The sequence below is a fragment of the Sciurus carolinensis genome, chromosome 8 (assembly GCF_902686445.1).
Source record: "Sciurus carolinensis chromosome 8, mSciCar1.2, whole genome shotgun sequence".
Classification (NCBI taxonomy): Eukaryota; Metazoa; Chordata; class Mammalia; order Rodentia; family Sciuridae; genus Sciurus; species Sciurus carolinensis.
Window position 1 is genome coordinate 130683109 of NC_062220.1, and position 69700 is coordinate 130752808.

The window sequence follows — 69700 nt, forward strand, 5'->3', positions numbered from 1 at the left end:
ACAGACTTCAGTTCCTCAGGTTGCTGGTAAAGATTGCAGGAGATAATACATGTGGGTTACTAAGTGCAGGCCCTGGCATATAGTAAATGCTCAATAAAGGATGGGCTTTCCAGTTACACTGCCCTGGAGGGATCACCGCTCCTCCCAGCCTGGCCCCTCCCACTCCAGATTCACTGCCTTCCCCCACTCCTGGTCCCTTCTGAATTTGAAGGTGCAGGGAGTGGCCAGGCCTGTCTCCCCTCCCAAGGTCACACGTTCTCTAGGACACGTCCACTACCCTGCCTCATCTGCAGTTCTTGGTTCCTTGCAGATCCTGTTCCCTCTCCACCAACTGCTGACACGTGCCTGGGGTCAACTAGAGTCCAGATGACGCTCATGCCAATGGCTTCAGTGATGGCGGTGACCGAACAGAAATGGGTCCCGGTCTGGGGCCGTTTCCTGTGGGTGACACTGCTGAGCATGGCGCTGGGGTCGCTGCTGGCCCTGCTGCTGCCACTGGAGACCATGGAAGAACAGTGTTTGGCTGTGCTGAAAGGCTTCTTCCTGCTCAGGAGCAAACTGGACAGGGTGCAGCACGCCGTCACCAAGTGCACCAGCCCGTCCACAGAGCTCAGTGTCACCTCCCGGGATGCAGGGCTGCTGGTGATCAAGACCAAGGCGTCTCCAGGTAAGACACTGAGTAGTTACCTCCAGAGTGCCGCTTGCCCCAGGTGCAGGGGTGGGGCGGGAGGTGACAGGTCAGCCCTGAGCACCAGCTAGGCAAGCCGACAGGTGACTAGACCGTGTTTCAGGTGTGGTGATGGGGACGTGCGCCGGGAAGGCTCCCTGTGGGAGGCAGATCTGAGCCCAATCCTGACCTGACGCTGAGTAGGTGTGGTTGGAGGAGAACGTGCTCTGGGCAGAGCGAGCTCGGGGACACCGGAGGAACTCAGAGGTGGCGTGCCTTTGGCTGCCACCTGCGCCAGGACGGGGCTGGGGAAGGAGGGCGGATCCACAGTGGGTCCACACCTCCGCCAGAGTCCTGTGTGCACGGGGACAGAGCAGCGTGGCTGCCTTGGCCGCCAGAGGCCAGCAGCACACCCCCCAGTTGTGACAGCCAGACATGCCCTCAGGCATTGCCAGATGTCCCCTGGGGGGCCAAGTCCCACCACTGGGGCTTCAGGGATGATGAAGTCCCCAGGGTCCAGTGAGTGGGAGCAGCTGACGCCCCAGGCCTGCCGGGTGAGGCCAGCGGTCAGGGTCGTGCCTGGGGGGAGGCACCCTCCATGGCAGCAGCTCGGCAGCAGGGCTGGGGCGGTGACTGTCAGCAGAAGGCAGGGGCGAGGGAGCCCAGCTGGTGCCTCCAGGGTGCAGAGGGTGGCGAGGGACACCCAGGGCTGTGGGCAGCTGTGGCATGGGACACGCTGAACAGACCCGACCAGCACCCCGAGGCGGGGGTCGCGGGCCAGTCCTGTTCCCCAGGGAGACCTGCCGGGGACGGCTCCGAGCAGCCTTGGCCACCGCGCTGACCAGGCCTGGCGGGCTCTCTCCCAGCAGGGAAGCTGGAGGCCAAAGCGGCCTTGAACCAAGCCCTGGAGATGAAGCGCCAGGGCAAGCGGGGCAAGGCCCACAAGCTCTTCCTGCACGCCCTCAAGATGGACCCGGACTTCGTGGACGCGCTCACCGAGTTCGGCATCTTCTCGGAAGAGGACAAGGACATCATCCGGGCCGACTACCTGTACACCAGGGCGCTGACCATCTCGCCCTTCCACGAGAAAGCGCTGGTCAGCCGGGATCGGACGCTGCCGCTGGTGGAGGAGATCGACCAGCGCTACTTCAGCATCCTGGACAGCAAAGTGAAGAAGGTCATGTCCATCCCCAAGGGGAGCTCGGCGCTGCGCAGGGTCATGGAGGAGACCTACTACCACCACATCTACCACACGGTGGCGATCGAGGGCAACACGCTCACGCTCTCGGAGATCAGGCACATCCTGGAGACGCGCTACGCCGTGCCGGGGAAGAGCCTGGAGGAGCAGAACGAGGTCATCGGCATGCACGCGGCCATGAAGTACATCAACGCCACCCTGGTCTCCCGCATCGGCTCCGTCACCACCAGCGACGTGCTGGAGATCCACAGGCGGGTGCTGGGGTACGTGGATCCAGTGGAAGCGGGCAGGTTCCGGACGACCCAGGTGCTGGTTGGACACCACGTCCCTCCCCACCCGCAGGAGGTGGAGAGGCAGATGCAGGAGTTCATCCAGTGGCTCAACTCGGAGGACGCGGCCAGCCTGCACCCGGTGGAGTTCGCGGCGCTGGCGCACTACAAACTCGTCTACATCCACCCCTTCATCGACGGCAACGGGAGGGCCTCCCGCCTGCTGATGAACCTCATCCTGATGCAGGCGGGCTACCCGCCCGTCACCATCCGCAAGGAGCAGAGGTCTGAGTATTACCACGCGCTGGACGTCGCCAACGAGGGTGACGTGCGGCCGTTCATCCGCTTCATCGCCAAGTGTACCGAGACCACCCTGGACACCCTGCTCTTTGCCACGACCGAGTACTCGGTGGCGCTGCCAGAAGCCAACCCCAACCATTCTGGGTTCCAGGAGACGCTTCCTGTGAAGCCCTAAGCCCTGGTGACAAGGGAAGGTAGGAAGTCTGGGGTCGAAGAAGCTCAGCATTTCCAGAAACCTAGTCATCTCCAAAAGCAAAATGAGACTTTTAAACACTCTTTACCTCCAAATGTTTTTTGGTTAAAAGAGAAAAAAAAAGGACTAAATTATTAAGCCTTAGGCTCTTTAAGATAATTTATAATTCAACGGAGTTATTTATTTTCTTCTTTTGAGCAAGCTAGTTATGCGTGGTGTCCACTGTGGCTGTGCGGGTGGCCGCTCTCTGGGTGGTGGTCCCAGCACACCGCAGGAGCAGCCATGTTCCTGAGTGGCCGGAACGCAGGTTCTGGAGCAGAATTTGCACTAAGGTTGGGGAGAGAGGCCGAGTCTTTCTCTGAAAGTGGCTGTGAGCGGTTTCCTATGGGATAACGGCGCTGCCGTCCCTAGTTGAGACACTTGTTATCTCCAGGAGGCTCTCTGGGCCACAGTTAATTTGCAGGCTGGAGTGCCAGAAGCCATTTTTTCATACTGAGACTCTTTTTCTAACTCAGGAGAGGTGGTGGCCAGCTTAGTTCCCTTTATTCGTCACTTTCTCTTGCACTTTGCAGCAGCTTGGACCAGAGGTTTCTTCCGGGCTGAACCCCTCTGGGCTGCCACCCGCTGTGCCACGCTGCAGGGTAGGTCAGCCCTGCCCTCCCTCTCCGCAGATTTGAGAGCGCGTATCTGAGGAAGGTGCCACATCAACCTGTTAGCTTTTCTGACAAGGAGCTGCAGCCCTGCCCCATTCAGGACGGGTCCCTCCGTCACGTGCCCGCACACTCAGCCCGGCCCACCTCGTAGCCTCCCCTGGAGGAAGTGGAAGACTGCCTCCGAGTGGCCTTACTTTCCTAGCAGCCTGCAAAACGACAGTGTCATATGTAACGTGGCCAGGTTTCCCAGCTGTCATCGTTCAGAAATGACTCTCTCTTCAATCACATACGGCCCACTGCCAAGTGGACCGCTGCTAGTTAGCCTCAGAATGGCCGAAAATCACCAGCTTCCTTTCCCAGGGACGGAGCCTGCCGGCTCTACCGCTGCACTGCACCTGGGCGGCGTCTGAATGGCGGGGAGGATCAGCCTTGTGCTACCTCTGAGTTTAGGACTGGGTCCTGCAGACAGTAGCAAGCGCTTAGTGACCCACTTGTATAAATGGCACAGTCGTTTTCTGAGGTTTGGGAAGATGAGTGAAAGGATGTGCCGGCTCAGTCCACCCGCACGCGCCCACGGGGTTGAGAAGCACACCAAGGAAGCCTGGCAGGCGCGCGAGCTCCCTCTAGCAAGAGAACTGCACTTTAGCCATGTGTGAAGGATGTTGTTTTAACCAATTCCTGGTTCTAATAAAGTATTTTATTACATAAATGTTTGCAACCTTGCTGTCTTTCTCAAAGGGTATTTCCATTCATAAAGATGAAGGCTGGGGGCTCTCCGTGTCATTCTGGGAAAACAGACCCAGGAGGTGACGTCAGAGGCGAGCAGGACAGAGCGAGCTGCACGCACTGCCCTCCCAGGCTAATGGGTAGAAGGGCTGATTTCCTTTTTTTTCCTTCCTAAGATTCATAATGGTTTTTCCTGTCTGTCGTTACCACCAGTTCTTGATTTCTGATGACCCTCGTGTTCCTGGAAACCCCCTTCCAGGCAGTCAGAACCAGCAACAGAAGGGTCCTGCCGAGTGTCCAAAGGCTCTTCCATCACAAGCCACGCTGAGTGGAAGTGAGGTGGAGCTCTGGCCAGCAGCACGGGGCAGAGCAGAGCCTGGAACGCGGCCGGAAGGCAGGCTGGCACCTGCAGTGGGAGGGGGGTCAGGCAGGCACAGGCTCCCTCCGAGTCCCCAGCTGTCTAGCCAGCCGGTAGGCCTCACAGCAGCCACCACAGGGATGGACCCAGGAGGCACCGGGGCCACAGCTAGGCTCCTACTGCCAACAGCTGCTGCCAGAGCTTCATCAGACGTGAGGCCAAGAAAAGGGAGTTTGTTTTGTGCAAAACAGAAAGACCAAGGAGGGCGACCCTGCGTTTCAAGACTTAAGACCTTATCAACAGTGATCGTTCCCAGGGAGAGACGCGGACACTAGTCAACGTGGGTAGTTGGGGACATTAGGGCATCACGGCTAATGTTTCCAAAGGTGAAAACCAAACTGGCCTTAAGGTCCTTCTCTCTCAGGTCAGATGAGCGAGCTGATGCTGGGTCAGCCTCAAGGTGAGGCAGCAGGAGGTGGCGAGGACGGTGGAGTGGGGCCCTACCTGGGGGGAGGAAGGCCACACTCAACGCCAGGCACACGGGACTTCATTTTGTGGTTCTACTTTGTCCATCAAAATTTTCCATAGAAAAATACCAAGTTAAAAAAATGTCGGAAAGCCTGACGGATGCACAGAAACTAAGATTCACAAAACAGGTGAGGAGTCCATCTCCACACACACAGGGCCTTTAAGCGCGCTTTCCCGGCAGTAAGTGCCTGGTGAAAGATGGAGGGAAAAGCTTAAAAGCTGGCTGGGGAGGTAGCTCAGTCGGTAGAGCGCTTGCCTTGTAAGCATAAGGCCCTGGGTTCCATCCCCAGCACCCAAAAAAAAAAAAAAAAAGAAAAGCTTAAAAGCCGAAGTGTCAAACTGTGGTAACCTCAAGCTCAAGACTGAAGACACATCACTGCTGAGATGAAGGAACGAGGAGACCCGACTTAAAAACTTCCATTTACACACCTATCAGGTAAAGCCTCGCAGCCCCTTACGAAACGCCCCATCGGGATGCAGAGCTGAGGACCACGGCAAGGCGCTCCGAGAACGTCATTTAATACGCAAAGCCAGATGGGGAACCGAAGCACGGAAAGAAACCGGAGGGCTGAAGGCCGAGGTCAGGCCCAGAACGACTAGTCACCAGCAAAGAAAATGGTCCACGCAGAGTTCCCATAGAAAACACGTCGCAAATATTTTGCTTTTAACAGTTGACATGTCCTTTACAAATACATAATAGAAAAACACAATCCCCGTGAACAAAAGCCCGTCCAATGTGTTTTGGGGCCTCCCCCTCCCCACCCCTTACTAAAATAGGCCATTCTGGTGAGTCACTAGCGTCTGCCACTGTTCATCTTTCATGAGCGTGACGGGCATGTGTGCTGTGCGGGAAGTGAGAGAAACGTCTTACAAAAGGGGCCAGAGGTGGCCCAAAGCATGGGGACAAGTGGGTCTCAAGAGCCATGTTCCAGTGTCACCTCTGCTCCTCACTCTCAGGACACCAAAGTATGTAGGGACAGCCACCCTGCGGGGCCACCCCTCCCCCACTGCCCTCAATGTGAGGGAGCACTCGACGCCTCTTCAGGTGGAACACTCTCCCCTTCTGTCTACGCCCGTTGGGTCCAGAAGCACGTGGGTGCTGCACGGCCCTCCGTCACCCAGGCGCTGCTGGGCGGTGGGTGGTCCGCCTGACCAGCCTGGAGTAAGGCATTTCCTGTCCCTCACAGCATCGCGTTCACTTTCTCAGAAGCAACTTGGCAAAGTCAGCGTTGGTCATCTTGGGAGCCTCAGTGGCCGCAGAGGTGGAGACCGCTGGACATGGGGCAGGGCCGTTCTCAGCCTGAGGAGCGGCAGCGCCCGGGCGCTGCAGGGCACGAGGCAGCAGAGCGAGCTGGGTCCTTCCCTTTCCTCGCCTGCAAGACACAGAACGGACCCTCTGAACAAGGATTCGTGGCTCCTGATCGGACTGTAAAAATAAGCCAGGCAGCTGTAAAGCACCCCAAGTTAAGGGCTGGGATGGAGCCCGGTTTATAGCATCTGCCTCCTGGGTTTCAGCCCCAGTACCACAAAATAAAATCATAAAAAAGCTGCTTAAATACCAAAACTAAGAGATGAAATATAAAAAACAGGACTGATAAGATGATCCTCTGTCCTTAATTGTGGCTAGCAAAGGAAAAGCATGTCAACAAACTGCCTTGTGCACACTCTGGGACCACCCGTGCAACAGCCACTGGGGGACAGAAACGGCTGCCATCTTTTGGCCCCTGCCATATAACCGCGCCCCTCTGCTGGCTGGTCCCCACGAAGAGAAAGCACAGCCCTGAGGAGCTCATGGCCACGACTGGAGAATGGCGGCACGATGGCGTCGTCGGGCTCCTTTCACAGGTGCTTCGGCAAAGGGGACTTCAAGACAATCGCTGCCTGAAGGGTGAGCTGGCGGACGCCAGGTCCGCTGCCCAGGTGCCCTCCGGGCTTGCTCCGGACACCTTGCTCCAGCAGAACCACCACATCGCTGGAGGAGCAGCAGGGCCGGGCTTCCTGTCCCGACTCACCAGACCACCAGGGACGACCAGGGACGACCAGGAACTCCTCCGGCCGAGCCACACCGCAGTGCGCCCAGAACCAGCCCCGCCCCGCGCACGCGACACTCACGCTCCGTACATCTGCCGCGGCACCATGGGACCACCTGGTGCTCTCCTCGCCTCTGGCTTCTCCGGAACTTTCCTCTGAGGGGGGTTGCTGATCGCCACTTTGATGACATTCTCTTTGATGGTCATGCCGTCCATCTTCATCACAGCCTGCGACGCCTGCGACTCATTCTCGTACTCCACGTAGGCCAGACCCTGGAGAGAAGAGGTCGCGGTCAGCCGTGCAGACCCAGGACGCAGCCTCCTCACACAGGTCAGGGAGCCTGGCTTCCTTAGGAAAGCGGCAGAGCAGACGGCCGCCACCCGGTCACCTCGCACCGCCACTGCCCTGGCTACAGGTTTACTCCAGGCCCTACTCTGCTTCCCTGTGGCAGTTACTGATTTTCACATCAGAAGAACCTTTCTGGGTTCCGCACGCCCCGTGCCTGCTCCGGAAGAAAGAGACAGGCGGACCAGAGGAAGGACAGGAGGTGCCAAGGAGGTGGGCCAGGCACGGGGGTCAGGGGCCCAGCGGCCCTTCAGTCCCTTTAGTCTTCAATTTTCCATCAACCTGGTTGGGGGGGAGGTTCAAAAGAAATCCAAAATCATGCTTAAAACGACGCTCCTTGCAATGGGGCACACAGGGCCAGGTGTGGTGCACACGCCTATGGTCCCAGCCACTCAGGAGGCTGAGGCAGGAGAGTCACTTGAGCACACAGCTGAGACCAGCCTAGCCAACATACCAAGACCCCATCTCAAAAGAATACGTACACGGGCTGGGGTCACGGCTCAGAGGTGGAGCGCTTGCCTAGCGCGGACAAGGCAGCGGGTTCCAACCTCAGCACCACATAAACGTAAATAAATAAAAGTACTGTGTCAAAACACACATTGCATCATTATAGAAACCACACACACACGTATACACCTACGCACGCATGTGTGCATGCACACGCACGCCGTGCAAAAGGGCAAAGCAGGACCTGGAAGGGCAAGAGGAAGGGGTGAAGAGGAGTCTAGTGGGGGGGACGGGACTCATGGCACCAGCTGAGGAAGAGTGGGCACATGGAGACCACTCAGCCAGGCATCCGCACTGTGGCCCCCGTGATGTTAATAATTCACTTTCCAAATGCCTTCTTCGTTTTTAGTACACTTAGCTACATAAGGTTAATCTGATTCCAAATGGAAGTGCAGCCAAGTGAGCTTATCCTTCCATCCAATTCCCATCCCATCTTAGGAGACAAGCTAGGAACCCCCTCCAGCCTCAGAAGACCAGGTACCAACCATGTGCACCAGCACGGACCTTTGGTTTGCCAGCCCGGTTGGTGACCAGCCTGAGGTCTTTCACGGTGCCATGAGCCTTACAGATGTCTTCCAGTTCCTCTTTGGTGCAGGAGAAGGGCAGGCCAGAGACGAACAGCTTGTGTTTCTCCAGGGCAGTGCTATACCTGAACACCTGCAGAAGGCAAGAGGAGGGGCCACCGTCAGGCACCCTGCAGCAGGCAGATGCCACCGCCACAGGGCACGCCCACCAGGCAGCCCAGAGCCCAGCCGGGGACGGGAACTGGTGACAGAGTCGCCTGGCAAGTCACTTCAGGCCTCAATTCCTCCTCTGAAAAACAGCAGGAGTAAAAGCAGCCATTGCAGAGTCAGGGGTGGGAAGCCAAAGCACGACCAGCAGCAGCAGCTCTGGGCACGCACCACCCGGCGGCCCCGGCAAGACGCCATCGTCACCATTCCCATCGTGATGTCGGCTAGTGCAGCTCAGAGTCCCAGGGCCCAAGTGAGTCAGCCCCAGCCAGGTGCACTGCCACTGAGGCCGCGTGCCTTCACGTGAGCCCCGCAGGGGAGACGGGTGCCGAGCAGCCCCACCCGAGAGGCTGCTCCAACAGACCTTGAAATCCGGGTTCTTGCTCTTGTCCACACAGGGGGAAACGAACATCGGCCTCCCTTCTACGTTCTTCCGGTCCAACTCCAGGGCCTTAAGGGCAGAGTTTTCTTCTTTAAACTCCACGTAGCAATAGCCTCGGAAATCCCCGCGGTTGCTGAAGATGGGGCGGATCTCGACCACCTCCCCACAGGCCTCGAAGAGCGGCCTGAGCTTCACGTCGGGCTCCGCCATGCTGTAGGGCAGGTTGCTGACGAAGACGGTGATGCTGTCCTTGCTGCTGTCGTGGGGCACCTTGGGCATATCCCGCTTCAGGGAGGCGGCCTTCTCCTTCTGCTTGGAAGGGGGACCGACGTCCACAGGTGCGGGTGTCCCAGAGAGACCTTTGTCCACCTCCCCGTGTGGCACTGCTCCAGTCAGGGGCGAACTGTTCTCCACCCTTCTTCGTTTGGAGGGCTGCTCTGCAGGCGTTCAAAAGAGAAGCAGCGAGAATTAGACGGCGTGCCGTGCGGTCCTTCAGCAACCTGCAAACGTGCACGTGCACAGAAACCCCTGCCCCGCGAATGGCCCTGGGAAGGCTTCCGTGACCCTCCTGACCCGCCCCATGATTTTCTGAGCCCCAAATATACTCCAGCATGCGGGCTACTGTAAGTGGCAGCAGTGACGGAGTGCCACTGTCCACTCTTAGCCATAGCATGGTCAGAGGGACCCGCCTCAGGCCAGCGGGCTCTAGAACCTCTCCCAGAGCCCAGGCAGCACAGGGGCGAGACAGGAAACCACACCCGGTGGTGGGCACAAGCTCCGGGACCACGTGCTGGACAGCACAAGGAAGGGTCTGTCTGTGACACTCTGGGTGTCCTCCTGTCCTTCAGCACCTTCACCACACCACTCAACCCTTCTCACCGTGGCCTCAGAGGGCAAGGGCCAAAGCCCAGCGAGCGTTCGCTTCTGCTCACAGACCTCGCCGTCAACTCCCCGCTGCTTCCCCAGGGCGCCGGGCCCTCGTGCTCCACCCAACAGCACGCCCGCCTGGGCCTGGCTGGCCCGTCCCCACCACTGCCGCTGTCCCTCTGCCTGGCATCTGGGATCAAACTCAATCCTGTGCCGCTCAGAGAACAGCCCTTACGCGCATCCGTGCTTCGCTCACTACTCCGCCCAAGGGACTCCTCCCGGGCCGTCCCTGCTCCTCCGTCCAGGCCCATGACGCCTCCTGGCAGGAAGCCGAGCCTGGAGCCCCTGCCTCCACCGCACAGCACAACATCCCCCACGTCCCGACTGCCCCCAGGTCCTGTTCACCTCATCCTGGTAACTTGGGGGCTCTGAGGGGCAGGGACCACCCCGGGTCATTCCTGAAGGCCCGAACCAAGTGTGTGCAAGAAAGGCCAACTGATGGCAGGCTGCTTCCACTTCCCTCTGGCGGCCACGGCTACGCCAGGGAAAGGCTCAGCGGTCACTGTCTCAGGACAATTCTTCACCTTGACTGACAAATGAATCAAACTGACCCACACCTGCCTGCAAACGCTAGCTGGAAAATTCCACCACTCAAAACCATCAAGTGGGACTGAGCAAGCCAGGCACCTGGGCAGGGGGCCATGGCAGTGGGGACACAGCGGTGGGGTGGCACTGGAACCCAGTGAGGCGGATGTGGGCACTTGGGGTGGTGACAGGGACCTAGCCTGGGGGTGGCTGTCATGGTGAGGAGAGGAGGACACCCAGGTATGAGGGCCACGGTGGTGATGGCCTGGCAGAGGACAGGGAGCCTGAGTGCTGGGCACACCATCTGTGCAGGGCAGCACCCAGTGTGGGCATGGGCGGCCCAGAGGGTGAGGAGAGCAGCAGGCAGGAGCCAGCACAGAGCTGGGGACTGGCAGCACCGGCAAGCTGCTGAGGGTATCGGAGGCAGGGCACTGTCAGCAGGAAACCCTGCGGTGCCGGCTGGGAATGCAGGTGCCCAGGTGGGCTCAGGGTATCCAGGGTGCCACACGTGCACAGTTCCATGTGAATGGACACTTGCTCCCTAGCAGGAGCCACGCAGAGGCCTGGGGCACAAGCCCCAACAGCAGTGAGAACATCGGGCACCTGCCGAGCACCGCGCACACCTGGAGAACAGGGGCTCTAGGCCAAGGCACAGGAGGAGGAGACGAACTCGGGGTGCTCCGTGCCTGAGAGGAAGGACTCAGAGGGCCAGCGCAGGTCAAAGGCCTGCTTGAGGGAGCACATGAGCGCCAAACCAGGACAAGAAGAGTCAACGTAATTACTACCCTAAGGTCATGGCTGAGGAAAACAGGAATCCACATCCACAGGACAGAGGAGTGGCTCTGAAGTTCAGGGGACAGACTGTCTACCTCTCAAAGTAAGGTAAATACCCATCAAAATACTAAGTAATTACAAGGAGAAGAGCAAGCCAAGTAGGCACCACCTTGGTCACATCACCAAGTGACCAAAATCACATGCCACCTGAAGGGATTCAACAGGAAGGGCACATCCCTTAGGTGCTGTTCCTGCCAAAGATGTGTGACCTGACTCAGCACAGGGGACACAGAAAAGCCCACCCTGAGGAATTTCTGCAAGTAACCGGCCTCCTTCAAGTGTTCTGGTCATGGGAGTCAAAGGAATATTCCAGACTAAAAGAGACTCGAGACACAGGACAGTTAAGCACAAATCTGGAGCCGTCCACTGGAAAGGACACCACTAGCACCAAGGCAGGAGTGGGAGGGGCTGAGGACGCGAAGGCAGGAATGGATGGTGCTGTCCTGACTCTTGGTTTGGGGGTTTTGTTTTGGTGCCGGGGTTGGACCCACACCCCCAGCCCTTTCTGCTTCACATTTTAAGTCAGGCCCTTGCCAAGTAGCCAAGGCTGGCCTCGAACTTGCGCTCCACGGCCTCAGCCTCCCCGGGGGCTGGGTCACAGGCGTGTACCGCCAGACCAGCTGGGCCTGATCCCTGCTGGCTGAACGCAGGCAGGCCACACCCTGGTCTGCAGGACGCACACCGAGTAGTCCCGGGGGATGGCCGGGAGAGCCCGCGCTGTCTGTGCAGCGACTCGCAGGCCTGGGAGCCTGAAGACAGGCGCCCCCCACCTTCCTCCACGTCGCCCTGCTCCTCCTCCTCGTCCGCTCTGCGTGTGTCGCCGCCGCTCGCCTTCTTCTTCTTCTTCAAGGCTTTCTTCTCAGCCCGCATCCTCTTCCGCTGCTCGGCCTTCTCCTCCTCCTGCTGCACGAGGGCTGCCTCCTTCTCTGCAGCCTGGAGAGGGAAGAGGCCCTCCTGGATGTGCTGCTCCCAGAACCCACCGGGCTCGTGGAGCGATGCGAAACGAAGGGCGGCCAGGAGGTCACCCTCAGATGAGGAGCGTTCCCAGTGGCTTCCTAGGGTTCTGGATCTCAAGCCTGTGGTACCAGGGCCCTAAGTAAGCTGGGGGCTCACGCTCCGCTCAGAGGCCAGCTGAGGCTCCTTTTTGTTCTTCTCCATCTATTCCAATTGATTTTAGGGCCAAAATTCCCCCAGTACATGAAAAAGTATTTACTGTTAGAGCCAAAGTTTTAAGTTAATCTAAAAAGAGATACAAGTTTATTGATTCCGGTCTTTTATAATTAATACCCTACATGTGAAATGCATTTCTCATGAACACTCAAAGGTTTTGATAAGAACCATCCACACCAAGCAGAGCCTAAGGGATCCAGAGACTCCCACACCCGCTCCATTACCTTCGCCCTCTGCTCGGTCACGCGAGCCAGCCGGGTTTCGGTTTTCTGGACAGCGATATCCCAGTCTTCTAAAGTACCTTGACACAAGAGAAGCACGGCGTTCACTCCTTGCATTTTTGAAAGACTTAACACCATAAACCTGTCTCAATTCCCCACACCTCCAGAAGCGATCTCTCCCTTATCCCAGTAAGAACGGGAGAGTTCCTCGTTTTAAGAAAATTTAACCATGTGGGCTTCAAGTTTGGAATGCACACAGTCCTACAGGTGTTTCGACTGTCCCTTTTCTGACTTGAAAGCCAGAACTTGACCTCTTTCGGGCTCTCCATGCAAAGATCATGAAAACATTCTGGTACAAAAGGCCACGAGGCGTTTATATCAAGACTGAAGAACGTTACGCGCCACCCGAACGTTGAAGCGTTGTTGCGTGGGGGTCTGACCTCCGGCACTGAGGGGCTCACACCCCAAAACCAGACCATCTCCCTGCTGGCGCTGTGACCCAGGGACTCGTGGAGCTGGGCCTCCCGAGCACCTCGGCCGTGCGGATGTGCACTAGAGGGAGGCGCCCCCAAGGGACCCTGACGACGGCGGAGGCACGTCTGGTTGTCAGGGCTGGCTGGCGCGAGGGCCGCCGCAGCCTCCCACAGGTGGAGGCCAGGGATACGGCTAAGTGTCCTGTAATGCAAGGACAGCACGACGCACCATGCCAGCCCTGCACAGGGCCGCGTCAGGCCTGGAGTTGAAGACTGAGCAGTCACAGGGCTCACTCCGGGTGAGGCTCGGGACAGTCTAGTCACACAGCGCTCCCTGCCGGGCAGTGGCCGTGACCACAGGGAGTCCTTACAGACAACCAGACCCGAGGGCTGCGGCCCCACCTTCCATCCTCTCCATGGTGAGCAGCACCTCACAGACGTGCTCCGGGTAGTCGCTGGTGCACTGCACGGCCCGGTGCAGAGCCTTCCGGCAGTGCTGCGTGTCGCCATGGGCCCTAGGGCAAAACACAAAGAGCTGCTGCCACCAGGGGCTCACACCCCAAAACCAGAGAGGCAAAGGCACAGGGAGGGAGGGGCGGCACTAGTTTCTGAGGGGACTCAGCTGTCAGGAGCCATTTCCCCCTGCCTCCCCCAGTCTCCAGTCACACGGGAGGCGTTCTGGGAGCCACCCTGCAGGTGCCCAAAAACTGCACAGGGCAGCGGTCAGCCATCGGGTTTTCCATCTCTACAGCACTTAAGAGGTGCAACCCATGGGGCAGAGGTCCAGCAAGTCTATGTCACTTGATCAAGTCCCTGAGAAATTCCATGGAGTCCAACTAGAGGGGAGAATCGCTAAATCAGGAGGTGGGCGGAGTTTATGCTGCAAGTCAGATGGTTTTATACTGACAGGGAAAGACACCACTAGTCACAAAAGAAATCCATGGGCCGCAAGTTAGGACCAAGTTAGGACCGTCATGTTCTCATTTGTTTTTAAAAGTTAAAAATGTACATACACATTGTAAGTATGTATCAAGATACGCAGAAAAAAAATCTGTGGTTCCCAAAGTACGATCCATGTGCCCCTGAGACCTCTTGGCTCCAGGACCCTCTCAAGGCATCTGCAAAGTTAGAGGTCCTTTTATAATAACACCAAGATGTCACTGGACTTTTTTGCTGTGTTGACATTTGCAAGGGGGATGCAAAAGCAACAGTGGCTCTTCAAACAAAGTAAGGTAGGGCACACCTTTTTAATATCGTTTGACAGAATGGGGGATATACAGACCGCACCCCTCCTGAGAAAAGTATACGTTATCATTTGAGTTGCAACCTGAGTTAGTCATTTTTCACAGGGCAGTTTTTGCTTGAAAGAAGAGCTGAATGACAAGCTACGGTTACGGAGACCTGCGTTTCACATATTACCTCCCAAAATTAATGACACAGGTCTGCCACGCCAGAGAAAACCACTGATGTCATCTATTGCCAGTGATAAAATGTGAGCTTCTAGCCAGGCTCATGCCTGTAATCCCAGCAACTCAGGAGGCTGAGGCAGGAGAATCTCAAGTTCAAAGCCAGCCTTAGCCAAAGCAAGGTGCTTAGCATCTCAGTGAAACCCTGTCTCTAAATAAATTGCAAAGTAGGGAAATAGGGCTGGAGATGTGGCTCAGTGGTTGAATGCCCCTGAGTCCAATCCCTGGTACAAAAAAAAAGAACCTATCGCTTAAGCTAGGCATGGTGGTACACTCCTGTAATCCCAGTGACTCAGGAGGCTAAGACAGGAGGATCCCAAGTTCAAAACCAGCTTCAGCAACTTAGAGAGGCCCTGTCTCAAAATATAAAAGGACTGGGGATGTGGCTCGGAGGTTAAGCACCCCAGTGTTCAATCCCTGGTTTAAAAAAAAAAAAACAAAACTATTATTTGTTGCATTCAGCCACAGTATGGAAGGAGAACATCTAGAATTAACTGAAAGGCTACTAAATAGCCCTTTCTTTTCTAACCTCATCTATGTGAGGTCAAATTCTTTTATACTCTCCAGTGAGAACAATCACAACTGATACAGAACAGACATGAAAATTCAGGTGTCTTCCACCAAGTCAAACTGAAGATGCAGCAAAAAGATAAGACCATACCACTTTTCTCACTAAATTGTTTTGGAGTTTGGAAAATAATCATTTCTCCAACAAATGTATAAATAACATCTGATATAAAGTGTAAAATGTTACAGATATTATTTTTTAATGATCAACAAAAATATTTTTGTTTTATTTTCTAATTGGATAAATATTGATATCATTCACATAAACAAAAGCTCTTTGGGATCTTCAAGTTTTAACAGAGTAAGGGGGTCCCAGACCAAAAGGCGTGAGATCTAGAGAAGTAGTCAACAAGCTTGAACAATGGCCACTCCTGGTACGAGCCTGCATCACATATTTTTCTATCATATATTTTTGTCTCTGTGCTTTTTCAACTTGAGCACAATTTTTTTTTTAAATAGGGGAAATAATAAAACAGTCAAAACAGGAAAAAGGTAGTACAGAAATATATTTGACATACAATGTTCAAGACGTAGTGAAGAGAAAAGTTGGTCATATTCTTGGTACCTTCCCCATGTTTACGAATATTACTGGGCACATCTTTAAATCTAACATTTTTAAAGGTTTGTAATTTTAAAAGTTTGAAAATTTTGTGCACTTTAACTGCATTTCCATTTTAAAGAAATTTAAGCAACAAAAAGTCTCAAAACATTAACAGGCTGGAGATGTAGCTCAGGGAGAGAGCACTTGCCTAGCAGGTCTGAGGTCCTGGTTCCACCCCTGGTACAGCGAAAACGGGCGAACAGGAACTCACAGTACTTAAGTTTGAGTCGAAGCTTTCAATTAATTTGAATTTTCTCTTTGCTTTTTAGTGCTATTTTCTTATAAAATCAAATATAATTTTTTTAAAACTCTCCCAAAAAAGTCAAATAGAATATTCATGTCTAAAAATTAAAAAAAAAAAAAAAAAAAGGAAACTGTGGCTTGAACAGCCCCCACACAGAACACTGTCTGCTTCTCTAGCCTTGCCCTCGGACGAGACACAGGACAAAGGACTGAGCCATCCCAAGGAGGAGCGGGAGTCGGCCCCGCTCAGCAGCAGCGCTCTCCTGACAAGCAGCCCTCCCGGCCAGGCGGCTCACCTCTCCAGGCTGTAGTACTCCAGCCACATGCTGGCGTACTTGGCGTTCCCTCGGGTCATGATGCTGTCCCAGAGCTCCCGCGCTTTCTGCATGTTGTTGCACAGTCGAGCCTACGATGCATCAGCAGGCTGTCAGCAAGTCCCCACCCGAAGCCCACTTCAACCGACAGGCAGAGAAGCCCCCGTGGCTATTGGTGCTGCAGGAATTCCAGACAGGTTCACTTCCCACCCGCGGCAACAGGCCCTCGCTCTGCCCTGCGCAGGGGCAAGCCTCCAAGGCCCTGCCTACTGCTCCAGCGCTCACAGCAGGACAGGCGAGTCGCTGGTTCTCTTCGTCCCCTGAGCTTAACCCAGGTGTCTCATTAGGAGCAGTGCACAGCAGACCGACTGATCTGGCTTCGAAGGCCAGTGCTGCCACCTTATAAGCCACCCAACCTGAGCAGATCACCCAACCTCTCCGAGTCTTGGGTTCCTCATCTTTGAAGTGGTCACAAGACAGGCGTCCTACACAAAAACTACCCGACAAATGTCGCCTGACTCCCCCTCAGAGAACAGAACATAATTAGAAGTTTACGATTCGGCCAACTGAGGGAGGGCAGACTCCACGTCTCAATCAGTTTGCGGTTCCTGGACCAGCAATAACCATCGCTAGATCCACCGATTTTTTTGTCAAATCATCCATCACTGGACGAAAGGCCTCAGCCATGCAGAGACCACCTCTATCTGATTCCCAGCACCAGATCTCATGAATGAGCAACGAGGGAGGATGAAGACGTAAGCCAGCGACAGCCGGCACTTGGACATCTGCGGCACGCAGCCCAGAGACAGTACTTCCACCAAGAGAACGACAATGCTCACCATGCGGAGTAAACACTACAAATCCTCACAGCCCGAGAGCGCCCACTGGGATTCCAACTGTATTACAAAGCACTATTGATAATGGTACTTCAAAGGTGGAGGAAACTCAGGAAATGTCCAAAGCATTTACCTCAATCCTAGCCCAGTTCTGCATGATCACGCAGCTTGGATCTCCACTCTCGTTGAAACCTTTCAGAACGGAATTAGTGAAAATTAAAAAGAAACTCTGGGGCACACCGCTCGGCTGGGCAGGTATGACAGGCAAGAACAGGCAGCGCGACTGGGCAAAGTGGCAGGCGGGCTGGACTTACGCTCCTCGACCTCCTGCCGCAGGTACTCCAAAGCGCGAGTGAAGGCGGATCGCAGTTCTTCCAGCTCCTTGCTGGAGTCTGTTGGAAATTGCAGAAAGGACTTTACAAAAGCACACAGGCTGCCACCTCTTTTTGGTGTCATTTAATCCTACACCTGCCTGGAGATTATGCGCTTGGCATCAGGCAGAAGACATAGAAATAACACCTCAGTTCCTATCCGTCCCACAGCAGGGAAGAAAGAGATGGGCAAAGGACACTCATGGACAGAGGGCAGAAGCCAGAGGTGAGCACGGGGGGATGTGGGGAACCACGGCAGACGAGTGGGTCTCCCCAAGAGAGTGAGAGGAAGGAGTAGTGCGGCCAAAGGTCACCACTCAAAGTCACTGCCGCACGTTATACAAGCACATGTTTGGGTTGCTGTGGGTGCCTTTTGTTTTTGAGGAGCGGAATTGGAGCAGGGGATCCTGCAGAGATCCAGACAGCTAAAAGAAAACATCAGTCTTATTTTACACTATCTGGGGTTTATAAAGGAGACAGAAGTGAAAAATGAGAGAGAAGGCTTCAGAGGCTGGCAGGAAGCAACATGAAACCTAAGGAGCCTCTCTCTCCACAGTCCACAGCCTGACTTGTGACAGTCCTAAATCACAAAAATGTACAGGGGGCTGGCGGGTACCAACGCCTGGGCCACATCATCCAAAACACCACAACATGTTTGGGGAACTGAGACAGCTCACCAGGACATGTGGGGAAAAGGTCAATTCCAAGGGAAGCACATGTACTGAGGTACCTTGCTTGAAGTCAACCCTTCTCCTCAAGTAATCCAGATACGCCTGCCAGAGCTCCACGTAATCAGGAGCCTGGATGAAGCCAGCATTCAAAGCTTTCTCGAAGGTCACTAAGGATGGAAGAGGTCAGGATTCAGAGCCAATTCAAGGAGATGCTCATATAAGGTTATCAAACTCTACTGACTACAAAACACTTCACAACTTTAAAAAGTAATAAGATGCAACAAAGTGAAATAAGCTAGAGGAAAATGCTCAAAAGGGAAGATCGCAGGGCAGCGCACGAATGGTGTCCACAGGATGGCACTCCACACGGCCCTGCCAGAGAGCCCCATGTGAGAAAAGACCACGGCTTCTTCAAAAATCACAACCAGTCGTAGCATGTTACGAAAAGCCAAGAAGCCATGAACACAGCCAGTGCGCCTCCACCCAGAGCCTTTGGCCACTAGTACTCAGCATTCCAAAGAAAACCCTGGGGAATGCTAACTCAGTGACTTCCCAGTTCTAACAGTTTCTCACGAGGGAGGAAAAACTCAGAAGTCATCCCACACGCACCAGAAATCACTCGATGATCAGCTCCATGTCTCTCCATGGCCAGGAGGTAGCGACTCCACAGGGCGACCGTCCAGGGGCAGTTCCTAACAGCACGGCTGTGTACAGATAAAACCAGATCCTTTACTTTCAGCTGTCGATCCTGGAAGAAAGAATTCCAGGGTGAGAAGACAAAATGTTCTCCCTGAGACTTCATCATCGGGCTGGGGCTGTGGCTCAGTGATGGAGCGTTTGCCTAGCAAGTGTGAGGCACTGGGTTCAAGTCTCAGCACCACATAAAAATAAAAAAAATACAAGGCCCGTCAACAATTAAAAGAACTTTAAAACTAAAGACGTCATCATCAACGAGACAATGCCAGCAGATCAAGTGACACAAGAAATTTTCATTAAAATGTCTCTTATGACCCAGTTTCTCTTTTGCCAGGAGAGTAGATAAGAGGAGTGGATGCAGAGAACCTATAGGTTAAGAGTCTTAAAAGACAACAACCAATCCTAACGTGTGAACCTTGTGTTTTGTACATACATAGTGAAATATTTATCAATGCAATATCATTTCTGGATATGCTTCAATACAATATAAAAGGGAAAAGCAGATAAAGATATAGATGAATCCAGAACCGACCCATAATAGTTAACCACCGTTGAAGATGGAAAACAGGTATAGATGCCTTCATTTTACCACTGTCTACTTTTGTATGTTTACTTTTTGTCCATAATGAAAAGTTATAAGAAAAGAACAATCCATTATTAAATCCTATTAAGTAGGGCTACTATTGAGTAAATTTTTCTTCCAGTTAGTGATCAGTTTAAAATAATTTTGGGACTGGGGATATAGCTCAGTTGATAGAGTGCTTGCCTAGCATGCACAAGGCCCCGACTTCAACCCCTAGCACTCAAAAAAAAAAAAAAAAAAAATTTCAAATGTGATCCTACACTATGTATAATCAGAAAAATGAGAGATTAATCTCCATTTATGTATGATCTATCAAAATGTATAAATGCATTCTACTGACAGGAACAATAAATCAGAACGAATTTAAAATTTTTAAAATAAAATAACTTCAAGCCAGGCACAGTGGTACACATCTATAATCTCAGCAGCTCGGGAAGCTGAGGCAGGAAGATCACAAGTTTAAAGTTAGCCTCTGCAACTTAGCAAGACCCTGTCTCAAAATAAAAAATAAAAAGGGTTGGGGGTGTAGTTTAATACCTTGGATTAAACCCAAAGAGACCCTGGGTTCAATCTCCAGGACCAAAAAAATAAGATAAAAATAACTTCAAACACGAGAAGAAATCCCTGAGCAAGGTGGAGAAGAAAGGCAGCATGTCTCGTTTTCTTTTTTCTTTCTTTTCCTGAGGTGCTGGTGACTAAACCTAGTAGGATTCTGTCACTAAGCAACATCCCCAGCCCTTTTATTTTCTAAGACAGGGTCTCACAAACTTGTCTAGGCTTATCTCCAACTTGTGATCCTCCTGCCTCAGCCTCCTGAGTGGCTGGGATTACAGGGGTGTGTGCCACTGTGCCCAGCACATGCAACTAACTTCTGGCAGTCTTAATGACTCCCTATGTCATATTCTAAATTGGTAAAAATAAAATAATTCAGAACAGTGATCTTACTAGGTACTGACTGTAACGGATCCATAAGTCTGGGACAAGGCAGTTCTCGACAAGGGCACGCTCAAAGATCAACTGAATGCGAGCAGGGTCGCCCACCTTCATCTCGAAATCGATGTACGCTTGATATTCTGCCAACCTCGGTGCCTCTGCTTGCAGCTGGAGCACAGGAAAATCGTATAAAAGTTTAATTCAGTTACTTGATACTGTCAAGAAACACAAAACATCTCCAAATAAAATAAATGTTGGAAAGAGTGGCTATACCAAGATAAGAATCACCAGATCCTCCCTCTCAGAGCCACTTCAAGACAAGGATGTACACTTTGATGAGTACAGTCCTAGTTTCCTCATCTGGTCCAAAGTGTCTCAGCAAGGCAATAGTTGCAAAGGTTCCAAAACCAAATACATTTCTAGACCACAAGGAATTTAAAGTGGTCACCAATCAGGAACTGACTGAAAGAGCGACATTTCTGCCAATGACCACGCCAATCATCTTTCCACCACAGAGCCACTGAGTGGCACAGACAACTCAACTGGAAAAATCCAGTGCCTTGTGCTACATCAGGCAGCTCACGCCAAACACCAGCCCCACGAGAGCACAGGCACGGGTAAAAGGTGGAGGAGCCTGCTGAACGGGCACCCGCCCAGACTCAGGAGCAGACCCTTTTTAGACAGCATCCTCTTGTTCAACCTACTTGTTTCCTTCAGCCGCACTGCGCTGATGACCCCAACAAAATTCAACTGACTGAGCTCTTCCTTCACAAGGTTTTGTGAAACACAAGCACAGAAAAATCCTTTGAGGTGAGGACAAGGGAGGGGCAGGTGCAGGCTGGACACAAACACGATGCTGCAGCACCGCTCTCCAGTGACCAGACAAACGACTCAGAGAAACAGTGTGCCATTGAAAATGAAAACCGCTGGATTCGATAGTTTTTTAAATATTCCTAAAAAATTAACAAACTGACAAAGAAACGGGAAATACTAAGGATAAAATCTAATTGAGGGCAGTAGACTAAGGGAGGGTTAAGCTGCTGATGGTTCACCACACACTAAGATCTGACCTCAACCACCTCCCAGGCAATCCTCACTGCCATCCGCATCCCGCCTTCAGGGAAACTGAGACACGGGCTTAAACGCCAGCCCAGCGTCAGAGAGCGAGCGGCAGAACCGCGATTCCTAACTCGCAGAGCCTGTGCTCTTACTCAGTATGCCAAGAACCATTAAAAAACAGAATCAAGAGCCCAACAAACCTCGAACAGTTTCAACAAAAACTGCAGGACATAACCAAAGGAATGAGACCTTAAAATCAACCAGCAAAAGCAACAGGGCGGCTCAGTGGCAGGACACTTCCCAGCACGTGTGAGGTCCAGGGTCCCATCCCGCCGCCAGCAGCAGCACCAGCAGCAGTGCAGAAAAAGAGGGAGCAGGAGGAGGAAGAGGAAAACAATTAGCTCCAAGGAGGCGAGAGGCAGGCAGACAGCTCCCTTCCCAACGACAATCTCGGAAGGCAAGGGACAGCGAGCTGTGTTCAGCTGAGAACACAGCTGCCAGCGGGCAGCTCTGCCGCCTGAGAGGAGGACCAATAAGGAAGACAAGATCAGGGAGCAGCCTGCTGCCTCCCGTCTCCAGTGCAGGGGACTAAGGCTGCACGGCCAGACAAAGCAAAGTGACCCAGACGAGAGCTGAGGGCAGAGGAAAGGGAAATGCAGTAGCAGATTCAAATAAATGTGAGTGTAAAATGCACTATCAATAATGATGCCTGACAGGTGAAACCAAAGATAAATTCAAGAAGACAAGAGCCTGAACCTGAGGAGTGGTAAATGACACCAGAAGGTTCTAAGAAATGGGGGAAAATGTCATTTGCAATTAACACCGTCAACACAAACATCCAGCCCCCTCCCTGGACACTACAGTAAGAATTTAGCAGGGCAGAGTGGCACACGTGTGATCCCAGCAACTCAGGAGGCCAAGGCAGAAGAACCACAGGTTGGAGGCCAGCCTCAGCAACTTAGAAAGACCCGCTCAAAATAAAAAATACAAGGGTCTGAGGATATCGCTCAGTGTTTGTAAAGCACCCCTGCATTAACCCCTAGTACTCCCCCACATACATATTAAAAAAAAAATTTAACAATTTTGGTAGATTAAAAAAATGAATACAAAATATTAATTGCATTTTATACACCAAGAGCAACTAGAATATAAAAATCTTTAAAAACACCATTCAAAAGTATCACAAAAACAGAACTACATCTAAAAATGTTTAAGACATTGGATTAAGTTGTAAATAGAAAGTTTTACAGAAAGACCTAACTAGCAGAGTCCTATTCAATGTTCACAGATCAGATCAGAAGACATAAATTTTTCCTCAAATTAATCTATAGATTCAATGTGATTCCAATGAAAAACTCCACAGAATTTAAAAAGCTAACTCTTAAGTTCAAGGGAATCACCAACAGCTAAAGAAAGCTAAGTCCCTCTAAACCAGGGACGAGGTGGGTAGGACTCATCCAACCCACGACCAAAGCGTCACAAAACTAGTCCTCACGGCAGTGCAACACGAACCAGAGGACAGAAAGAGCCCAGAGGACAGGCAAACCGTTAGCCTATGACGGAGGTGGACCGTGCATCCAGCGAGGGAGTCACAGGAGTCCGTGCTGACACAGGTCCTCCACCTCGGAAGATGCACACAGACTGCCCCACACCTCACGCAGAACCAATCTGGGGGATGAAGGACTCAACGTGAAATAAAGACTACACAACCACGAGAAGACTAGAGCGCGAAGTGCACTACAGACTGAGCACAGAATCCTTACAGGAGCACAGGCCACAGGGGAAAGAACGACCAGTCTAATTAGATTAAGAGCTAGTCACCAAAAAACACCAATAAAAAGGATGGTAGAAGATAAGCCACAGACGGGGCTGGGGGCAACTGCAACACATACAACCAATAAGAAGGAGAAGACGCAGGGCTCTCAAGAATCGATCAGAAAATAGACAGACAGAGGAGGGACTGGGGATGCAGCCACAATTAAAAAAAAAAGGGAGGGGTCAAAGTTTTCATGGGTACTTCTCAGAAAAGGAAATGCCAAAAAAAGCCAATAAACATAAAGAGATGCTCAATTCATTAGTAATCAAGGAAAATGCAAATTAAAACTGTAATTTCAAACTTACCAGAGTTTAGCTAAAATGTAAGTATGTCGATATACAAGATCGGCAGGAGCAAATAATCCAGATGCTGCTGGCAGGCGTGCAAACAGACCACCCGGAAAATACTCTGGCATCCCCAGCCATCCAGCAATTTCATGCCCAATAAATTCTAGAGAAACTCTTTCATGTACAGAGACACATACAAGAATGTTCAAAGCAGCACTGCTCCTCCTACCAAAAAACTGGGAACAACCCAACTATCCACCGCACAGATAAACGAATTGTGGTCTACACAGGCAACTTTATAGCAATGAAAACGAATGAGCTGTAACTACACTCACCAACATAAAACCCAAAAACACGTTGGATGAAAGGTATACAGCATGAGTACATTGTAAGTTTAAAAGCAAACAAAATCAAGCAGATTTATTAATTAAGGATATGTTCATAGGTTGTGAAACTATAAAGAAAAGCAAGGGAATGAGCATCACAAAAGTCAGGAAAGTGATTACCTCTGGGGAGAGGTAGGAGGAGGCAATCGGAGAGGGGCACATAGGAGACGTCTAGGGTACTGCACTGCTCTATTTCTTAACCTGGGTGGTGGGTACATGGACGTTCACTTTATTATTAGATGTAAACTGCAGGTACACATTTCATACTCTACATATTTCACAATAAAACAAACGTTTGAAGATACCGTTAACTTGAACTACCGATCAGGGAAGGTCTGCGGAGAGAAGCAAAGCAGGAAGAGGTGGACACTCACCAGCGCTTCTTCATAGGGCTTGTACTTCTCCAGCTGCTGAAGGGCTTTGTGGTAGCTCTGAATCACCGACTCGGGGATGGGGTCTTCCGACCATTCTTCGTACTCTGCGAATGTGGCCTCCATATCTATTGAAAGACCAATTCAGCCCCATGGGTCTTGCATTGGGTTTTACCAACCCAAACACAGAAAGTCAGGACTCAAGTGCCATGAGCCCCTCCCAAATCCGTGGCCAGGGCAGCTCTAACTGATCAAATTCTGAGTTCTCTGCTGAGCCTGGTTTGACTCAGAATCTGAGTCAAAACAGCATGCCAGGCAACTCTACCAGTCAGTCAGTCAGTGAAACCATGAGCCACGCTCGCCCAGAGCGTCTCGGCTGGTTCTACCACCCAGGCGTCACCTCACTCAGCGCTCACAATGCTACCAGGCAGGGTCTACTATGATCCTCATTTTGCAAATGGAGAAACTGAAGCAGAAAGCTAAGTGACCTCTCCACGGGAACAGTAGAATAAGGCTTTGAAGGAGACAGTCGGATCCGCGCTCACTCTAATCACTAAGCCGGCTGTCTCACCCTGGTGTGTGAGATCAAATCTACAAACCAGTTCAGTTCTGACCTCTAACGCACGTCACCCAATTAGGCAGCTCTTTCTAATACTTCAATACAATCCAACTAAACCATGAAGCTGAGAGGGGATCACAGCTGGGCTCACGCAGAGCTGCCCAGAGTTCCGAGCATGTAACCGTGCCTAAGGGACAGATGAGAGGACAGCGCCAAACGCCCTGCACACTGGAAAGCCCTCCAGTGCTGCCCATGCTCAGAGCTCCAGAGCCAAAGGCTCACCTCATCAAAACATTCAGCCACAAGGGAGGCGCTTTAAATTCAGACACAAGTGTGCCCAGTCAGCTGCACTTCTGAATCAAAGCACCCCACAGAGGCATGATCCCCCAGGTGCTGATGAGGCTGCTCACGAAAAGAAAATGCTTGAAACACAACTTTCATTCAATAGTCTCCCCAGAAAATGCAGGTGTCCATTTTCCCGTTCCTTTCAGAGACCCTATCTCCAGCCTCCAACTACGTCTTAAGGCAGGGAAGAGGTCTCATCGGGGCGCCTAGGAGTCTGACTTCCAGTCCTGCAGACTCTCACAACCCTCTTGGCATTAACAACTCAAGATAGGTTTTTACCAAGGACCTTGTCCAGGGTGACATTGTCCAATAAGAATGAGAACCCCAGTCCTATCTGCCTCACAGGATGGAAAAGGTCAAACTACAGGACATACTCAGAAAGCAGCATCTTAAAATCAGAGGGCTGGCTGTGGACAAGCCAGTTTCTCTTACCATAGAGTGGGATCGCCAGCTGTCGCCGGAAAAGACTGTGGACTTTCTCAAGCTGTGAATCAAAGGTTTGTTCCCGGTCAAAAGGGGAAAGGAAGCCAGCTATGGGCTAAAGAAGCAAATTAGTAGTAAATGGCATACTTTGGTTCTTTCTGCTTCAAAAAACATCTCAACAAATTTTTGGTTCAAGTTAAAAAAAATTTCTGTGATGTCTTATCCATAAGGTATCATGTCAAATGCCCGAAGGGGTTCAAAATAAATGTGATCTTGCCTCTAAGGGTTTATGACAGGAAGAGCAAAAAATAATACAGGAAACGCATCCGAATGACCACAGTGCTGCAGTTCCATAAAAGCAAAGTGCTACAAGGATCACAGTGTCACAGGGCTTGCTGATGTGGGTTTGTTAGAGGGAGTTGTTGCCACAGAGGGAGGAAATCAGCAGGACACCCAGAGACTTCTCTGGGCTCCTGGGAAGCATTGGCAGGCTTGGGGACTTCCACTCAGTAAAAGTACTGTGGCAAGAATGGTCAGGGCACAGCGGGCACACAGTCCACTCGGAGATCGTGTCTGACACACAGGGCGAATGAAGGCAGGCACAAGCCTCTGAACAGGGCTGTAACCAAGAAGCACCTGCAGCTACTTAAACCATGCGTGCTGAGAGGGACATGAGTGTTTTGAATTTTGGATTTTTTTATATTTTGGAATATTTGCACATATACCATGAGTTAGCCTGGGGATAGGATCCAAGTCTAAACACAAAATTCATGTGTGTTTCACACACACTTTACACAGTATTTTTCATGCACCTGTGTTCTGACTGTGACCCATCATCACACAGATTAGGTGTGGAATTTACCACGTGTGACACCATGTCACAAAATGTTTCCCATCTTGCAGCATTTTCAGATTTTCAGATTAGGGACACTCAACCTGCAGTGACCTGTCCCAGGGCTCCACTACGTATCAGTGATAACTGTGCACACAGAGCACAGAGGAGACACAGCTAAAATCCTACAAACCAAAATCTAAAAAAGAATCACTATGGAGAATGAGGTAAAACTCCCTCCCCACACAGTTTTCTTTAGTGAAATGGCTATTCTTGCACATTCACCTGTAATCATGTAACTAAAGCAGTTTTAAAATATCAGAAAAAAATAGTAGCCATCTGCTTTTAAGTCAAAGAAATCATCCATGCTATTCACAAGCACTACTAATTTTATTTTACTGTCCATCCACAAACATATTAGCAAGGACTATTTTGTTAACTATGTTCACTAAGAGACTTACCCTGAACGTCTGTTTCAAAGTAATACTTCCAAGACTCAGAAAGGCAGCCCCGGACCACTTAGAGGCAAGCCTGGGTCTTGGCGATCTGGACACTCACCCGCGCGGCTTCCACAATGGCACTTTCAAACTCCCGGTAAGCTTCCCAGATGGCAAGTCCTTTGGTCACGTGCAAACCGACAGATGAGAGAGCCCTTTCAAACACAGAGCGAACTTTCTCAAGGCCACCTTTCTGACCAATCCCACCAACTGAGTACTGGCCATACTCCAGCCAAATGTTAGGACCTAGAAATGAGAAGTATTCAATTAGCTCAAGACACAGAATATCCAAATATCAAAACTGATGCACAGTCGGGTGCGACGGCTCACACCTATAATTGGGAAGCTGAGACAAGAGGATATTGAGTTCTAATCTAGCCTTAGTAAAAGCAAGGCTCGCCAAGCAACTCAGTGACACCTTGTCTCTAAAAAAAATACAAAACAGGGCTGGGATGTGGCTCAGTGGTCGAGTGACCCTGAATTCAATCCCCAGTACCAAAAACAACAACAAAAAAAAAAACAAAACACTTGATACATAACAAAAGAAATGTGCCCTCCAAAAAAGTGCTCATTCATGCAAAAAAAAAAAAAAAAAAAAAAAAAAAAGGCGGTGGGGGTCATCAACTTACCTAATTTTACCTAATTTAAAATACATTCCTATGTACGATCATTAGAAATGTACTGCATCACCAGGCTATGCCAAGTGGTCACATGCAATATGACTGTGCTTATGATGTTTATTTATTAAAACTGAAAGAACCCAGAAATGGATTTCAATGAAAACAGTTACAGGAGTGGGGCTGTGGCTCGGGGTAGGGCGCTTGCCTGGCACGTGGGACCCTGGGTTCCATCCTCAGCAGCGCATATAAATTAATGAATAAAATAAATGCCCATCAACAACCAAAAAAATATTTTAAAAAAGAAAGAAGATAGTTACAAATTCAAGTCAATCTTCAGAAAAATTCCAAAGCCTAGAATTTTTCAACTTTTGAGCCCAATTCATTCCTAAGTCTTCTAGTTAAAGAATAAAATTAAAAGCACAAATCCTCTTACTAGAGGTCTCTATTTTAATGGTGCTCAAACAGAACAACCTGGTTGCCTTCTTGTTTCTGGTTTTCCACGTGCTCATCGACCCCTGTGTAGACCACTCCTGTGCCTTGAAGACCAGACAGATGGCGCAAACTGTGTGACCTGTCAAGGCCGGGAGTACACACTTTGCCTGTTCAGTCACTTTTTAGGGATCTGAAAGCAATTTCAGAGGCCCATCCACTAACTTTTGAAATAAAAACACTCCGCGGATGAAGAAACCAGTTTGAAGACCACTCCCATGCTTCCCTGAGGCTTGCTGCTGCACTGGGAGACCTGTTTCAAAGAACTCGGCCAAAGCCACCCTGCACCGCTTACCAGCAGAGGAGCCACAGGGCTAAGAAACAAAATGGAACGGAGCGAGCTGCTGGACCTGAGGCGGACGTACGCTTGTTACCACTGAAACGCCAGCCGCGCCCGGCGTCTAGTTTACGTCAGGCCGGCCCTTGGTGCTGTGCACTCTGTGAGTTTGGACAAATGCTCTGAGGACCTGTGTCCACCTCGGTGGCATCACCCAGGGCAGTTTTATAAAACTCCTCTAACTCCACCTATGAATCCTTCCCTTTCCCCCGACCCTCAGAACCCCAGAGCTTGTCGCTGTCTCCGTGGTTCTGCCTTTTTCAGAACGTCACATAGTTGGAATCACAGTGCGGCGCCTTTCCAAGCTGGCTTCTTCACTTAGTAACACGCGCTTGGTCTCCTCCACCTCTTGTCATGGCTACACAGCTCACCTACTTTGGGGACTGAACGTCAGTATCTGGATATACCAGTATGCTTATCAACCCTCCTCCTAAGGACATCTTGGTTGCTTTGGCACTTATGAATAAAGCTGTAGAGACATCCATGTGGCAGCTTTTATGTGGACTCAAGTTTTTAACTTAGGAGCACCATGCTGGATGAGGTAGGAGTACGTTTAGTTTTAAAGGAAATGAAAAACCACCCTCCAAAGTGGCTGCACCACTTCGCATTTCCACCAGCAACAAATGACAGCAGCGTTTGCTGCTGCCAGTTCTAGATTCTGCCACTCAACAGGAGCGCAGTGCATGTCGCTGCTGTTTGGATTTGCATTTGCCTGTTCACCTATGACGTGGAGGCTCTTTTCATAAGCTTGTCACCAACACATCTTCTCTGCTGAGATATCTGTTAAGGTCTTTGGACCACTTTTTAAATTGGGTTGTTCATTTTCTTATTGTTAAATTTTACAAGTTCTTTGTATATTTTGAACAACAGTCTTCATCAGGCACGTGTTTCAGAAGTACTTCCCCCAGGGCTGGGGAGATAGCTCAGTTGGTAGAGTGCTTGCTTCGCAAGCACAAGGCTCTGGGTTCGATTCCCCAGCACCGCAAAAAAAAAAAAGTATTTCCCCCAGTCTGCAGCTTCTCTTTTCACTTTCTTAACAATACCTTCCACAGAGCAAAAATGTTTAACGTGAATAAGACCCAGTTTATCAATTCTTTCTTTTGTGGATCATGATTCTGGTGTTATATCTAAAAAGTTGTCTCCAAATCCAAGGTCATCTTGGGTCATATTTTCCATGTCATCTTCTAGGAGTTTTGCAATTTCAGGCTTTTACATTGAAGCCTGTGATTCATTTTGAGTTATCTTTTATGAAGGGTGTAAGAACTATATCTAGATTCATTCAGATCACATGATGGCCAATTGTTCTAGGATCATTTGTTGGAAGAACTATCTTTTTCAGTAGAATAGTGGAAAGGGAACAGGGGGAGGGAGGAAGGAAGGGTAAGTAGTGGGGATGGAATTGGAACCAATTATATTCCATGCTTTTACAATTATGTCAACATGAATCCTAATGTGTATACAACTAATATGAACTAATTAAAAAAGGTTTCTTTCTCCACTGTATTACCATTGCTCCTTTGTCAAAGATCAGTTGACTGTATTTAGGTGGATTATTTTGAGCTCTCTATTCTATTACACTGATCTACTGGTCTATTATTTGAGCAATACCACACTTTCTTGATTACCACAGGATTATGGTAAGTTTTCAAGTAGAGTACTGCTGGTCTTTCAACTCTGTTCTTCCCCTGGCTGTTGGCTATTTTGGGTCTTTTTCCTCACGATAAAAACTTCAGGATCAGGATATCAATTTTCACAAAACAAACTGCCAGGATTTTCCCTGGGCTTGCACTGCATCTGCACAGCATGTTGGGAAGAAAGGACATGACAATACTGAAGACTCCCCGTCCATGATAAGGAATACCTCTTCCTTTATTTGTTTCTTTGGTTTCATATGAGTTTTAAATCTTCCTCCTACAGAACTTCTACAAATTTGTTAACCTTACACCTAAGCATTTTGTTTTGGGGGTGCTAAAAAAAAAATGTTAACATATTTTTAACTTCAAAATCCATTGTTGGCACATAAGAAAGCAACAGATTTTTGCATATTAGCCTTGTGGCCTACAACCTTTTTATAACTGCTTATTAGTTCCTAGAGGGGTTTTTGTCAGTTCTTTTGGATTTTTAACATCATGTCATCCAAAAACAAAGACCATTTCATTTCCTCCTTTCCAATCTGTACACCTTCTACTTCCTTGTTTTGCCTTGCATTAGCTGGCGTCCAGCATTATGCTGAAAAAAGAGTTGGTGAGAGGTGATACCCTAACCTTGTTTTTTTGGTTTCTTTTTAAATATTTGTTTTAGTTGTAGACAGACACAATACCTCTATTTATTTATTTTTATGTGGTGCTGTGGATCAAATCCAGTGCCTCCCAAGCGCTAGGCAAGCACTCTACCGCTGAGCTACAAGTCCCCAGTCCAAATTAATAGTATTTTTTAAATTTTTTTAGCTATAGATGGTCACAATACCTTTATCTTATTTATTTATTTTATATGGTGCTGAGGATGGAACCCAGTGCCTCACACATGCTAGGCAAGCTCTCGACCTCTGAGCTACAGCCCCAGTCCCAAATTAATACCATTTTGAACTCAGAAAACCTAATGGCACCCGACAACAGGAGGCAAGCAAAACAACAATCACCAGATTCCAGGCTCCAAGACAGCCTCACAGACTCTGCCCAGACTCCCCCAAAGACCAAAGAACCCGATTTCAAAACCCTCACAAAGCCAAATGGCCATAGCCATATGCTGTCGCTGGTCCAGAGAGGCCTCCCGCCCAGCCTGAGAAACTCTACTGAGCACACGCCAAGAGATGGAGGTCCACGTGGGACATCTTCAAGTGTCCGAAACACAGCTCAGACCAAGCAGGAGGCAAAAGAGGCTTCTGAATGCTTAAAACAACGGACACAATCTCCATGTACAAAGCTCCTGAAAATGACAGGATGCCTTCAGGGAAGGGAAGGGGAGGTGACACTGGCCAAATGACAGTGTGTGCATGTCTGAACATGTAACAAGTCCCATCATCATGTACAACTATAATGCACCAATAAGAAAAGTACAAAGCAAAAAAATGAACCACTGGAGGCGTGATCTAAGCAGCTCCTTCATCTGGCTTTCTGACCAAGTGAGGGAAAGGAAAGGCACACTGCGATCCACTCAGTGACGGTGAAGGTCTGACAGCAGAGATGACTACAAAACCACCAAGGACCAAAACATCCAGGTCTGGAGAGGGCAGAGGAAGGCAACCGGTGCTGTTAACAGGAACTCTGAGTCGACCAGGAAGAGGGGAAAGACCTCCAGGTAACAGGGGACCTCAAACACTGCCGGCTCCACCAGCAATTCCAAGAGGACTCGTGGCAATGCCGAGGCAGAGGCCAAGGACTTCGTCTAAAAGCACATTTGACAGAACTTCATGCTCACTGGATACCCATTATTTTCATCAAGATTATAAAAAGCAAAAAATTATAAATTATTCTAAGGCTTGCAGCAAAAAGAAAAAAAACCCCGCAGCGCAGGGCAATCTATTTTCTTTCTATCACTGCTTCTCACAAGAGGAACGCCCACACTAGGGAGGCAGAATAATCAGAAGTAGGAAGAAGGGTGTTTAATTAAAAGAAGAACTATTTTAAAATGCTTTTTAAATGCATTTGTTCACGACATTGTCTGACATGGTCCTTAACGCAAGCACAAAATACCAAGGAACTGTAAGATAAACAAGGGCTTCTGCTAAAATGTCTGCCATTCCTAGAGAGCGGGTTAGACGCATACGTGCTGGAATGGGCAACAGAGACCAGGGTGAGGTTTGGTCATATGGAAAATCTGTGTCATAGTACTGGGATCAAGAAACCAGGATCCTCAATGGGGAAAGAGTGGTTCTGTGCCTGGACTCCTGGACTGCAGCGGGGTGACACACACCCACCCATGACAGGATGTTACAGAACTACACACACGCTGTGCCCAAGTCAACTTCCTGGTTTTGACTCTGTACGCAGACATAAGATCACTGGGCGAAGCCAGATGGAGCACACAGGACAGACAGCTCCGTAGTATGTCCGCAACTTCTTATGAATCTATATTCACTCCAAAAAGATTTTTTTTTTGGGGGGGTGCTGGGGATGGAACCCAGGGCCTCAAGCACTCTACTGACTCCCCAGCTATCTCCCCAGCCCCCAAAAGATTTTTTAATGTTTTAATATTTTTCAAAAAGGTGTTTTGTCCAAAACCTCTAAAAACCTATTCAATGCGTAAAAAATGACCTTACCCTGTCAGATAAATGCTGAGTGTTAAGTATCCTCACTCTTACTATAAATATTTCTCCTACTTTTATTTTAAAAACCAAACATCCTCCATTGAACACCAAAAGAGAGACAAAGAAGACTGAACGGAGCTCCTTCCCCAGCTGACTAAGCCCTCCTTCCTGGGCGGGAGCGGGTCAGGGCGCAGCGCAGGCCGCGGAGGCCGCCGGGCACTCACAGATGTAGTCCTCCACCGCCTTCTCAAAGAGGTCGTACACGCGCTCGCGGTCCAGGCCGTCCAGGGCCATGCTGATCTCGTCGTGCAGCCACTCCAGCCAGAGCTCTAGGAGACAGCAGCGCCCGCGTCAGCACCTCCCCCAGGCTGGGGCTGGCTCCCTCGGGGACCAGCGCTTATCCATCTTAATCACACCACCTGGCCCACCTCACAGAAGTTCAGCTGGTGGTACTGAAGATGGAAACCTTTTACTTATTTTTATTTTAGGACAGGGTCTCACTAAGTTGCACCGGCTGGCCTCCAATTTGCAATCGTTCTACCTGGGCCTCCTGAGTCGCCGGGGTGATAGGCATGTGCATCACGCCCAGTCAGAAATTCAATTCTTAAAGCCTGAACCAAACACACAGGCTTTATGCTCTCAAATAAGATGGTCATCAAAATCATAACTGCCCACACCAGCTGGGCATTTTGTATTTTTGCAAAATACTTGTATGTATATTTTCTCATAAATCTTCACCTCAATCCTATAAAGTCGGTGACACAGTAACATTAATAATAATGGCACTACCTAATGATGTACCGTGTCAGGTATGTGTTAAGTGCTGACCACAGCAGACTCATCTCGTTCTGTTACCGCTGCAAGACAGAAACTACTGTTACCCTCACTTTACTGCAAGTTTCTAAGACTTAAGTTGAGTCTTAGACTGTTCACATGATTTGCTTAGATCTCATAAGGAATCCATCTGAGCAATAAGATTTCAGCATTCATAATCGGTAGTTACACTGCAACAGGAAGACAGGGACAGAGCTAGATGTTGGGCCAGGGTTTTCTGACTTCTGCCCAAATGATCACTTTGAATGTTCATTAAGAGTTAACTACAAAGAGGTTCAGTGCAACTATGTATCTAAAAAGCAAATATGTGCAAACTGCCTACTCACACAACTACTGTGGAGCAATTAAGATGACACATTTGCATGAAAACTATAAAAGTTGAATTATTATTTATAATTTTCTGGTTCTTAGAGAATGGGCTAAACACATATAAACTGGAATGGGAACTGGAGACCAGGACAAAGTTCAATCACATAGAAAAATTTTGTCCCAGTATTGGGATAAAGAAATCAAGATTCAAGCCAGGCCACAGTGGCACATGTCTATAATCCCAGCGGCTTGGAAGGGTAAGGCAGAGGATGGGGAGTTCAAAGCCAGCCTCAGCAATTTAGCAAGACCCTGTCTCCAAATAATACACAAAATAGGGCTGGGGATGTGGCTCAGAGGGGTTCAATCCCCGGTACCCAAAAAAAAAAAAAAAGACAGAAATCAAGATTCGAAATGTGAATCTACATTGTCTGATTACACCATGTTTTGTAAAAACTACAAGACAATAAGCTAAAACTAGCTGACTCTGAAAGACGGGCTTTCTTCTCACAATACTACACATGACAAATTTTCTGTAAGGAGCACGTCCCGTCTTCAGTACTAAACACACTCCTCAACTCTCCGCTCCTCAGAGCAGCCGCACCACAGAGCCGTACCCTCGGTCAAGGGGAAGATCTCGCTCATCTTCTGGCGGGCCACCCTCACTCTGGTCAGCTCCCCTTCCAGTCGCAGCAGCCTGATCAGGTCCACGTGGCAGTTGTAGTCATAGACGTTGATAGACAGCTAGAGGGAAAAGTCACAAGTCGAAATTTAAAATGCTATCCTCATGTCACCACCCTGACCAAGCACACGTGTACCTGAAGCCAGGTAAGTGTGCCACCTGGGACAGTCGCTGAAATGGCTCTACAGTATTTGCCCTCAGGAAGAAGAAGACGAAGCATAGAAGAGGCATTTCTGTGACATTCATGGCCCTCCCAGTCTTAGCATTCCTGTTAGAAGACACTGGGGTTGGGGCTGGGTTGGGGCTCAGTGGTAGAGCCCTTGCCTAGCATGTGTGAGGCACTGGGTTCAATTCTCAGCATAATAAATAAATATTATAATAATATTATTATTATTTATAATAAATAAATAAAATAAAGGTAGTCTGCCATCTACAACTAAAAAAATTTTTTTTATAAAAAGAAGACACTTGGGTTCTTGCTGAAATAAAGGCAACATTCTAATGAAACAAACAAGAAGTATGTGTTCTGAGGCAAGTTATTAACTTTCCTTAGCCTCCATTTCCTCATCTATAAAATGGGTATACTGTTAGTTTTTAGCTCGTACGTTCTTCTGAAGATTTAAAAAGGCAACTCAGTACATGCCAGCTGCATTATTAGGGCTCTTTCATTTTACTAAACAAAAAAAGATGGAAATTTCTATTAAAGAAATAAGAATGATAATAGGCTGGTGTGGAGATCCAACATGACTACAGCCACCTTGGTCACTTTGCCCATCAACCCCTAGCAGACAAAGATGGTAAGACAGTCAGCCAAGCACTCCGTGCCCGCCATTCACGCCTGGACTAGTTCCTAACTGATGAGACCCGCTGATAGTTTTTGAGAGAGCCCAGGTACACTGGATGGCCACGGACCACCTCTGTCTAGCTCAGCGTGTAAGCACCTTCCTCCTGCCTTGGGGTGCAGGGATCCAACTACCAAGAAACACTCCTGTCCATAAGCCCGCAGTAAAGCGCACCTCAAGCCCTCCTGGCCCTGCGTGCTTCCTCAGCAGCCGGTCCCACACACCAGGCTGGGTTTCTCCCCAACAGCCGGTATCTGCTCAAGCTGAGTCACAGGCATACAAAGATTTATTCTCACATTTGAAACTTTCAAAAGTGCAAACAAATTAAAACTTTTTAAAGCTATCTTACGTCTGAGACAAACAAAGACTTGAAGAAAGTCTTTCGCAGACCGACCCTCGAAGAGCAGCCAAAGGAAGGTCTTCCGACAGGAAGGAAATGAGAAAAGAAGGTGTGTTGGCGCTGAGGAAGGAGGGAGGAGTGAACAACACGGCCCCTGGGCCCCTGGTCTCCTCGGGAGTCTTCTAACCAGTGTGTGATGAGGAAACAAACTAAATATGTTAGCACAGTGACGGTGAAAAGTGGCGTGAAAAAAGGACCAAAATGGAAGCTTTCCACACCTCCCTGAAGCGGCACTGAGGCTGCCGGTGGAAGCTGCGCATCCCAGCACCCAAAGCAACCGCTACGGGAACCACAAAACACGTTAAGAACCATTACAAACAAATCAAGACGGTATTCCTAAAATACTCACATAACCCACAGGAAGACAAGAAAAGAGAAACTAGAATGGGAAACAGAGGAAGCCAACAAGACTAAAAACAGCTGGGTTTATTCCTAGCATATCAGTCAATTACTTTAAATGTAAACCATCTACAGATATTAATAAAAAGGCAGAAAATGACCAGAGTACAAGCCTGTTCTCCCAGGGACTCGGGAGGCTGAGACAGGAAGATCACCACATCTGAGGCCAGCCTCAGCAACTAATAGACCCTTACTCCAAGTAAAAGCTCTGGGGACCGGAGCCCAGTGGCAGAACACCCCGGTTCAATCACCAGTACCATCAGGGAAAAAAAGACTTCGGCCCAAAAAAAAAAAAAAAAAAGGGACAAAAAGGGACATAAACATAAAAAGAACCTCGTAGCTCCGGCACGCTACCAGGAAGGTATTATGATCCTAAATGAGTAAGTACCAAACACCAACACCTTAAATTACATGAAGTCAAACTGGCAGAGCCCAAAGAGACACAACCCCAATTTCATTTGAGGACTTTTAACACTCTCTTCTAGCAATTACTAGACAGAAAATCAGTAAGAAGACATAAGAACTCAACACCACCATGCAACATATGAATACACCCGAACGTGTAGAAACTTTAAAAACATCATTTACATTCACTCCAAAAATGTTAATCCTTAAGTATAAACCTAAGGCATGTAAAGAACCTATATGTTGAAAATTATGAAATGTTGATAAAAGAAAAGACCTTCAGAAAATGGAGAGGCACCCTGTGTGTGTGAACAGGAAGACTCAACCTTGCCAAGAAATAAACTCCCTCAAGGTGACTTACGTACTGAATGACACTCCTATCAAAATCCCAGCAAGGTTTTATTTATAGATAATATGAAGCTTACCCCGAAATTCATATGGAAGAGCACAGGTCTTAGAAAAGCTACTGGTCTTAAAAACCAAGTGAGAAGACTCCTTCTACTTGATGCTAAAGCCGGGATCATCACGACAGTCTGAGACTGGCAAAGAGACACAGGTCAACAGGGGGGAACAGACCCTAGTGACAGACCCACACAAATACATCCCAATAATTCTTGGCCAAGATGAAAAAACAATTCAATGGAAGAAAGGGGGCCTTTTCAATAAATGGTAGAGCAACTGGTTATCTACAGGCAAAACCCAAAACTTGACCTAATCCTCACACCTTACACAAAGATTAACTCAAAATGGATCTCAGATTTAAACAGAAAACATGAAATTGTAAAATCTTTTTAAAAAGGACATAGAAGAAAATCGTCAGACCTATAACTAAGCAGACTTCCTAGACTTGACACCAAAAGCATAATTCGTGAAAGGAAAAACTGATAAATTGGACCCCTTCGAAATTAAAACTTTGCCTCTATAAAAGGCATTCTTAAGAGGATGAAAAGAGAAGCTACAGAAGCGGGGAGGTATCTGCAGTGAACTACGAATCACCATCTAACAGATGTAACTCCAAACCCAATAGTTAAAACTCTCCAAGCATCCAGTTAGGAAATAGGCAAAACGACATTTCACCCAAGAGGCCCTGCAGAGAGCAAGTAAGCACCCTGGAACACCACGGCTCTAGACGCCATCAGCCACAGAGGACGCCACAGAGGACTTGCAAACCTAAAAGCCACACTGAGATAGCACTGCGCAGCTGCGGGAATGGCTCACACACAGAGACAACACCAAACGCCAGGGGAGACCCCAAAACACCTGAATGGCTCACAACCTCACGCGCTGCTTGGAAGATAAGACGGGAAAACAGTTCAGCAGCTCCTTAGGAGAGCCAACGTGCAACTACCGTATCGCACCACGCGCACTCTTGGCTACCTCCCCAGAGAGACAAAAGGCCCCCCACGCCAACACCTGTACCCGAGTGCCTGGCCACGGCTCCTAACAGCCCAACCGAAACCACCTGGGCTGTGGCAGCTGAGACACACCCACAACCTGGAGTACTACGCAGTCATAAAAAGAAACACTCACAACTCCGAGGAACCGCCAGGGAGTCTTACTGAGTGAAAAGCTAATCCCAAAAGATCACGCGCTGTCATGATCCCGTGACATTCTTGAAACGGCAAGGTGGTTCTGCGTGCGATAAGCAATGACCGTGATTTCCACGCTAGCAGATTTGACAGAAAAAGTGTGATGATCTCAATGCAGAAAAAATGATAGCGCCAGTTATGGGTGACGAGTCCTGCTTCCTCCACTGCTGGAGCCTGAACACTGGGGCCGCAGGCCGAGGCACGCAGGACCTCCTGGAGGGAAAAAGGGCCAGGGCTGGTGTCCTGCTGTCCCCAGAAGTGAGAGCGCCACGCCCTGTTTAGACTGAAGTTTCCTCTGTTCTGCTCTCCACCTCTCTCCTTCCTGCCACCGGGGAGACCCAGGAGAAGCCAGTGGATGGCCAGAGGGGGAGTAGGTGGCTGCAAGGGAGCGCAGCCCGGGGCGGGGGTGTGGGAGGGTAGCTCTGTCTGCTCAGGAGCTGCAAAGTCACTAACAACCTTCTTGGGAGGGTCTGTATCCAAGGTCTGGAGACAGGAACACTCCAATCTCCCAGGGAGAGTTTCCAACTTCCCAGGCTCAGATTGACCTCCCTTTTCTCAATTCAACTGGAATTAAAGACACTAACCACCTGTCTTTAATTCTGGCTTCGAAGACATTTGATAAAAATGCCCATTCATGATTAGAAATTTTAAATCAGCAAACCAGAAATAGAAAAGCACCTCCTTAACCTAACAAAAATATTTACGAAAATCTACAATCAACATACCTAATGAAGAAATAGAAGAAGAAATTCTTTTAAAAACAACACAAAGATTCCCAGTAACACCTTTCATTCAACCCTATGCTAGAGGTCTGAGGCTGAAACAGACAATGAGAAAAAAGTAACATAAGGAGAGAAAGGGATAAGAATTATACATGATATGACTGAAGAATAAACCAAAGTTAATCTACAAATAAACTATTAGAAATTATAAACATGATTAGCACAGTGAAAATGAAAGCAATGTGCAAAAATCAATCACACACAAAGAACAACAGTCTGATTCCACTTATGTGCGGTGTCTGAAGAGGTTGAGTTCATAGAACAAAGCGGGATGGTCTCCCAGGGATGGGGGAGGACAAAGCGGCTCCAAACCCAAAGTGGCTGCTTAATGGGTTAAACTGCAGATCAGTAAGATGAGAAAGTTCTGGAAATCTGTTTTACAACAACATGAATATATGTAACACAATCGAACTGAACATTTTAAAATGCTTTGTTTTCTACCACAATAAAATAATCATATTCATATAAACAGGTAAGTTTTAAAATATAATTCGAAATAGGCTAGCATATGACAAACTACAAAGCACCAAGGAATACACCTAATGAAAGATGTCTGAGAGCCATACTGAGAAATGTTTTTAAATCTTATCGAAAAATATTATAAAGACCTAGATAAATGAAGTTATACACCATTCCTGGATTCAAGAATCAAAATAGCAAGGGCGTGAAGTGTAAATAATCCAAAAGTTCAACACAATTCAAATAAAAAACCCAACAGACCTTGACACATATATCTAAAATTATGTGGAAAAACCAAAACACATCAAAGCAGATAGGAAGATTTCTATCAGTCAGTCTCAGCAACAAGAAGTTAGACTGCAGACTGCACAGGATAAATGACCCAGGGAACAGCAGCAAGAGCCCAGACACAGATCGACGTGGACAAAAAAAACACATGACAGAGGTGACTGACAGTATCTGCTAATATGCATCCACGACCCACAACACTGACCCCCAGTTTGAAAACGAGGAGTTAGAAAAACACTTACATGTGAGGGAAGCTGCTTTTATCAAATAACCTTCAAAAAGGCATTACCAAAGAAAATCAGTCACAGATAAGAACACGATCAATCACTTTAAAAAACCTTGAGACCTCAGGTAATATTCTGCTCATGATTCATAAATCGCGACAAGCTCAATCCATCCCATGATCACGTGATGGCCTGAAAAGGCTCTGGCCCAGGTGAGGCCACAAGTGATGCAATTCCTGCAGGTTCTCGGTTTCCTTATCTGTGCCACAAAGGAGCCAGAGTCAAGCTCTGGTTCTGATGTGAGTTATCAAGACACACTGATGTTTCAAAATCAAGCTTGTCAAGTGTGTCACACAAAACACAGCAACGTGAAGTTGGTAAAGACATGCTCTCTTCACCAAAGAACATTCAAGCTTCTCCCTGTCGCCAGTATCACCACTGTCAAGGCACCTGAGCCTAGATGTGCTTGTGACCATGAAAAGGAGCAGGGGAGTCCTTGATGGCGTCAGGAACGGCTGCCTAAGTGGCCCTCACACAACACCGTGAGTAGAAAGGCCACTGGGGACACTGCCTCTAAGGTGGCTTTTGGTCTGAACAACTTACTTGTAGGCCAAACTGAGGACAGTGCTTACAGGGAGTACTAAGAAGTACTCTGAAAGTACGCACAGCAAATGTATACTGAAATGCACTTTAACATTTTCTCTTAGTTCTATCAGCACTAACAAAAGAACACATATGCTGGTCTATTCCGGGCTCAGAACACCATTAAAGACATAAGATGCTTAAAAAAAAGAAGAAGAAGAAGGCGGCTTAGCCAATCAATGCACAAAATAACCTGCTGATTTCCAACTCCCCACCAGTGTGAAAAAGACGCCACACCTATCTGCACCTAGAATGGGGGTGGTGCACCTAGAGAGGCCTGGTGGAAAGGACACCACTGCACAATGAAGGCAAAGGCGGGATAACACCTACTATGTGCCCAACTGTGCCAGAGCTTCGGAGGCACTGTGTCATTTAAGCCCCCAGCTACCCTATGGAGACTTACAAATTCACTTTACCAACTAGGAAGCTCACACCAGGTTCAGCAGCTGAAGCACCTGCCCAATGTCCCCCCCCTGCTGTCGGGAAGGCCTGCAAAGCCGCAGTCTGTCCTGCAGCAGGCTGCTTGGGCAGATCCGCCTAAGGCACCAGGAGATGCCACTTTTAGTGGCACAAATATGGAAAATTCGTGCTTTGGTTAATGGACAGATACACTTCAACAGACAGCTTTCACGAAATATGTTCAGGGAGGAGAACCAGAACCAACTTACAAATACAACGGGGCTGAGCTTTTCAGTCTACTTGGAAGTCATCAATCAGGCTTCACCCTAAGGGCAGTGACAGCTGGAACTAGAGGACGTGGGAGGACACAGGGTCAGGATGAAGTGGGAGGGGCTGAGAAAAATCACAAAAGTCCCTTTCTAAACCCAGTACAAAGAGGATTAGGTCCAGTCACCATCGCTTGCCAGGTCCCATCCTGCGCGGTCACCTTCGGAGCTCCACGCCACCCTCGCTGAGCTGAGGTGGAGCAAGCAGCTACAGGGCACCGGTCGCCAGAAGACCGCTGCTCTGACCCCTCCCTTCGAGTAACTGAGCAGCCTCATCAAGGACTTCTCTGGTTCCAACCTCCCCTTCCTTCTGGAACAGGTGATCCTATTTCTCCCATTGCACAGAATGGTAACTATTTCAGTAAGGACAGGGCACAGTCGTCTGGCACCCCATGTCACTGTATTTGCTGAATGAATAAGACCAAACGTGCTTCACCGTGCTAGCGCCTGTGCCAGATGGTTCCAGATGGGATGACAAGCGGGACAAACCATAACAATGGATATCACTATTGCATAACTCAACAAAAGTATCAGTGCTGCAGAGGGCACTATAGGGAAACTCTCACTCAGCGAAGTTAAGTGAGTAACCTGGATCAGTCACAACCTCACACCACTGAACGACAATGGCACACCCAGTGTGGCATTTGGTCCTCAGGTAACTCTGAAGATTTCAGATTCCATTATGAGTGACTTTCATAAAATCATTTCATCATTTGTTATGAGTCTGATTTCTTCATCTGTAAAATGAGAATGTGCTCTAATCTCTTTGGGTTCAGCACCTCCAAATCTGCTCTTTCCTCTCCTCCCTGTCCTGTGACACCCAACCCCCAAACTACAAGACATTTTGGGCTTCCTGGCTCTCTGGTTCCCAGTTGGGTTTGCCTAACAGGAGACACCAGCAGAGGCTTGGAAGGAGGAAAGCAGGGAGTTCATGGCATCTCTACCCCGACCAAAGGCCTCAACAGCTCTCCAGGTGCCCTGGCCACTCAATTATCCGGGCAACCAATCACTCCCCTCGCCTCTTCAGGACTAAAGGAGACACAGGTCCTGCTGATACCAGCCACGTGTGGTGTGCTAAGCCTTCGCTCCCGGTTCCCCAGTTCACTCCTTTATAAACACAGTCGTCCCTTTACTGATCCCAAATCATGCTAACTTGAATTTACCACTTGTTTTCTTCTAGGACCCCAGATTATACAGGAGATTTCACCATCTCACAAGGTCACAGATCAGAAACCACACTGCTACTCTGTACTAAGTGACAATTACACAATGCAAAAACTACAACCTGCAGAGCTTAAAAAATTCGCCCAAGGACACGCAGGAGTGGAGGAGTTTTAGCCTTGCAGACACGAAACCCCTTTCCCTTCCTACTAGGATCTTGGTCAATATTTTTCCCTCCTTTAACGCATTTCGTCATCGTCGTTAATCCTACAGGAAAATACAACTCTGCCGAGTAAGCTTTTATTTCGACTGTCCAGCCCACCTCAAATGTGTGGTAAAGACCCCGAGTTCCGGGGTTGTTTTAAGAGCACAGGCAACACTTGCAGGAATTGCTGCCTTGAGATTCCACGAGCCTCAGTTTCCTCTCTTAAAACCGGGCTAACCCTACTTCCCTCTCCGGGTCCGGAAGAGGACTCAATGGAACCACGCTTGCAAAGCACTGAACCCGCACCGCCCAAGCCACACACGCCACGTTGGTTAATAGCGGCTTCGCGGCCTTGGCGGTTTTATGGCTGCTCGAGGACCCAGGAGGCGGCCCAGGGCCCGGGGCCCGGGAGCCTGGGGGCAGGAGCCCGCCGCGCGCCCGAGCCCACCTGCTCCTCCAGCCGCTCGATCTCCAGCTGGTTCTTCTCCTCCTCTTCGTCGTACTCCCACTCGTAGTCCCCGGCCGAGCTCTCCGCGGAGGAAGCCATGGCGTACTCCTCGTCCCCATCGCTCTCGCTCACACCTTCCTCCTGCTGGTCCCACCCTGGCCCCATGGTCTTGTACGTCGCAGCGGCTACAGCCCGCGAGAGCACTTTCCTCCTCGTCCTAGCCGCCTTGACTTCATCTTCCTCCCCCTCAGCCTTGGGCCCAGCCGCGGGCTCGGCCTCCGGCTCCGAAGCCGAAGCTGCGGCCGCTGTCGCCATCTTGCGTTTCCAGCGACTCTCGGGTCTTCCCTCGGCCGCCGAAGACCCGCTGAAATAGAAGCTGCCTAAGGCGTTCGCCTGACCAAAACCCCGCTTTCTTGCCACCGAAAGAGAAACTGGGAGCCTTGAGTGACTGGAAAATTACGAAATACAGGCACTTCGTATTATTTTTATATATATTTAAAAGCCCCTGTCAGAAAACAATCAATTAAGTAGCCGCGTGTTCCGTCACAACCTCGGACAGAAGTTGGGTCTTCGGACGGGAAGTGAAGGTCACAGAGGAAGTTATAGAGGGAGCGTGATGTATGTAGTTAAGGGTTTTACACCATCTTGAGAAGGTCAAAATGATTGTTGGAACAAATGCTTTACTTAATGCCTAGTGCGCCCTGGCACATGATTCAGTCCCAGCAACTAAGCCTCAAATGCAGAGAGAAAAAAAAAAAGTCCTCAGGGAAGGATCGTTGTACTATTCATGAAAAAAATCCGTTTCCCAAAGAGATTCCTCCCCCTTATGTAATGCCTGGTACCTAGTAGGCGTTAAATACCCATGTGAATTTGCCGGTTTTATAGATCATTATTTTGCAAGACAATATTAATAAATTAAATTAATAAGCATTGCTTTAGAAACTGTTAATTGCCGTGCACTGTCGTGTAAATCGTGACTGGTTACTGTAATTTTATAGGAATATTAAACACATATATACCTTTTCTTTTAATCAAATCATGGTGCTCGTTTTCTCCTTAATTAAGATTCCCATTTTTGAAGTAGGAAAGTATTGGTGTTTGTCTATTTATTGCCTTTACCCCTCATTATCAAACTTTGTGGCAAGAATAGCTTTCCGTAAGATTCCCCAGGGTCTAGTGGAGCACCTTGACACACAGTAGGTACTCATACTTGCGATGATGGAAGAAAACACTGAATTACTACAAAAGAGAAGATCGAGGCTTGGCGAACTGACGTCATTCACCTAGGGTTACAGAGCTAGTAAGGAGCTGAACCCAGATTCTAACCCAAATCCCAAGCGAACCTAAGTCTTTGAGCGACCTTGGACAAGTTACTGAACAGTTCTTAACTTCGGTTTCCTTCACTGAAAAATAGGGTTAGGAAAGGCGGACTGGATAGTCCTCTGCGCCGCGTTTCATTGGTGGGTAATTTGAACGTGGACTTGGGTCCAGTACTGCAGCAGCCTGAGAATTCTCATGCGGAATCCACTACGCAGGACAAGCTCCCTTCGACTTCAGACCTTCGGGCTCCACGACCCGTCCGCGCCCTCCCAGAGGCGTGGCCAAGGCGGGGCCAGACCGCAGAGCAGGAGGGCGCAGGCGCAAAGCGCGGTGACGTCAGAGCGACTCGGCGGGCGCGCCCCTCCCGTCCGGGTAGCTCTGGTCCGGCGCAGGCGCGAGCCGGCAAGATGGCAGCGGCTGGAGCGGGCCGTCTGAGGCGAGCGGCGTCGGCCCTGCTGCTGCGGAGCCCGCGCCTGCCCGCTCGGGAGCTGTCAGCTCCGGCCCGGCTCTATCACAAGAAGGTATGGGTGGGCAGGGGCCGCGCGGACCACCGAAGGGACCCAGGCGGCCCGGCGCCGGACGTGTCCCTCGGCTGGGAAGGGAGGCCGGCTCCGGTGCCTCGGCCTGGACGCCCTTTCCCGGCCGCGCCGTGACACTGTCCGCAGCTCCTGTACCAATAACAGCTCCCGACGACGCGGCCGCGACCTCCTGCGTCCCAGCTGTAAACGTGCCATGGACCGGGAGGGAGGGTCCCGTTTCTCTGGCTGTCCCGAGTCCGGGGAGACTTCAGCCTGCCGCTGCCCAGGCTCGGTGCCCGGCGCGAGCCACGGCCTCCTGCTGCTCTGCTTCCCCGGATGGGCAGGGTGGGGGGCCCGGCCTTCCCTGCTAGAGACACCGTGTGCGGAGTGGTGGCCACGTCGGCCCAACACGGGGGACCGTTTCTGGCGATGCTGTTGTATCGGAGCTCAGAGCCTCCGAAGGAGTCAGACCGGTGACCAGGACGCATGTCAGTTGTTTGTTTGGGGTTTGGGTCGGGGGAGGAGGGATAGGTGCATCGTGTGCAGCCCCCTTGCCTTTTGGGGTGTAAAAGCCCCATAACAAGAGACTCATTCGGGAACCAGAAGGCCGTGCATGAACGTGGCGCAAAACGTCCTGGTAAGAAGACCTTGTGGGTCCTGGGAACCTGGAGTCAAAATCCTTGGTCCAGAGGAAAGTAGGGGACGATTAGAAGATCGAGGTACTTAGTGCCAACTGGCAGGCAAACCTCAAGGTTATTGAAAGATTGTCTGTGCCAGGGTGGAATGAATATTTATTCTTGTTTTGGCTTCAGCACTTTAGCCCAGGGCTTCTCTCCTCCCGCACCGGGGGTGTGTTTCGTTGACCTCTTGGATGGCCAGCTTTTCGGCACCAGGGCGCGCTGCTGCACCAGGATGTTCAGGACCCGAACTTGAGCAATGGCGCAGTTTTAAATAAACACAAACGGATTCATTCGATAGCCAGTGTTCCCTCTGTATCTGTCACCTTGATGTTTCTAAGAAAGCCTTTCATTCCTGGACCACTTATTTGTAGAATTTTTAAGTAATCATTATCCTTTGAGATCGGATTTTCCTGGAAAATAACACAAACACTGTTTGAGCCCCAGTCTGTTGGTATAGATGTGTACAAGTCAAGTGATTGATTGCGGTTGGAAACCCTAAGGAACTAAGACATGACTTCATTGATTTATTTTTTTAATCTCCTACAGTATCTCTAATCTCTAAAGGTAGTTGGAGAGGAGGTACAAAAAGAGTGTGGGTCTCAAATGGCATTGACATGAGTGTTGACCCTCCTGTTCAGCTACCGGTTGCTGACACCAAGGTAGACCAGATGAGGAGAGTGATCGTGACTCCTCGCAACCCTGTCATTTCAGGTTGTGGATCATTATGAAAATCCTAGAAATGTAGGATCCCTTGACAAGACATCAAAAAATGTTGGAACTGGATTGGTGGGTGCTCCAGCGTGTGGTGATGTTATGAAATTACAGGTACCAGCCAGTTCATCTTTAATGGCAATAATAGGATTCTCTTTTGCTTACACAGTGTCTCATAGCTTTATAAAGCATTTGCACATATATCATTTCTTTTAACCTCCTTCATTCAGTTGAGATGGGATGAGTCTGTTACACATGATTAGAACAGGGACTTAATCCTAGTTCTGCTAGTACGGTATGCAGCCATTTTCTGAAGTAGAAAACTTTACTACTCACTGTATCAGTTTAAATTCCACCTTCAGCCAAATGAAGCATTGTGTGGATTTTGCATTCCCCAGTGAGATAATAAATGCAGTAAACGAAATATCTCCCTAAATTGAAAATAACATGAAGGTAGTGGATTGCACTTTGGGTACACCATAGCTTTATCCACAGTCTCCTTCTTTATAGTGGGTAGACTTGCCAGAGGTCTTCATACCTGTCTTGGAAAACAGAAAAAACTTGAGAGAGAATCACTAAGTACAATTTGGTGCCCAAGAAAAAAGTATTAACCAGAGACTTTGGTTGCAGACTCTTGAGTGTTTAAGGAAACAGAGTGCCCAGGACCCATGAGCAAGCTTCCCCAAATAGGACTTCATAGCTTAAAAAAAAAAAAGACAGGCTGAGTTTGGAAAGAAAACTAGGATAGTTTTCCAGGTGATCTTTACCAGCTGGGCCTATGTAGTTGTTCTAAGTTTCAGTTTTCATCACTGAGCTCTTTGACACTAAGCAAAGAGGCTGATGAACTTCCAGTATAAACAGCAAGCCCAGGGCTTGTGAAGAAGGCCCCAATGAACTCCTGAGTGCCCAGCTCCTGGGTTTCCAGAAGGTGGCCACCAGATTCACCACTTAATTCTTGTCTCTTTTCTAGATTCAAGTGGATGAAAAGGGGAAGATTGTGGACGCCAGGTTTAAGACATTTGGCTGTGGCTCTGCGATCGCCTCCAGCTCGCTGGCCACTGAGTGGGTGAAAGGGAAGACGGTAAAGTTGCTCACACATTTGTTAGAGTCCAGTCATGTTCTCTGCAGCCCTGGCTCTCAAAGGGTCTAGTGGGTCAAAAAAAGAAAGTAACCATGATTTCTTCAAAATACCCCAAAATTTTTATTCTGATTTCTCCCCGTCCAGATGTTGACTACATTCCTCACATTACGGACTATTTTGTTAAGTGTTTGGGAGTATTTGTTGTTGTTGATCATTTTTATTTGGGGGTTTGAGTGGTGTTTTGTTAATTTTGTAGAAAAAAAAGTTCCTTGCCTGTCCATTCCAACAAAACAGAAGTGAAAAGAAACCCTTGACTCTCAAAGGCTGCTGATGTTCTGGTAATTTCTTAGGAGTCTGAGGCCAACAGGGTGTTGTGAAGTAGTTATCTTCTTGTTTATTTCCTCCCATCCTGTTTCAGGAAGGACTCCAGGTGGTTTACAAAGATGGGGAGATAAACTAGCCTGTGTTAAAAGAGGTATTTAAGAACCAAGAACACAGCAAGGGTGGGAGCACAGTAAACAAATCAGGGCAGTGATCCCGGTGGCTGCTCGACAGGCCCTCTAAAGACAAGAAAGAGCCAGAATATCTTTTGCATCCTTTTCTCCACCAAATCTTCTTTGCACAGCAGCTGCAATGGTCTGTGAAGGGCTGGACTTTCTAAAATCCAGTTGCCGTTAAAGCCCTGCACCAAAACCAACCTGCAGTGCGCTCCAGGGGCCTGGTTCTGGGAGCCGAGTCACGGAAGAGCACGCCAGGCCCCGGGCCACCTGCTTCCTGTGCTCTGGGCCTTTTGGCTGGCAGGCTCCTGTAGGCCAGGAAAGCACAGGCCTAGTCCTTTCTAGCAGGAGGTGGCTCTAAAGTGATTGGTCAAGAACTGCTTTCAGGGAAAGGGGAAATGAGACAAGGCAAATGTGCTTGAAGGCCCTGGCCTTCAGGGGCCCCTTCTTTAACCCCAGATCTTCCCATCTGCGTTTCTAGGACCAGCCAGAGAGTCTGGCTGGTGGGGATGTGTGGCTTCCCTCTCTGCAGTGGGGCCTTGTTCCTCTTGAGCAGGATCTGCCTGCCTCCAGTCTTGCCAAGGCACCTTCCCCGGCCACAGGCATCCTCGTCAGCCTGTCCGGAGGAGACGCTCGACTTCAGGCAGACCATGAGTCTGACCTGAGCTGTCAGCCAAAGCTCTGCGTAAGCACACAGAGCAGACCCTCAGGGACGCCTCACGGGGTCTGCTGCTGCTGGGGGCCCTGGCTTCTGTGCTCACCCAGACAAGCAGTGCAGGTGTGTGTACGTCAGGTTTGAGGGTCCCCGCTGCAGCTCTGGCTCACAGTGGAGTCCCGAGAAGGCCGGCAGCCCTGTTCTGAGTTATTAAGCAGAAATTGCCCCCCACCCTGCCTTGCGGGCCTCGTAGGCTGCCCTTTTTATTGTCTACCCTCACAAAGTCGTCACTAAACTGCTTATCTTCCCCTTCTGCCTTTCAGGTGGAAGAGGCCTTGACCATCAAAAACACAGACATCGCCAAGGAGCTCTGCCTTCCCCCCGTGAAACTGCACTGCTCCAGTGAGTCTGCTCTCCACATGCTGTCCAGCAGGGACACTTGGCGGTCATTTCCACTTGCATTTGTGACAGAGTCCATTTGTACAAGCACCAGAGAAGCAGAGCTCATGGAATCTGTCTTTACAGTTCAGAGGGTTAGAGCTCCAGGGTCTCTCAGCCCGGGGCCCTGAGAGGCATGGCAGGAGGTGGTGTGCACTGGGAGCCGCACCAAGCACTTGCTGGGCATCGTTACAAAACCTCAGACATCCCCGAGTCCACAGTAGGTATCAGTACCCTCAGGTGGAGGCACCCATGTCACATAGCTCATAGTGGGAGAACCGTGATTCAAGCCCCACCTTTGATCACTGTGGTGTTCCCACCATGTTGTAGCAAAGTTAGGACCAACAGAGGAGAAAACTCAGCTTTCGACAAGGTCCTGTGCATCCTGTATCTCATCATTTCCTGTCTAGCTCTCTCTCCTGTCGGGCCTGCATCTGGCTGTGTGGAGTGACTAAGCCCAGTTGTGCCAAATCCCCTCCACAGTCCTGAGAGAGCCACGTGCCTTCAGATTGACACTGGCTTTCCGGTTCCCTCGCTAGGTCAGATCCAGTGCAGGTCCCGTCCTCTCCCAACCTTCTCAAGGAAGGAGGGGATAAGGAACAGTAAGTAGCGCTAACACACTGCCAGGGCTCACCTACAATCCGTTAGAAATCAGCTGGAGCAGCCGCTGCCAGGGTGGGGCTCCCGGGAGGGCCTGGTGCTGGGCTGGAAACAGGAAGCCTGCCGAGCCCCGAGTTCTTCCCGCTACAGCTGGGATTGTAGTGCTCACTAAGAAAGCCGTTACCTGTGAACACAGTCCCAACCCAGTGCCTCACCTGTGCGAGGCAAGCACTCCACCTGACCTCAGCCACGGCCTTAGCCTGACCTCAGCCACAGCCTTAGCCTGACCTCAGCCTTTTAGTTTGGCCTTCCAGCAACAAAACCCTTAGCTAATGCTCTCTGCTGTCGCTCCTTGCTCTTGATTTTTATCTTCCCTATGGTCTTTTAATATCAATTCTCGAATAAAAGCTTTCAAACAGATCACAAAAGGGTGATGTGCAGATGCCATTCCATCCACAGCCCAGCATGACTAATTTTAGGCCAGCTAGCCTTGACCAGCCTCAGCTACATTTAGTCTAGACTTCACGGACGCAGAACATCTGTTGTGTCCCAAGTATAAGACACTTCCTGTAAATCCACTCTCCCAGCAAGGAAAGCTTGACTATCCCAGTTTAGAAGAGAAAGTAGATTCCAGAAGGCTGAGGAACTAGCCTCTTGTCCCAGGCACGTCAAGCCCAGTCTGTTTGCAGAGCCACCCACAGGAGTCACCATGGGAAGTAGCTGGCCTCTCACCCCGACACCTGATGGCCACCTGGCTGGGTCACTGCTAAAGCCCCCCTGACACCCGTGCCCTTCAGGGTCTATAAACAGGCTCTCTTCCTTCCATGCCTTGTAGTGCTGGCAGAAGATGCAATCAAGGCTGCACTCGCCGATTACAAACTGAAACAAGAACCCGCGAAAGGAGAGGCAGAGAAGTGAGCCCTCGCGGCAGCTCCGAGGCGCCTCGGCTGCTCAGCTGCCGCACGCACACCTGGATATACCAGAGGAAAGCCCTGCGAGGTCCGCACAGTATTTGCCATTCACATTGTGACTGACGCAAGCAAAATACACCCTTTAATTGTCCTGAGCCCTGTGATTTCTTTCAGCTCACTTTTGTTGCCTTAATGCACTTAATGCATATTTTTAATTATATGTATGGCCTCGGAACTGAAATCGGCAACGAAGTCTTAAGTTTTGAAGCCTGTGATACGCATAAAATACTTAATTTTACCTAAATCTATCTTAGGGAAGATTTACCAATAGAATGCCTTGGTCGGATTATTTGATAGAAATAATTAAAAATAAAACAGCTGCATGTGTAGATACGTGTGTGTGTAATAAAGACAAAGAATGTAAGACAGTGGGTTTTCTGTGGCGAGCCTCATCTCTTGGTCCCTCCGTCACCCTGAATGCTGTCCAGAGCCCGGGCCACAATGCTCTGCAACTTTCCCAGCAGGCTGGCCAGTAAATTCAGGCTGTATCGGATTCTTCCAGAGCCATGGTGCTTTATGAAACAGAAATGAGGGAACAGTTGTTTGCTCTATGCAAAGTAATAGGCTGAGTGTTGACGGTCGTTTAATCGTCTCATGGTCTCTGATACCAGAAACGGCTGGGGACGTGCCTCGGTGGTAGAGCACTTGCCTAGTGCGCAAGAGGCCCTGGGTCCATCCCCAGCCCTGCAAAAAAACTGAAATCTGAGAAACATTGGCTGAGGCAACACCATTAACCTGGGGACCGAATGCGCAAAGAGCCCTTAGGGAGTGAGTCTAAGCTGCGGATCTCCGGGCCCGGGCTGTTTGGCTCTCGGCAGGTAATTGCCAGGCCCCTGACTCCAGAGCCTGCTGGGTGGTTGTGGAGGCAGGTGGGCCTGGCCACAGGGAGGAGCCCTGTCCGCTCATCTTGCTCAGGTGATCATCTTGAGCGGCGCATTCTGAACTGTCCGGGTGCAGTGCCAGGAGGGTTCTAAGCCGTCCCCGGCTCAGGCGTGGATGACGGGCGTTCCTGCCCACTGCCCTTCCTGCCCTTAGCTCCCTCCATCCTGAGCTACCCAAAGTCACATCTCAAAGGAGGCTCCGCTCTCGAGTGACAACTCATTGAAAGATCACCACAGGGAACTGCTGAAGTAAGATGAGTTTGTCTTTCTGATGGTGACTTTTTCATTCAGACAGACCGGCCGCCTTTAAATACACCTCCTTTATTTAAAAAAAAAAAAAAAAAGAAAAGGTGTGTGAAGTGCTGTGGGTTCTAGTGGAGAGGACAGAACTGCAAAGGCTGTTCCCTCCACGGTCCGGAGGAGCCGCAGCCCAGGCCCGTCAGACACTCCAGGTAGAACCCGGGGTAGCGGGGCGGGGAGGCAAGAATGGAGGAAGGATGGACTGTGCAGAGGAAAATGAGGGGTGGGGAGCAGGAGGGACCAGGATGAGACACGTCGTCACCCTGTGCACGTGCAGGATCACGCAAACGGTGGAACTTCGTGGGCAGCCAGAGGAACCAAAGTTGTACCCATTTGTGCACAACGCACCAAAAGAAAAAGGAAAAGAACCCGGGGGCCCTCTAAGCCGGCGGCCGCTCCCTTCCTCACAAGTGGCAGTGCCGCGGTCCCCACCTCTGTGGTTTTTAAAATGAGACATCTGTGTTCCACTGAACGCCTGAAGAGCAACACCGTTCCGCACCTCCGAGGTAGCCCGTGGACGGCAGAACAGTACCCGCCGGCACGGCACAGCCACAAGAGACGCATGTTCTCCAGCGGGTCCTCCTGAAGAGTCCCTGTCCCAGACACATCTCGTTGGAGCCACACGAGGGCATCGTGTGCCCTCCGTCCGGCTCAGGCGGGGATTCCGCCAGCACGGGACTGAACCCCGGGCTCCACCACGGAGCTGCCTCTCCAGCCCTTTTGATTTTGAGACAGGGTCTCACTGTGCTGCCCAGGTCGACCTCAAACTCTTCATCCTCCAGCCTCAGCCTCCTGAGTCGCTGGGGTTCCAGGCGCGCCCCCCCCCCACGCCTGGCTTCAGGTTGAGATGGTGGCACGCACCACCTGCACCCGGATCCCTTACTTCTCTTTAGCGCTCTCAGGTGGACGTTCTTTCCAACAGGACCCTGGCCGAGAGGCCGATTGAGGGGAAGCTGAAGTGAGAGGATTGGAACAGAGCAAACTGCGCCCCATGCACAGGAGTGTGGCGAAAGAGCCCCGCCGTTAGGCACGACCATAATGCACCGATTAAAGCTTTTTAAAAAGAGGTCAACCGACTCTCTCACACCAGCTGGCTTGGGTTGCGTGGCCCAAAACCCAAGCTGCTGCCCCACTGCCCGCTGGCCGGACACCCAGGGCCCAGCCGGGACTCCTGCTCAACCACACAGTGAGCCCCATGCTGCTGCCAAGCCCCGCGGCCCTCGCCCCATCCTGGCCGCGACTCGGTTGTCTAAATCTGATGCTCCGGAGGTGGGGCCTGGGCCCGGCATCACCAGGGCTGGGTGGGCTCATGGGCGGCTACATGGATGCGGAGAAGCAGGTGGTCGGAAAACAGGCACAGAGAGGTGAAACGACTTGCCCAGGACACACAGCAAGGAGGCGGTGGCTGAGCGCTCTGCCTACCTCAAAGCACCGCGCCGCTGCCAGGACTGCCTCCTCCCTCCTCTCGCCTCTCCTGGTCGTTAGTCCTGGATTTGGGCCACTTGGGACCACATCACAATGGGCGGTGTTAAAAGCTCACACTGAGTATTGCCTGTAAAAGCCACCCGTCTCTGTGATGGGTTTTCTTAAAATGCCAAGCAAACAAGGGCAGCTTTGAGGCCCCTGGACTTGAGGCGAGTCCAGACACCGTGTTCATCACAGGACAGGACAGAAGACCGCGAGGTCGCACTGAGTCTTGGGAGAGTGGGGGACCCCCGCAGAGGAGCTCCAACCCAACCAGAAGGTGGACGTGGAGCACAGCCCCACCAGGGGCGCTTGGTGGCCTGGGCTGGCTTTCCTCGCCCTCCAAGGTGACATCAGCCAGCCTCTCAAGGTCCACCCTCCCCGCAGGGAACCATCTCCACGCAGACAGGCAACAGCTGGGCATTAATCAGCGCACTCGCAGGACTGGATCCGATGCTGGCTGCCCTTGTGGCTCTGCACAAGAGACCCCCTCCCGGAGCCACGGGGGAATGGTAATGGCCACTACCCAGCCTGGTGGAGTTGCCTAGGAACTGAGGTGATGCGTAAAGCAATAAAAAGCGCTCAATGTCATTATGGCGGTTGCCATCATTACGGGTGACACTTCAGCCCTGACGGGACGCCAGGCACAGATGCTGGGTGCTTTATGTAGGTCACCTCGTTTCCTCTTCACAGAAACCCTGAGTGCTGTGAGTAGCCCACGAAGACACAGAATGCTAAGCAACGGGGACTCTGATTCTGATCCCCACTCTGGTGATCTGTCCACAGCAGATACTTAGGCAAGTACTTACCTGAGCCGGGCTCCCCCTTCCCAAGACTCAGGAGAGCAGCAGCTTCTAAGTCACAGGATTGCTGCAGGGCCAGGTGACCATCCCGTGCAACGGGGAAAGCACAGCAGCCCACAGGCTGAAGCGCCCGATACACATGGGCTGTCCCCCCCTCATGCCCGCCCCCTTGGTCCTCATCCTCACCGTCAGCGTCACCATCATCTTCATCATCACAGTCATCGTCAACTCGCTGCCATGCTCATTGTCATCGGACACTGTTAGGCACTGAATTGTGTTCCCCAAAATCCACGAGTCAGACCCATAATCCACAAGGCAGCCGTATTTGGAGATTAAGTTCTCCAGGAGGTAATTAAGGTGAAATGAGGTCAAGAACGTGACCCTAATCCAATAGGACTGGTGAACCTCTCCGTACACACTGAAAGGGAAGGCCAAGGGTGGACGGAGCAATCACCTGCACACCAGCAAAGAGTCCTCATCAGAGACTGAGCCTGCAGGAGCCTTGATCTTGAACTTCCCAGCCTCCAAAACTGTGAGGAAATTAATCTCTATCATCTAAGCCACAGAGTCTGGTATTTTATCATGCAGCCTAAATAGTAATGCAATCACCACCAACACCACCACCATCACCACCATCACCACCACCATCATTATCACCATTATCACCATCATCACCACCATCACCATTACCACCACCACCATCACCAACATCACCAACATCACCATTACCACCACCACCACCACCACCACCACCATCACCACCATGACCAACATCACCACCACCATCATCATCACCACCACCACCACCATCACCACCATCACCACCACCATCATTATCACCATCATCACCACCATCACTATCATCACTACCATCATCACCACCATCACCACCATCACTATTACCACCACCACTTCCACCACCATCACCATCACCACCACCACCACCATCACCACCACCATCACCAACATCACCACCACCATCACTATTACCACCACCACCACCATCACCACTATCACCACCACCATCATTATCACCATCATCACCACCATCACTACCATCACTATCATCACTACCACCATCACCACCATCACCACCATCACTATTACCACCACCACTTCCACCACCATCACCATCACCATCACCACCACCATCACCACCATCACCACCACCACCACCACCACCATCACCTCCATCACCACCACCATCACCACCATCACCACCACCATCACTATTAGCACCACCACCATCACCACCATCACCACCATCACCACCATCACCACCACCAGCACCACCAACACCACCACCCATCACCATCATTATCACCATTATCACTGTCATCACCACCATCACCTCCATCACCACCACCATCACCACCATCACCACCATCATCACCACCACCATCACTATTAGCACCAACACCAACACCACCATCACCACCACCACCACCACCACCACCACCATCACCACCACCACCATCATCACCATCATTATCACCATTATCACCATCATCACCACCATCACCACCATCACTATCATCACCACCACTACCATCACCACCATCACCACCATCACCATCACCATCACCACCATCATCACCACCACCATCACCTCCATCACCACCATCACCACCACCATCATCACCACCATCACCACCACCACCATCACCACCACCAGCCTCATCATCATTGTCATCATCACCATCACTGGTACAGATGGAATTCCCCAGGAAGCCACCCCTGAGATGGAGGTCGGCATGCAGGGCGTTCACCCAAGAGCGCACCTGAGACCCGCATCTGTGGACTGGGCAGAGGGAGGAGGAGGGCAGCACCATGGCCTGACAAAGGCCTCAGTCCACCAGATGACGAGCTCGGAATTCGACACTCCAGCCCTGCGGCGGGCCCTCCAGCCCTCGGGCTCTGTAAAATTCATCCGGCTCGGGTTCAGGACTTTATCTTCGCACTCTTTTTCCCAAAGAGAGGTTCAGTTTCCAAGCAGAGGAGCAGGGCGATGCTCCCCAGCAGTGAATCAATCCCGGGAATCCCAGGCATCCACGGGGCTCGCCGTCTGGGGCAAAGGGCTTTAGGGGGTGCCTCGAACTGTCCCCTTGGCCCCTCAGCCACAGAATCTTGCTCACTTTCCCACAACAGCAGGGCCCCTGGGGACTACCTCCCAACGAGGGGGTGCTTATCCTCTCTAACCCCCAAAAGGCTGTGGACAGCGTGGCCCAGCTTCCTGGCAAAGCCTGCTTGGGCAGCCGCCGGGATCTGAGTCTCCTCTTGACCTTTCCCACTCTGTTTTCAAGGGAGCTAAAACAAAGGACCTTTCCTGGTCCAGCAACTGAGCTCAGAGCCTCAAGGGAGAGAGCCTGCGACAGGGAGGCCTGCTATGAGGGTCATGAGCAGCCATGGGCCTCTCATTTGTCCTCCTGCTTGGAAAACCCCAGAGAGGTTACCTGCAGGATTCAAATGAGATTCCATGGAGAAAGTGCCCAGTGCAACCAGGTATGTAGTAGGCGCTTCCTAAATGCCCATTCCTCCATAGGACAAGCCCTGGCACAGAGAGAGGAAGAAGTCAGGATCTGGTCAGCCCCAGCCTTACACTAAGCAACAGCTTCCATCCCAATCTGTCTCCCTGGCCTCCAAGGTCTGACTCATCCAGGCTCTGCATACCTCTGGCCTCACTCAGCCCAAACCTGTCCCACCAAGCCTCCTCTGCTACCCCTCACACTCACCCAGTTCATTCCTACCTCAGGGCCTTTGCACTTGCTCATCACACTGTCTAGAACCCTCTTCCCCAGAGCTTTACAAGGCTGCATGCTCCAGTTGGGTCTCACCTAAATGTCATCTCCCAGGCAGGTTCAGGACCACCTCGGCCAAGGTGAGACACAAGTCACTATGTGTTTGCTCCACATGCCTGACACTCTGCATCTAACTCACTGTGGAAGAGCACGTCGGAGCAATTGACACCAAGTCTCTCTGAAGCCTGGCATAGTGACTGCACAGCGTAATAACAGGAGCTGCTCTTTGGTGAGGGGTTCCTGCTCACCATGGCTCTCGCCCCTGGTCAGGGCCCTGGACAAAGCTCAGAAGCAAGAGACCCATTCCCAGCCCCTGGGCCACTCTCTCTCCCTCTCTGCTTGTAGTTTGTCTGCAGAATGAGGCACTTGGACCCCGGCAGCAATGCTCCCTTCCAGCTCAAACAAGAAGATTCCACAGGCTCGGGTAACTCCCACTTTAGCCAATAACCAGGTCCCGCCAGACCATGATTCATCTCTGCCGATCCTGCCTAGCAACCGGCCCTTCTCCCCTCTCCCCAAACCAAACCGCCCCCTGAAAAGTCCCTCCCCTACTGCTCACTGCCAGCCCCGCCCCCGCCACACCAGCGTCCTGGGGAGGAATGGAGGCCTCAAGGTCCCCTCCTGACTGTCTGCCACCAGCATTATAATCCAACCTCAGAATGTCTCAGCTCTGTCTGGAACAACTGGGGGAAGCCGTGTCCCCCGGGATTAGGACCGGAAACAGCAGCAGAAGACAGCCCGGCAAAGCGCTGACCCAGCATGAAGGGAGCTGGCTTGTACTTGATGCCTGGCTCCCAGGCCTGCGCCCGGTCTGCATCGTAGAGAGCGAAAGACAGGCAGGGCCAGGAGAGTGGGGAGGGTCCCTGCCGCCGCCCAAGGCTGTTCTCATCCAGCATCCTGCAGTATCGTTCCAGTAGAGACTGGAAAGCAACGGACAGACTTCAGTGCCCAGGACTGACACAAAATCCTGGCAATCTCAGAAAAGCAAGACATTTCCTCAACTTGATGAAGGACATTCACCAGAAAACCACAGCAAGCATCTGGGCTCGCACAAAGCTTTGGAAATATGCTCATTAATATCAGGATCGAGATAAGGATGCTGATGAGCAGTACCTCTAGGAAGACCTCCATGACCTTCACCTCCGCCTCCACAACCACTACTGTCACCTCCTCCACTATCACTTCCACCACTGTCACCTCCTCCACTATCACTTCCACCACTGTCACTTCCTCCACTATCACCTCCACCACCATCACCTCCACCACCATCACCTCCTCCCCTGTAACCTCCACCATCACCTCCACCACCATCACCTCCTCCCCTGTAACCTCCACCATCACCTCCACCAACATCATCTCCACCATCACCTCCACCACCATCACTTCCTCCCCTGTAACCTCCACCATCACCTCCACCAACATCATCTCCACCATCACCTCCACCAACATCATCTCCACCATCACCTCCACCACCATCACCTTCTCCATCACCTCCACCATCACCTCCATCACTGTCACCTCCACTATCACCTCATCCACTGTCACATCCACCATCACCTCCTCCACTGTCACCTCTATCACCATCACCTCCACCACCATCGTCTCTACCACTGTGTCACCTTCACCACCATCACCTTCTCCATCACCTCCACCATCACCTCCACCATCATCAGCTCCTCCACCATCTCCTCTACCATCTCCTCCACCACCATCACCTCCACCAACATCACCTCCACCCCTGTCACCACCATCACCACCATCACCATTATCACCAACACTTCCCCCCTACCATCATCTCCTTCAGTGCTGTCACCTCCACCACCACTGCCACCTCCACCACCACAACCATCACTTTCACCACCACTACTTCCACCATCACCATTTCCGGGATCAACACCGCCACCAACTCTCCCACCCCAGCCAGCTCTCAATACCCAATCTGATTGGGTATCGCTCTGGCAATTGCCCTAAGAGCCCCACCAAATAACTGATGTGAGGCGCATGGGAAGGAAGCGGTGAGCGGCTTCGGGCACTCGGGCCACCTGCCATTGCTGTCTGTGGGATGAAGAGTCAGGTGACCGGGCTGCAGGTCCCTCTGGGCGGTCACCTTCCTCGAGGGTGCAGCGGCTGGAAGGCTGAAAATCACAGACACGCCACAGCACAAGACCGGCTCCAGCAAGCAACGGGAATCCACAGGAGAGGCACTGGAGGGAAAGGACCCCCCCCACACCCGTGGCGCGCAGCGGGGGACCAGAACCCCAGCGGCGCCGCCTACAGCTTGGCGGGCAGACCCACGAGGAGCGTGCGCGAGGGCGACTGCGCGCTCGGCAGGACGGTCGTGGAGCGGGTGACCACCGGCGCGAGTCGCCGGGCAGCACCTCTGCCGCGCTGTGCGTGTCCTCCCCGACCTGGCCACGCCGGCAGGCGCGCTCCTCGTGCGGCCGAAGGCAGGCTGGGCAGGACGCAGGAAGCCAGGGCGGAAGGGCCTCCACTCCGCCGCCCGCGACCTCCCTCGGGGAGCACACGCCGCTCCGGTGGCCACACCTGACCCGAGGAACCCCAGCTGGCTGGGAACCAGGGGGAGCCAAGACCTGTGCACCGCTTCAGGGCAGCCCGCGGGAGCTGGAGGCTCCGCCCCTCGGGCGAGCAGACCCGCCCACGCGGAGGCGGGGCACCGGGCCACGCCCAGGCTGAGCCCTCCTCCCCATCCACCTGCGGTGCCTGTGATCTCCGCAAGTCTCCCGCCTCCGCATTCAGCAACCGTGTGCTGAGCAGAGACCCGGTCCTCGCTTGCGAAATGGGACTGATCCAATCAACTCCGCAGAGATTTTTTTTTTTTTTTTGGGGGGGGGGGTACCAAGGATTGAACCCAGGGGTGCTTAACCACTGAGCCCCATCCCCAGGTCTTTTTGTATTTTATTTAGAGACAGGGTCTCACTGAGTTGCTCAGGGCCTCGCTAAGTTGCTGAGGCTGGCTTTGAACTCGAGATCCTCCTGCCTCAGCCTCCCGAGCCCCTGGGATGACAGGTCTGCACCACGGCGCCCAGCTAGCAGCAATTTTTCACATGAAATCACTTATGTGGAAAGTGAATTGTGCCAGAGGCTAAATAAAATACAAAAAAGGGCTGGGGATGTGGCTCAGTGGATAAGTGCCCCTGAGTTCAATCTCCCATACCGGAAAAAAAAAAAAAAAAAAAAAAAAAAAAAAGAGAGAGAGAAGCAAATTGTGAACTACCAAGTGTATTTCCCTTCCAGGCCCTTAACCCTAAACAAATTCTCTCTGATAGCCTTATTCAAGGTCAAAGCCCCGAGCCTTTCCGCATGGGTCCACTGTTTCTTCAACACTCCCACAGCAATGAGCAAGAGCGGTTTCCTGTTTTGCACTTATTCTAAATAACACCAGCAGGAATATCCTCTCCATGCACCTTGGCGCCCACACACAGGTATTGCTGGAGGCTGGCTCCTGAAAAAAGAAAAAAAAAAAAAAAAAAAAAAAAACTCTGGTGAAAGGCAAGAACAATTACATTAGTAGAGGCCACCAAAGGACCCTCCAAACCTACCCAAGTCTGACAGTGCAAGGAATCAGGCTGGGCACAGGCATCCTGTCCTCCTGTTGGCGGAAGGACTCAAGAGTGTTTTTAATCAGCCTTTCTCCCAAGCTGTGGGGAAATTGACCTTTGGGCACACTGTGCTTGACTTAGGTTAGATACGAAAAAGGACTTACTGAGGATGCAGGATTGTTGGATGATGGAGAAAGGGAACCAAAGGACTTAGGAGATTTTTTCTAAGGACCTCTTAAAATTGAAGAGGCGAGCAATTTGATCTCTCTGGGAAGAATAAAGAGTGGTTTCTCCTAAGACCTTCTTGTGACTCCTTCTATTGAGGGAAAAACAGCATCCTGCAACCTCACCCCCAGATTAACAACAACACCTCACACGGGAACACGGTTCGGGACCCACCTGCTGGCTCCATTTCGGTACCAACCTTTGCTTTGTTGGAGATGCAAGCTGAGGCCCAGAAAGGGCAAGTAACTTGCCTCAGGTGGCACAGCCAAGGAAGAGGCCAAGCAAGACCTTCCTTCCCCCTGGGGCTCCCAGATCAGGGCCAGTGACTGACCCCCACCTTCATATTCATGTCCCCGGACAATCCCAGGCTGTGGGCCCAGACTCCAGACCCCAGACCCTCAGCATCTCCCCACGCGCAGCATGGTGGGCTGGAGAAAGAGCAACCAGAGTCCAGCAGACGCGGCTTGGTCACCCACCAGCCGCCTAGGACGGCCGCCTCGGGGCCTCCCCTCCCGCAGGGCGCCGGACTCCAGCGTGCCACGCCACGTGTGTTCCCTCCGGGGCACGAAGCAGGCCAAGTCTGTGAGCAGACAGGAAGGGCCCGACCCGGCAGCCGGTGTGGTCAGCGCTCTGCTGCCCTTCCTCCTGCTGACCTCCAGGGACGGACGCAGCACCGGCAGCTGTGAAGACACCGGCTGTCCCCAGCTGAGCTGCGGGGCCCTGGGGAAGCCTGGACGCACTGGCCTTGGGTCCCTGACCCCAGTGCACTCTGCGTGTGTGTGTTCGTTCACTGCTGGGGTTGCAGCAGCGTGGAGCACTGGCCACGGAGCCCAACAGCCCCAGGACAGTCGAAGCTCAGCTCAGAGACTTTCTGGCTGTGTGACCTGGGGCAAGTCACTTGACCTCTCTGAGCTTCTCTGTCTCTCCCTGCAACAAGCGGATCATGTCAGTTCCTCCCTCGGCCTTGCAAGGAACCCATGTAAAGAGAGTGCTAAGTGCCCTGCCTGGCGCACAGTGGTGCTCAAGAAGGGATAAGCCCCTAGTGCAGAGGTTCAGACGCTGAGGAAAGACTCAGGGGACCCTCACGTCATGACTCACCGGGGCAGGTCAGAGGAGGTGTCAAAGTCCCCCGGTGTCACGGTCCCTCCGGCTCTCCTTCAAGGGCCCAGCCTTCTTCACGCTCCCTTCTCAGCGTTTACTGAGCACCTACTAGGTGCCCAGCCCCGAGCAGGATCTGACCAGCAGGGTCTGAAGGAGCAGCGAACCCCGGGGCCTCCTGGCGCCCCCTGCAGGTCAGGACCCGCGCGGTGCCAGAGGTGACGCTCTGAGGCCCTGAGAGGGGCAGACGCTGGTGTGGGAGTCGAACACCGGGATTTGAACCCAGACCCTGGGAACCTGAGGCAGATGCCCGTCTGGTGCTCTGCGGCCACCGTACCTGGAGGACCTTCCCACCCAGGGTCCATGTGCCTGGGACGTAACCCAGGCCCCTGGAGATGAACCCGGCCTCCACTGCCCAGAAGCAGCCCGGGCCTCTGGACTCCCCCGCCCACATCTCCAGCCACAGGGACCCCATGACATCTACGCCCTGGTGCGGTCACCGCAGGAACAGTGGGATGTGACCCCTGACCCCACCGCTCACTAAACCCCCGGTGGAGGGCCCAGGACCCTTGTCCCCACCCGGAGAGTGGCACAAGCTTGTCCTGCCTCTCTGGTCACATCCTCTGTCCCCCACCCCTGGGGGGGGTCCCCGGGCTGTGGGCACCGTTCCAACGTCACCACTGTTTCCAGGACCCTCTGCTCTGACCCCCAAGAAACGCTGGGAAGCCTCTCAGACTCGCTGGTCTTATGATTCTGAAGCTTCTAGACTCGACCTGGACAGAAGAGCCGTCTCTAGAGGACGTCCTCTTTGCTCTCCCGCAGACGCTGCACTCCACAGTTTACAGCCAAGGCCGCCCGCTGTTCACGGAGCCCCCACGGGAGGGCCCGCTCTGAGCACTTTAAGTGAACGAACTCAACTCCCATCACACTTTCGAGGCAGCTGCCACCATTATTCCCATTTCACAGATGAGGAAACCCGGGCCCAGAGAGGTTCAGTGACTTGCCCAAGGTCACACAGCTGGGAAAGGGCAGAACCGAGGCTCCAACCCGGGGCATGGAGGCCTGCACGCCTCTCCACCGTGCCGCACCGCCCTGCACACCTGCAGGTGTGAGCCTCACGCTTTCTGTGCTGGGGCCCGAGGAGGCAGGCCAGGGTTGTGGCCCTGTATCTCATCTCCCTCTTGCCTTTTTCTGTCCCCAGTCCCTCCTCCCCCTCAGGACTCTTGAGTCTGGCTCCCCAAATCCTAAGGGAGTAACCGCAGTGACCACCCCAGGCCCGGCCCTCCCGCCTCCCAGGGCCCCCCAGGTGTGGCTGCCGCACTGTGGGGTCGCCTGGGGCCTCTAGAGATTTACAAGCAGCCTATTTTTGACTTTGCAGCTGCCGCCATAAGACCTGGGCCGTCCCGGGGGGGACAGAGCAGCTGGGATGGACCCTCCCGCCGGAGCCAGCGCCAAATCCTCCTGCTATTTCTGAGCAGCCAGAGGAATCCTGAAACTAAAACCTCCATAGAAACGGCAGATCCCTGTCCCTCTGCAGATGGCCCCGCAGAGGGACCCTGGGTGAGCCCCCTGAAGTTGCTTCAGCTCAACGTTCCCGCGGTCTGAGGCTCCATGCGCCAACTCCTGGCTGTGTGATCTTGGGTAAATTACTTCACCTCTCTGAATCTCCATTTTCTCCCCCTCCTATAAAATGGGGTGAAATACTGACCATCTCGTCAAGAAGGTTGTGAGGGGGCCCGGATGTAGCTCAGCGGGAGACCGCTGGCCCAACGTGTGCGAGACCCTAGGTTCCACCCCAGCACTTTTAACCGAGGATTGAACCCCGGGGGTCTAAACCACTGAGCCCTTTTTTATGTTTTATTCAGGGACAGGGTCTTGCTGAGTGGCTAAGGCTGGCTTTGAACTTGAGATCCTCCTGCCTCAGCCTCCCTAGCCGCTGGAATGACAGTTGTGTCCAACACAATTGTCACCCACCACCACCCGGCTCATCTCCAGCACCTTTAAAAAATGAAAGAAAAAAAGGAATTTTTGAGGAAGAAATAAAACCACCAATAGCTAATCACAGGTTTGTTTTCTGTGGCCCCAAACTGAAAACAACCCAAAGGTCCATCCAGGTGAACAATAAACAAAATCATGCCATGTCACACAGTGGGATTCTACTCGGCAATAACAAGGACTGAGCTATTGATGCGTACGATAACAAAAATAAATATCAAAATACTTATGTGGGGTGAGAGAAGTCAGACAAAAATGCAAACATGCCGTATGACTCCATTTATATAAAAACCCAAAGAATACAAATAAAGCTGGGCGCGGTGGCGCACACCTATAATCCCACGGCGAGGGAGGCCGAGGCAGGAGGATCTCCAGTTCAAAGCCAGCCTCAGCAATTTAGCGGGGCCCAAAGCAACTCAGCAAGATCCTGTCTCTAAATAAAATATGAAGAAGGGCTGCAGAGGTGGCTCAGTGGTTAGGTGCCCCAGGGTTCAATCCCGAGTACAAAAAATAAAAATGAATAGAAAAGAGTCATAGAGACAGAAAGCAGATCAAGGTTGCCTGAGGCTGTGGAAGGGAGGAGGAAGGATAGGAGGAGTGAGGAGGGATTTCAGAGGGCTCCGAAGAAACTTTTGGAGGCGACAGGTGTGTTGTTTATCTTGGTTGTGAAGGTTTCGTGGGATACACGTATGTGGAGAATCATCAGCTTCTATGCTTGAAGAATGTGCCTTTTACCGCGTACCCAGCGGATCCCAGTGAGGCGGGATCAAATCTCTCCATCAGCACCAGGCAATGTATAAATGGCGTTATTCCTGTTACTGATCATGCGGTGGCCTCTGGACAATTCTTTGACTTGTCTTCTCCTCCACCAGAACACAGCCTCGGATCTGTTTTCAGTGTGTCCCCAACATCTGGCACATAGTAGGTGCTCATTAAATAGTCGTGGTTGGCAAAGAGTCAATGAACCCGTTACTTTCTCCTAGGCCACCTCAGAATCCAGAGGGTTAGTTAATCCCAACTGGAGACGATCCGTCGACTGCAAACCTCTATGAGAACCAAGGCAGCTCGGACCCAGGCACCTTCAGAGGAAGGAGGACCGACCAGGGTGGAAACAGGAAGTAGGAGCCAGAGTGGAATGTAGTGGACACTAAACACATGTCCCCACCCCATCCCCAGAAGGGCTTGTGCTTCGGACCGTAGAAATGATTTAAAATGAGGCGGTAGGTTCAGCCCTGGGTCCAAATCCCAGCTCTGCTGGGCTGTGTGACCTCAGACAAGTCACTGAACCCCTCTGAGCCTGTTTCCTCGCTGTGACTGAGGGTGACGGCGTTGCTCAGGCGTCCGCAGGGAGCGTGGTGAGCGCCAGGCAGGCTTATGGGTAAGCAGGCAGGCTGGCCTTCCTCCAGCGGACACCCCTGAGTGTGCACATACGGAACGCCGACTGTGTGCGGGCACCGTGTCGAGTGCCTGGGAGGCCCCAGGGGACGGATCCTGGGTCCCTCTCCTCAGGGCCTTTGCACCTTAGCAGCGACAATGGCCCAATTCCAGACGAGGGGCAGTTTTACAATCCCTGGGACAGCGGGGGCCTGTTTGAGCCCTGCAGACCCTGGGCCCCGGGATCAGTGGGGCCACCTCTCCTCCCCTCAAGCCCCTTCCACCCCTGGACAGCCCGGCCCACACCCACCAGCCAGGTCCCCTCCCGGCTGCCTGGAGGCCCCAGCCAGCTGCACACCACCAGAGGCCTCCCTGGGTGACCCCGTGCAGATGTGGGAGCAGGTGGGAGGGGCAGGGAGCAGAGCGGAGCCCGGCGGCCCCCCGGGACCTCCGTCCATCGCCCACCCTCGGCGTGGACCAGACACTCCCATGGGGCTGCCGAGGCGCCAAACTGGCCGTGTGGGCACCTGACAGCACCGCCCTGGCTCTCAGGGTCCCCAGCTGGGAGGCCCGAATAATGACCGGGGCCCACGGCTGTGAACCTCAGTGAGTTCAAGACGTCCAGTGCTTGAAACAGGAGCCGGCCCGCGACAGAGGCCTGTCCACTGTGACCGCTGTCATCGCTGAGTCCAGGGACGGTGGAAGACAGCCGGGCGGGGCTGTCAGGGAAGGAACCCCAGAGGAGGGGACCTCTGAGCAGAAGCGAGGGGTCCGAGGGCAGGAGGGACAGCGGCTGGAAACGCCCAGAGACCAGCGAGACTGACTCCTGCCCTGGGGTTCCGGTCAGCGCCCGAGCCAGCCCAGCCCGTCCCAGGGGACTCTCGAGGGCCTGGCTGAGCGTTCTTGGGGGCGGCTGTCGGAGCTGGTGGTGGGGACGCACCCCTGCCTGGCCCCGGAGTCTCCCTGGGGTCTGTCTCAGGGAAGCCTGATGCCCCCCCCCCAGCCACAGAGCACAGGGACAGGGAGAGAGCCCCTGGGCCCAGAGAAGCGGAGCCACTTGGCCAGAGCGGCACAGCACACAGGTACTCAGGCCGCGCATGTGCGTCTTGGCTGCAGCTGGAGGGCGGGCCCTTCCCCACCGAGCAAGACAGAAGCCATTGTGTGTTAGGAAACCCAAACCAGGGCCCTCCCGTCGGACGTGGCGTTAGCGGGGAGGCCACGGCCTCCCTCCCCCGGCACCCTGGGGACCCAGACTTGCTTCCAGCCCAGCTGCATCTGGATTCCAGGGCCCAGGGCAGAGCGGGAGAAGCCCCCACAGGAACCTGTCGTCGCAGGGCGAGAAGCAGCCGGGAGGGTGGGGAGGCAGAGGCCCAGCCGGGCTGGAGGGCCGGGCTGCGTCCAGCCCCCAGGGCCTGCAGAGGGTGTGGCATTGTCCCGAGTCAGGGCATGAGCCACCCGGGGCTCCCGGGACGGCTCCTGGGGCCTCAGGAACGGGGAGAGGGTCCCAGCCGCCCAGCCAGTCGCAGAGCCCGGGTCTGTGTGGCCGGGGCGCCACTTCAGGGGACGTGAGCCCCCGCCCCAACCCGGGAGCATCCCTTCTGCCCTCTCTGCCCCACACGTCTGCCCCGCCAGCCTCTAGCGCCTGGCCCATGTGTCCCCTGCACAGAGTCACCCCAGCCCACCAACGGCCCCTTCCCAGCAGACTCCCGGCCCACCCCAGAAAGCCAGAGCACCTCGGCCGGAACCAAGGTTTATTATGCACAGCAGGCTGGGCGGAGGCCGGGGGGCGAGGCAGGGGACCCCAGGCTGCCCAGACAGGACAGGGCCCAGCGCCCAGCCCAGGGAGGTCCCAGGAAGCTGCAGGGACAGGCTGCCAGGCCACCAGGGAGCGGGGGGCAGGGGGGCCCCTGCTCCAGGCTGGGCGTCGGAAACTGGATTTCAACCCCCAGCTTCCAGGCTGCTCTGGGGGTCCAACAGGAAGGGAGGAGACACACCCCGGCAGAGGCTGCGGGGGCGACTTTGATGGGACCTGAGTCCCCACACCCCGCGACCCCCGACTCTGGACCAACTAGAAACAGGGGGCACCCGGGAAAATTTAAAACCGTGTTTTGCAGAGTGGGGGGGCTACAGGATTGTACTTTATAGCTGTAAAACATGAAAACAGAAACTTGGAAAAGCCAAGGCCAAGCAAAAGCCCAGACCCGATCCGACTGTTTGCGGGGGGGACTTGTCAGAAGCCGGGGACCCTCAGGTGGGGCTGGGGAGAGAGGCAGCTGCCTGAACGCACTTGACCTTGACCTCTTGTTTCCAAGGGGCACCCCAGGGAACCCTGTTTGGGAAAGACTCTCTTGAGGCCCTGCCATGCTCTACGCCAGGGTCCTCAGGTCCACCTCCGCCCCCGTGGCTCTGAGCAGGGACGCCGGGAATACCCAGGGCCCAGGAGAGGCGCGGGCAGACCCCCTGCAGCCCCGAGACGCCGCCTGGCGGTCCGCGCCGCCCTCCTGGCCTCTTGCGAAACTTCTAGTCCGTCTGGATCGGTCTCTTGGCTGCCTCGACAGAAAGGCAGCCGGTTTGCTCCCTCCCGAGGGACCCCGGACCCGCGTCGCCCGATCGCTGGGGCTGATCCCGCGGGCCGTTTTCTAACGGGGACACGGATGTCCTCCACCTCCCGCGAGGAACCGTGCGTGGGGTGGAGCCCCTGGGGCTGCGAGGCCCGACCGCTGCTGGAACCTGGTGAGGCCGGGGGACCCCAGGCAGCCTCCCCACCAGTGCAGAGCAGGGCGGTGTGGGGATGGCTCTGGGGGTTCCGGGCTGAAGGCCTCTCCACGCCCGAGGAAGTGACCGCGGGGCGCCTGACGGCCAAGGCCAGCAGCTCTGGAGCCTCTTAGTCGCTGGGGGAGACGCTGCTGCAAGCACAGGTGTTTTCAGGGGGACCCGCCGACCCCTGGGCTTCCTGGGCTAAGGACAGAGACCCCTCGGGCTCCCCTTGGCCCTCGCTGGCCGCCAGAGCCGCCTCGGGCCCCGCCGGGCCCGGCTCCCTGGGGAGCTCTGGTTCCTCCGCAGGGGCCACCTCCTGGCTGCCCGGCTGCTCCGGCCTGCTCTGCACCAGCCTGGCCCCCTCCCCGCTGCCTGGGGCAGCCCTGGTGGGGGACTTGAGGTTCTGCGTGGCAGCCAGGATGTCAGCCTGCAGCTGCTGGGAGGAGTCCAGGGCCTCCTCAGGTCGGCCGTCGGGAGCGCGGTCGGGGACCTCGCTGAAGACGCGGGGGCCGCCAGCCCGGTCGCTCTGGTCCACGTACTTCTTCTTGGGAAAGGACGACGGGTAGTAGGCGGTGGCCTTTTGCTTCTGCCGGGCGATGAGGGCGGCGCAGACGATGAACATGAGCAGGAAGGCCAGGGAGCCCACCACGGCGATCAGCATCACGTAGCGGCGGAAGAAGTCCACGATCCCATCCAGGAAGTTGGTGGGAGGCGCCGGGACCCCCGGCGGCGGCGTGGGCTGGGCTCCCAGGGATGTGGGGCTGAGGGCTGGGGTCCGGGGCGGTGGGAGGCTCGGGGAGGAGGCTGACGAGCCCTCGGCCTCTCCGCTGCCCGCCACGTCCTCCAGGAAGGCGGCCGGCAGGGACACAGAGTGGGTCCCTACGGGCTCGGGCCTCAGGAGCAGCAGCAGAGAGAGGAGGAGGCCGGGGACCACCGAGGAGACCATGTTGCCCCAGGGACCTGCGGGGAAAAGAGAAAGGAAAGGGGGTCAGGATGTGACTCAGCACCACATCTGGTATACAGCAAGTGCTCAATGAATGTACCCGGGCAGAAGCGGGTGAATTAACAGTGTGCACGTCCCTGGCTCCCAGGTGCTGGGTGCTACTGCTGCTAAGTTACTCACATGGGATTTCTCAGTGGATCCTGCCAAGTCCCCGGCGGGTGGGAGGTAATTATGATCATCCCCATTTTCCAAGTGAGCAAACTGAGACCCGGCGAGATTAACTGATTTGTCTAGAAGAGCTGGGGTTTGGATCCAGGTGTGCAGGAGAAATGGTGGGATGGGCCGAGGGAGACGCTGAGGGACTGAGGGACCAGAGGGACAGCCCTGCCCAGGGAACCCTCCCTGGTGGCTCCAGGACCCGGTCCCCTGGGGCCTCGTCCCTGCTCACAGAGTGCTTGGTCCCAGGCTTTCTAACCCTCCCAGCCCCTCCTGCTCTAGGAGGCTCCAGGCCTTGAAGCCCGGGCCTCTGCGGGAGGCCGCCAAGGATCAGCACTGTCCCCATACCTCCGGGCTCCAACCGGGGAACCCCTGGGCCTCAGACAAAGCTGGGGGCGCCCCGCCCCACCGCCACCACTAGATGGGAACCAGATGAGCGGCCTCCCTCCCCCGCATGAAGCCCCGGACCCCATCTGGCCCAGGCAGCCTGCCTGATTAATAAAGTCCTCATGGCCGCGCTCGGGCGGAGGAGCTGCTTTCTAAAAGGGCTCCCAGCCCTGAGCGCCGGGCCTGGGGCCCAGACACACCCAGAGACCCCCGGGCGCCTTCCCAGCCCTGGAAGCCGGCTCAGGTCAGAAGGCCCCAGACAGAAAAGCTCTAGGAGCCCGTCTGAGGTCGTCTCTGGGGAAACGGGGGCCCAGAGCGGGTAAGGGGCAGGCCTGAGGCCACACAGCACCAGGAGGCCGGGGTTCCCGCGCCTTGGCGGCAGGTCCCATTTCCAGATCGGGCCACTGTTACAGCATGCGACCCTGCCTGCCTCTCAGGGAGCGGAGGACTC

At 52.2% G+C, this 69700-nt stretch overlaps 4 protein-coding genes across 12 annotated transcripts in view; 2 read left to right on the plus strand and 2 right to left on the minus strand.

The window, feature by feature from the left end:
- Ficd (FIC domain protein adenylyltransferase) overlaps positions 1–3996 on the plus strand; it is a 5210-nt gene extending 1214 nt beyond the window's left edge. For 5 of the 6 annotated variants that reach the window (XM_047559846.1, XM_047559847.1, XM_047559848.1 and 2 more), the window contains exons 2-3: positions 311–667; positions 1534–3996. In XM_047559846.1, coding sequence (XP_047415802.1) covers positions 367–667; positions 1534–2609 — 1377 coding nt within the window. In that variant the 5' untranslated portion in view covers positions 311–366 and the 3' untranslated portion in view covers positions 2610–3996. The remainder of the gene's footprint in view (positions 1–310; positions 668–1533) is intronic. The other variant, XM_047559845.1, reaches the window with a different exon arrangement.
- Positions 3997–5522: 1526 nt separating this feature from the next.
- Sart3 (spliceosome associated factor 3, U4/U6 recycling protein) lies at positions 5523–43322 on the minus strand. Of its 3 annotated transcripts, none has more exons than XM_047561433.1 (19): positions 42978–43322; positions 34344–34470; positions 32811–32915; positions 26956–27140; positions 25575–25680; positions 24242–24366; positions 20428–20487; positions 18717–18855; positions 18167–18274; positions 17380–17457; positions 17199–17257; positions 16212–16321; positions 13441–13553; positions 12569–12645; positions 11945–12107; positions 8871–9325; positions 8280–8432; positions 7005–7195; positions 5523–6265 (listed from the first exon to the last, which is right to left on the minus strand). In XM_047561433.1, exons 1-19 carry the CDS (start codon positions 43290–43292, stop codon positions 6088–6090), a joined length of 2847 nt encoding a protein of 948 aa, XP_047417389.1. In that variant the 5' UTR covers positions 43293–43322; the 3' UTR covers positions 5523–6087. The 3 variants fall into 3 exon arrangements, with proteins under 3 accessions (XP_047417389.1, XP_047417388.1, XP_047417387.1); XM_047561432.1 differs by having other exon boundaries at positions 20332–20487; positions 25575–25626; positions 42978–43321; XM_047561431.1 differs by having other exon boundaries at positions 20332–20487; positions 42978–43321.
- A 1339-nt stretch (positions 43323–44661) lies between these two features.
- On the plus strand, positions 44662–50816 carry Iscu (iron-sulfur cluster assembly enzyme). Its single transcript, XM_047562613.1, has 5 exons — positions 44662–44818; positions 46207–46320; positions 47177–47287; positions 48763–48841; positions 50313–50816. Exons 1-5 carry the CDS (start codon positions 44705–44707, stop codon positions 50393–50395), a joined length of 501 nt encoding a protein of 166 aa, XP_047418569.1. The 5' UTR covers positions 44662–44704; the 3' UTR covers positions 50396–50816.
- A 15873-nt stretch (positions 50817–66689) lies between these two features.
- Tmem119 (transmembrane protein 119) overlaps positions 66690–69700 on the minus strand; it is a 5908-nt gene continuing 2897 nt past the window's right edge. Inside the window, exons 1-2 of one of the 2 annotated variants that reach the window (XM_047561417.1) lie at positions 68827–69326; positions 66690–68663 (exon numbers count right to left, since the gene is read on the minus strand). In XM_047561417.1, coding sequence (XP_047417373.1) covers positions 67831–68649 — 819 coding nt within the window. In that variant the 5' untranslated portion in view covers positions 68650–68663; positions 68827–69326 and the 3' untranslated portion in view covers positions 66690–67830. Of the gene's footprint in view, positions 68664–68826; positions 69327–69700 lie in introns of those variants that run through there. The other variant, XM_047561416.1, reaches the window with a different exon arrangement.

What these genes read in the sequence shown, in the direction of transcription:
- Sart3 (XM_047561431.1), bottom strand. Translation starts at nt 43,292, where the DNA reads ATGGCGACAGCGGCCGCAGCTTCGGCTTCGGAGCCGGAGGCCGAGCCC. An exon ending in CCATTGTGGAAGCCGCGCGG is followed by an intron (nt 25,681 to 26,955) that starts GTGAGTGTCCAG and finishes TTGCTTCTTTAG; the next exon opens with CCCATAGCTGGCTTCCTTTC. An exon ending in TCCGTTACAGTCAGTACCTA is followed by an intron (nt 18,856 to 20,331) that starts GTAAGATCACTG and finishes TCTTTCTTCCAG; the next exon opens with GATCGACAGCTGAAAGTAAA.
- Iscu (XM_047562613.1), top strand. Translation starts at nt 44,705, where the DNA reads ATGGCAGCGGCTGGAGCGGGCCGTCTGAGGCGAGCGGCGTCGGCCCTG. An exon ending in GTGATGTTATGAAATTACAG is followed by an intron (nt 46,321 to 47,176) that starts GTACCAGCCAGT and finishes TCTCTTTTCTAG; the next exon opens with ATTCAAGTGGATGAAAAGGG. An exon ending in CGTGAAACTGCACTGCTCCA is followed by an intron (nt 48,842 to 50,312) that starts GTGAGTCTGCTC and finishes CATGCCTTGTAG; the next exon opens with TGCTGGCAGAAGATGCAATC.